At 45.2% G+C, this 59,080-nt stretch overlaps 1 protein-coding gene across 2 annotated transcripts; it reads left to right on the top strand.

Annotated features, from left to right (window-relative positions):
* Positions 1–866: 866 nt before the first annotated feature.
* Positions 867–50,135, top strand: Smim14 (small integral membrane protein 14). 2 transcript variants are annotated; one of them, XM_059275914.1, is made up of 5 exons: positions 867–1,085; positions 29,443–29,551; positions 37,134–37,182; positions 45,749–45,891; positions 49,466–50,135. In XM_059275914.1, exons 2-5 carry the CDS (start codon positions 29,477–29,479, stop codon positions 49,496–49,498), a joined length of 300 nt encoding a protein of 99 aa, XP_059131897.1. In that variant the 5' UTR covers positions 867–1,085; positions 29,443–29,476; the 3' UTR covers positions 49,499–50,135. The 2 variants fall into 2 exon arrangements, with proteins under 2 accessions (XP_059131897.1, XP_059131898.1); XM_059275915.1 differs by lacking the exon at positions 867–1,085 and adding an exon at positions 2,035–2,144.
* The last annotated feature ends 8,945 nt before the right edge of the window (positions 50,136–59,080 follow it).

The following is a 59,080-nucleotide window of genomic DNA, read 5'->3' as shown; positions in this document are numbered from 1 at the left end:
TAGAGCTTCCTTAAACTGCTTGCAGAGATGTCTTGCTTACCAGCCTCCACACTTCTATTCGCTCATGTCTCTATTTGCTGATGAAACCTTTGTTTCTTACACAGGTGTGAATTTCTTTGCATTTCTGAAATAGCTTCCTAGCCTCCCTAGCCCAAAGAAGGAAGCGCGGCTACCCTCCCTTGGCCTCAGCCCCTTTCTCTCCACAGCTGGGTTCCTCTCACTTTTTATAAAAATCGAGACAGATTCTATACGGCACCGGCTGGACTCGAATTCACCCCCACCACACACACACACTCCCACCGCCCCCCAGGGTTTCTCTGTGTGGCCCCGACTGTCCTGGAACTCGCTCTGTAGAAGGCCAGCCTGCCACACCTCGCTTTTGACACCTCTCTTTTTAAGGTTCACGTTGCACTTCATTTAGGTCTGCTTTTCCGGTCCCAAACCGTTTGGGAACGTCATCAGGATCACTCCAACCACCACGGCTGACTCGCTTCGGTCATCTTCGGGTTCCGATTTCCACGAGGGCCACCAGCTCTGCAGGGAGACCGGGTCTCTCCGCCGACACCCATCCATTCACGCGCACCTCCCCCGAAGCACGACTGCACAGGGCGGCTGGCCCGAAGCCCATCCATTCCCTCGGCCAACGGATACCCACGTCGGACCACACGGAGGCGACGACGACGACGACGACGTGGGACAATGCCACGGGCCCCGGCGCCCGACCATCCCAGCGGGGCGGCCCCACCCCTCCCTCCCGGCCGGAACCTCCTCCTCCTCCGCGCTCGGCGCGCCCACGCACGTCAGCGCCCCAGCGACGGGAGCCGCCGCCCCCCCCCTCTGACGCCGGCGGCCGGCGCGGCGGGCGCATGCGCGGTGGGCGGGGTCACGGGCGGCTCGGGGCGCTGCCATCTGTTGCGCCGCCCTCGGGAGCCGGCAGATCCGGGTCTCGTGGCTAGGAGTGACGTGGTCTGTGGAATCCAAACAGAGGGGGAGGAGGAGGCCGGCGGCCAGCAGCAGCGGCAGCGACAGCGGCGTCCGGAACGCTCCCGGCTGCCACCCTCCCCGCCCGCCGCTTGTTTGGGCGGGTGAGTGTCTCCCCCTCTGGCCCACCGCCCTCCTCGGCGACCCGTCTTCGTCGCGTCGCCGCTTCTGTGCCCGCGCGCTCCCGGGGACCGCTGCGGCAGAGAGGGCAGCCCCGGCTGGGCGCTGCACCCAGGGGTGCCCGCGGCCGCCGGCTGGGCAGCCTGCAGCCGGGCTGGACAAGCAGTCACTTGGAGGGCCTGCTTAGGCAGCGTGGGCGTGCAGGGGATTGGGGGGACAGTCGCCCCGAAAGCCGGGCGGTGGCGTTTGCCTGGTGGGTCCGATGAAGTCACCCGGACGCGGCCCTTTGTTGCGATGTGTGTGATAGCTGCCATCCTGAAAGCCAGAGCTCTTTTCTTTTTCTTTCTTTCTTTTTTTTTTTTAAAGCCTCCATTGTGTTGCGGATTTAAAAGATTCCCCTTCTCTGTTGGTTCTGTATGGGGAGCCGGGGCTGAAAACCAGCAGGTAGCAGCCCCGTTATTGGAAGGAATGCAGGGTGATGATAGCCTGGCGATGGTTTTGAGATCCGTGTCGCTGCTTAAAGCCGAAGTTTTCCGAAGTGGCTGTTTAAACGTTAGGGTTTTGGCCAAGATAATACTTGCTAACCGTAGAGAGGCGGCAGGATGTTTTTAGTTGCCCCAGTTGGAAAGGCTGAGAATGTGGCCTTAATGGAATGCCTCGGGTTTGCATCTGGAGCGGCGGGTGAGCTCCAGGAAGCATTTATACCTGCATTTGTAGAAGAGACCCTGCGGTTTTTGTGCTGTCCTGTCAAAAACTGCTAGCAGAAATTCGTACAAGAATTTGGAAAAGCCTACAGTTTCTCAAGTGTTTAGTCTGGAGACGCTTAGGAGGCATTCTCGCTGCCCTGTGTCTGATGTGGAGGTTGGGGGAAGCAGCTGCGTGCTCCTGCTTCAGGTGACTCACTGCTCACGCAGATTCCTTTAGTGTAGTCGCCCACCCTCTGCCCTCCGTACTCAGACCAGAAACCAAACTCGGGTGTCCCAACGTGGTTTAAAAGGAGGCATCTTCTCCTCTCCAAGATCCTTAATTGAAGTGTTTCTGTGGTAAGCAGCAGGAAAGAACGACAGAAAATGTGAGACTGATTTTCTCCATCAAATATGGGAAGAATTCTTAGGGACTTAGATTCCTTCTTTGAAGGGTGTGCCCTTGGGCAGTAACTGACCTGTTAGCAAATGTTAGGTCATGGATTTTTTTTCCTTTCCTTCTACCATACTTGAAATCCCGTTGATATAGATAGACAAAGGAAATTTTTTTTGCACTTCCCCCTTTTTAGCTTAAAAAAAAAAAAAAACCCTTTTTACTATCCTAAAACAATATTTTTGCTTGTACAAAATGTTCTTTTGATGATTGGAGAAAATGTTGATAGAAGTACATGAGGAGAAAAAAAAAATAATCCTGCCACTCAACTTGCCAGGGGTTGTTAGTTTATATCCTTCCAGATATTTTTGCATTTGTTTTATAAAAATATGATATCATACTGCATTTTTTTTTTCTCGAGACAGGGTTTCACTGTGTAGCCCTGGCTGTTCTAGAACTCACTCTGTATGTAGATAGGCTGGCCTCTGTCTCTCCAGTGCTGGGATTAAAGGTATGCGCCATCATTGCCCGGCTGCATTTGTTTTTTTAGAAATAAATTTGATTTCTTTTTATTTAATGTGTATGGGTATTTTGCCTGTATGTGTGTCTGTGCACCTGTGCATTCCTGAGTGCTCCAGGGAGGTGTTGAATTCCTAGGATTGAAGTTACCGTGCAGGTGCTGGGAACCGAACCCAGGTCCTCTGCAAGAGCAGCTAATGCTATAACTCTGGAGCTATTTCTCCCATGCATTTGATTTTTTTGCTGTGGGCTTAAAATGCTTACTGGCACTTTTTCTTTCTTTCTTTTTCGAGACAGGGTTTCTCTGTGTAGTTTTGGTGCCTGTCCTGGAACTCGCTCTGTAGACCAGGCTGACTTGGAACTCAGAGATCTACCTGCTTCTGCCTCCTGAGTGCTGGGATTAAAGGGGTACAATACCACCACCTGGCTAGTGTGTATTTTTTTTTTTTTTTAAGATCTGCTGCCACCACCCAGCAACAATAGCTATTCATGCCCTAATTTCGAAAGTTTTTCTCCCGTGTCTCTTGGGTGATATTGTGAGATTTAAGAGATCAATAGACATTATATGACGTGTGAGGCTTAGATTGTTAAATTCTCAAGGCAGCAAGTGCAATGTGGAATTTGAGAAAAGTCTTATTTAGTAGTTCCAGTCAGGTAAATTTAGGTATAATCCTTAGTTACACCATCCTCCAAATGAAGAGTAGCAGTTATCACCCCAGCCATGAGGCCCTGGAGGGATTTACTTTACTTAGGGCACTTAATGTACTTTATTAGCATTGGGGTATGTGCCATTTATTTGGTACAGCATTTTTGTTGTTTGTTTTTTAACCACTGACACTAAAGGAGAATACCCTCTTCAGCCCAGCTTCAAAGGCTAAGTACCATGAAGTATCCTAAATCTGCTAATACCAGTTTGGGCTGATGTCTCATAAGCTTTCCTAAGACCTATAAATCTCAATTGTCACTCATTATCTCCTGAGTAATTAATCCCAGATGCTTAGTACCCTCTGTCTTGGTTCTTTTCTCTTTAAATTTTACAAGTCTTTTCTCACAAAATTTTGACATTTGTGAAATGTGCCCTTGAGAGTGTGTGTGTGTGTGTGTGTGTGTGTGTGTGTGTGTGTGTGCCACAGGAAGACGGTACTGGACTCCCTAGTGCTGTAGTTGGAGGGGTTTTGAGTTTGCTTAGGAGCTAATGCCAGATAAGGACTAGGAACCAAACGGGGGTCCTTCAGACAAGTAGCAAGTGCTCTTAATGAGCCATCTCTCCAGCCCCTATAGTTAAAAGAATTACAGCACTCAGTATGCATTCTTTCCCCATCCCTGGGCTGCCATCCTTGCTAGGCTATCACCATCTCTTTCCTGCTCAACTGAAGTCACTTCCTGGCCTCTCTCCAACTTTGGCTGCTTATTGTGCATTTCTCCCATCACAACCTAAGAGATCCTCTAAAATGCAGATTAGATTGTCACACACACACACACACTCACACTCACACACTCACACTCACACCCGCACATGCACGCACGATCTTGAAAATCTCCCTCCCATTCAGAGTAAAACCCTAGCCTGGTGCAGTATACACCTTTAACCCAGCACTCTCGGAGGCAGAGGCAGGTGGATGTCTTGAGCTGGAGGCCAGCCTGGTATCAGGCGTGCTAGGCACTTCCTGCGCGCTCGCCTTTGCCTTCGTCTCTGACCATACTTGTGTGTCTGTGTTCTCCTCAGTCCTGTACTCTGGAGTCTGACCACATCAGTATATTCCTGCTTTCTGTTCCTTTTTGTGGTGTCTGTCTGATGCCCCTATTTGTGCTGTGTTAAGATCTTTGTTCTTCTGTATCCCAAGGCTTCAGTATTCTCCCAGTGTGCTCTGGCCAGTTCATTTCTGTCATTCAGGTTGCAGTTCAGATGTTGGCTTTTCAAAGAAATTACCCCACTTCTCTATTTTTTATTTTATTCACAGCATTTACCACTACAGGGATTGCCTTAATTTTTCTGCTTCAAACTGGATGGCGGTGGCTCATGCCATTAATCCCAGCACTCGGGAGGCAGAGGCAGGCGGATCTCTGTGAGTTGGAGGCCAGCCTGGTCTACAGAGTGAGATCCAGGACACCCAGGGCTACACATAGAAACCCTGTCTTGGGGAAAAATTCTGCATATGTTGACAGTTCTTGAGAATGGTATAATAGGAACTCTGTGACTGATGGTTGAATGAACTTGGGGACATATCCGTGCTCCTCTTTAGGCCTTTTCTTTCTCAGAAGACTAATGTCCAGCAGCTTCCTGTAGGACAGTTTTAATTCTGTTTACTAATCCTTGGTGATTGGGTCAGAGAACACACCCTCATTCTATTTTAGACCTATGGAACCTTGGAGAGGTGGGTTCCCAGAATCTATATTCTCCCCTAATCCACTTTTTTTTTTTTCTTTTTTGGTCTTTCAAGACAAGAGTTTCTCTGTAGTTTTGAAGCCCGTCCTGGAACTTACTCTGTAGACCAGGCTGGCCTTGAACTCACAGATCCATCTGTCTCTGCCTCCCCAGTGCTGGGATTAAAGGTGTGCACCACCATCGCCTGGCCTCAATTCACTTTTTAAAAAAAAAATTATTTATTTACTTTTATTTTATGTGCACTGGTGTTTTTTCTGCATGTATGTCTGTGTGAAGGTGTTAGATCTTGGAGTTACAGACAGCTGCCATGTGAGTGCTGGGAATTGAACCTGGGTCCTCTGGGTTCAAAAAGTCAGTGCTCTTTACCACTGAGCCTCTCTCCAGCCCCCCAGTTCACTTTTTTGTGGTGCTGCACATTGAACCCCGGCCTTTGTGTGTGGTGGGTATGCACCCTGCCCCTGAATTGCACCCCTTGGCTATAACTTTCTGTTGTGTTTTGTGGAGGGGTTTTATGTTGCCTGAAACTGTCCTGGAGCCCGGCTTGAGCTTCTGACCCTGCTGCTTCCGCCAGGCTTTGGTCTTCCGAGGCGGTGTCTTGGCTCCAGAGCTAGGGCTGGCCTTGGTTGACTAGACATCTTCCTGTCTCTTTCCCCAGAGGTTTCCCCAGTGTAATTACGGACGTGAGCTGCCACACCCAGCTCCAAATTTGCACTTTTAACAAACTCTGGGTGATTTCATTTAACATTAAAGTTTGAGAATGTTCCTTGATTTTTTTTTTTTTTAAATGTCTCTTTTTCTGGAAGATAGTTCTTTTATTCTAGTCCTGATTTAGGGGAACAGAGTATGTTAGATAAGGTTACTGTGCTAAATATTAAGAGTTTTCATGTAGCTGCAGAGCAACCTGGATGTAAGTTTTCCTCCCCACATCTTACAGATGAAGACACTGAGCCACAGAGAATGGTTGAAACCCAATTCTTAAGATATTTTATTTATATTTTATGCATATGGGTGTTTTGGCTGCACACGTATGCACCATGTACATGCAGTGCTCACAGAGGTCAGAAGATGGCACTGGATCCCCTGGACCTGGAATCGTTGTTTACCATGTGAGTGTCAGATCCTCTGCCAGATCAGCCAGTGCTCTCAACTGATGAACCATCTCTCCAACCCTAGGCTTGTGTTTTGGGTTAAGAACAGATAGTATTTTCTTTCGTATTTGCAGTCTACCTGAAAGGTGTTTTTTTTTTTTTTTGAAACATTTTTGTTGCTGTTGTATTTGCCTGAGGTTGCAGAGTTGGGAGACGGTTTTGAGAAACACTCTAAGCATACCTGTATTTCTGGCTACTTAGGATGCTGAGATAGGAAGACCATTTGAAACTAACATGGGCAGCATAGTGAGGCCTTGTTTCTAACAAAACAGCAGCAGCAACAATAAAAAAAAAACAAAACCCTAAACCCTTACAGGTATTCTTGCTTTGCTCTGAGAGCCTACCAGGCTAGCTCAAAGTAAGTTGGGAGCAGTTTTTCTTCCTTATGTATTAGTTGGTATTCTTCCCACAAAAAGATATCCTTGTTGATAGGTCATTTATCTCTACATCTGCTGATGTGAGTGTCTTCTCTTTGGACTGCCTTAGGATAAGCATAAACTCCAGAGAGTTCTCAGCACAAGACCCTTTGCCAGTGAGGGCGAGAAGTTGCATGTGACTTCCTGTGTTCATGTCTAAGACTGCAGCACAAACAAGGATTAGTGTTCTAAGTCTTTTGTCTAATGCTAGCCTTGCTCTTTTTTTTTCTTTTCTTTTTTTTTTTTTTTTTTTTTTGTTTGTTTTTCGAGACAGGGTTTCTCTGTGTAGCTTTGCGCCTTTCCTGGGACTCACTTGGTAGCCCAGGCTGGCCTCGAACTCACAGAGATCCGCCTGGCTCTGCCTCCCGAGTGCTGGGATTAAAGGCGTGCGCCACCACCGCCCGGCTTTTTTTTCTTTTCTTTTTCTTTTTCTTTTTTTTTTTTTTTTTTTTTTGTTGTTGTTTGTTTGTTTTTTGAGACAGGGTTTCTCTATGTAGTTTTGGTTCCTGTCCTGGATCTTGCTCTGTAGCCCAGGCTGGCCTCGAACTCACAGAGATTCGCCTGGCTCTGCCTCCCGAGTGCTGGGATTAAAGGCGTCCTCCACCACCACCACCACCACCACCACCACCACCCCCCGGCTAGTCTCGGCTTAGGTCACACATACCGTTTACCAGCTCTGGCCTCACTTAGGGACTGTGGGCTTCTATTAATAGCCATGTATTTCTTCCTCTACCTCGTGTGCTTGTTACTGAACAACTGCTGTGCAGTGGGCAGTAAGGAACGTGGAAAACAACTGCTTCTGTACGCCCCTCAGAAGTACTTGCATTTTCCTTGTCTCTTGTTTTTTTAGTTAATGAGTATGGATGTTTTGCCTGCATGTATGTCTGTGCACCATGTAAGTGCCTGGTGCCTGAGGAGGTCCGAGGAGGGTGTCAGACCCCCTGGAACTGGAGTTACTGATGGCTGTGAGGCACCCTGTGGGTGCTGGGAATGAAAACTGGGTCCTCTGGAAGAGTAGCTGTGCTCTTAACCGCTGAGCCCTCTCTCCAGCGCCTCCTGTTTGTTTTTTGAGAAGGTCTCAATGTAGTCCATCGTAGCCTCCTAACTCCTTCCTTCCCTCTTCTGTCAGTGCTGGGAACTGAACCCAAGGCCTCTTGGAAGCTGTGCAAAGACTCCCATTCAACTACACGCTAGACCCACTAAACATGCTTCCAACTGGCTTTATGCTATAAAGTATTTTGAATAAAATTACTTGACGGTTTCAGTTTATTCTGGGCGTGAAAGTAATTTCCATGCTTATAAATAATACCATGAAGAACCATGTTGAGTTAAACTCTGAAGAATTATAGCACCCTGTTTAATTATAAGATATACCATAGCAGGGTGTGGTGGCACGTCTTCAATCTCAGCACTTAGGTGACAGAGAAAGGCAGATCTCTAAGTTTGAGACCAGCTTGATCTACACAGTGAGTTCCAGCCCAAGCAGAGCTACATAGTTAAGGCTGGAAAAAAAAAAATAGTAGGGCTGGAAAGATGGCTCAGTGGTTCAGCAGTTAAGAGCACTGGCTGTTCTTTCAGAGGTCCTGAGTTCAATTCCAAGCAAGCACGTGGTCGCTCACAACCACCTATAATGGATCTGGTGTCCTCTTTTTTTTTTTTTTTTTTTTTTGAGACAGGGTTTCTTTGTGTAACTTTAGAGCCTGTCCTAGAACTCGCTCTGTAGACCAGACTGGCCTCGAACTCAAAAGATCTGCCTGGCTCTGCCTCCCGAGTGCTGGGGTTAAAGGCGTGTGCTGCCACCACCACCACCACCCGGCTCTGGTCTCTCATGGCAGGTACACATGCAGGCAGAATACCGTATACATAATAAATACATCTTCTAAAGTAATAGTAAATTACATAAATATAAAATAGACCAACCATAGTTAAAACATTTTAATGACTCAAAATTAAGTTAATTGTTAATTGTAATTCAGCAAATCTAGGCAGTAGGCATATACTGGGATGTGCCTAGAAAATCTATGTGAAAGTTTGTATTAGAGCTACCTCTGAAGAGAAGTCTTGACTCTCGATTCATTTTTTTCCTAGAGTAGCAGGATGAGGTATTTGAAATTTTTAAAATTTGAAATATGCATTATTTTAAAATAATCAACTCTAAGAACATGCATATTTTTCTAAATCAACACTCAGTTGTATAGTGGAGCTTATGCACACGTATTTAATATTTTTAATGGCAGTGCTTTTATTTTGGAGAAAGTTTCCCCATGGCTTATTTTCATAGTGGATTTTCATTTCCCCTTTTGCTTTTTTCTTATTGTGGTCAAAACACAGATGTGTCAGCTTTGCTCAAGGGCAGAGCGGAGCCGCTTTCCGCTTGCCTGCGCTTGCTGACAGCATGGCTGGGCCAGAGCTGCTGGACTTCACACCTAACGGTGCTTCTCATAGGGTGTGGGTGCAGCAAGCGTCTTCATGGCGTACATACGCTCCAGAACTCCAGAGGTCAGTGCTTGGCGGGGTGGGGTGGGAGGGTGGGGAAGTGTTGTGCCTTTTGTCTTACATGACATCTGGGGTTTTGTTTGGTTGGTTGATTGGTTCCCTGTATAGCCCTGGCTAGCTTGAAACTCTCTCTGTAGACCAGGCTGTCCTCCAACTCACAGCGATCTGTCAGTATCTGCCCCCACCACTCTCAGCTGTCATTATATTTGATAGCGTCATTAATTCTAACACAGCTACTGAAAGCTACTTTATTAGCCTTTGTATGTGACATATCCACTGTAATTACACATGTCTAGTGTGGATTTTTTTTTTTTTTTTTTTTTTGAGACAGTTTCTCTGTGTAGCCCTGGCTGTCCTGGAACTCACTCTGTAGATCAGGCTGGCCTCAAACTCACAGAGATCCACCTGACTCTCCCTCCCAAGTGCTGGGATTAAAGGGGTGCAATACCATCGCCCAGCTAGTGTAGATTTTTTTTTTTTTTTCCCCGAGACAGGGTTTCTCTGTGTAGCTTTGCGCCTTTCCTGGAACTCACTTGGTAGCCCAGGCTGGCCTCGAACTCACAGAGATCCACCTGGCTCTGCCTCCCGAGTGCTGGGATTAAAGGCGTGCGCCACCACCGCCCGGCAGTGTAGATTTTTTAAAAGATCTGCTGAAATGTTTTCTTTGAAATGTGACTGTTGTTCTATCCCCACTTCCTCTGTGTGTGTGTGTGTGTGTGGCTGAGGACTGGACCTAAGGCTTTATACACTTTGTACACTTGTTGGCAAGTCTGAACTATAGCTTTACTCTGGCCCCCAGAGTAGTAAATATCTCAGAAGAAATTTTAGGAACTATTTCCAGAATTTGAAACTTTAATTATACTGAATATAAAAGAATAGTTAATTTCATTGAAACATTTATCTGGCCATGTATGGTAAAATCTTCCCCTGTACTTTGACCAGGTAGAGAGACTCTTGGAGAATGTACATGAGTAACGTATAGCTGAGAAAAGACAAGATTAGTGGGGCTGCGGGGTAGGTCGTCCTCTTTCTCCCTCCTGTGCAGAAGGGTGATGTCCGTGGTCCCAGGAGAGTGTCACAGTGTGAGGACGCTCACAGCCGAGGGTTGAAGACACCTTCCCTGGAGTTGGCCCTGGCCATTTCAGTTTATAAAGGATCCTAAAAATTCTCACTTGAGCCTTGCACACTCCTTTAAAGTGAATAGTTTCAGTTATCAGTCCTGCTTTATCAATAAACCGAAGGCACAGAGATGAAGTGGTTTATCCCTCTCAGGAATGCTAATAACTTGAGTCCTTAAGACATTTGTGTGCTAATCCCTTAATGATTTGGTAAGTTGTCTAAAGGGATTCCTGGAATGAGTCAGTTATAGGGAAGGATTAATAGTCATTTAGAAAAGACATGCCAGGCGGTGGTGGCACACACCTTGAATCCCAGCAGAGGCAGGCAGGTTTCTGAGAGGTCTAGGCTAGCCTGGGCTACAGAGCTAGTTCCAGGACAGCCAGGGCTACACAGAGAAACCCTGTCTTGACATGTTGAAAATCCAGAATGTTTGTGTTCCTCAAAAAGTGTATGTGAAACCTTGCCTGGCAACATGGTAATGTTAGGATAAAGAACCGGATGTGGTGGCATACAACTGGAATCCCACAATTCATTGTGGACACAGGAGGATCAGCAGCTTGAGCAAGGCTTCCCTCTGTTACCTTGTCAGTTCGAGGGCAGCCTGGGCTACATGAGACCCTATCTTAGCACCTCTTTTCCCACGCCTCGTCCAGACAGGAACTTAGAAGTTGCTGCTTCTGTCTTATGGACATAGGCACTGTGAAGAAGACTTAGCTTCCTGAGTGTGAGCAATTGTCCTTCATAAGCTCAGGCAGTGGTATTTGCTGGAGCAGCTCAGACACACTCAGAGCAAATTGGAAGGAAGCAAGAGCGGAATGCTGCTTCAGCAGATACCTGGATGTGAAGCGGCTGTGCACCTGTCCAGTGCGTAGAAACTGGAGTTTTTAAAGTTCACAGTAGTGAGCATATGTGTTCACAAATGCAACCTGTCAAGATGATCTTTGTGAGGCTGACAAGAAAGCTATTGATAACCCGTATTCTTAGAGAGGACTACTTCCTCCAGTAGTCTTGTACTCAGCCTGTGCAGCATATGGAAAGGAGTGACAAAGACAAGGATGACCAGGTACCTTTCACCCCAAAAGCACTCTGGAAATTATGAGGCTGCCTGTCCCATCAGCAGGCCTCGAGTTCAGAAGGACTACAAGCCTCGTGGTGCTCTCGGGCTCCAGAGGGAGCACATGCTCTGTGGAAGCCTTCCTTTCATAGGTAACAGTAAGTCCTGGTTGGTAGCTGCACATTGCCTGCCACAGGTTTCCGTCTGTAGAACATTCTGCGTCAGGATGAGTCATCTACTCAGTAGGCTTTGAGTAGATGACATCTATTCATTCAGGAGTCAGCCTCATGCATGGCAGGTACTGGACCACTGAACTGCATTCCCAGCCTCATGATACTTAGGTAAGCCTTGGGGTTTCAGATTTATTTATTTTTATTATCATTTATTATTATTATTGCTACTATTTTTTTTTTCTAGACAGGGTTTCTCTGTGTAGCCCTGGCTATCCTGGAACTCTGTAGACCTGGTTGGCCTCCAACTCACAGAGATCTGCCTGCCTCTGCCTCCTGAGCGTTGGGATTAAAGGTATGCAATATCACTGCTAGGCTAAGATTTTTTTTTAATATATAGGAGTTTTATTCATGTTATGTATGCTGTGTTGGTATGTGCATGCGTATGCAGGTGCTCACAGAGGCCAGAACAGGTTGTCAGGTCCTGTGGAAATAAAGTTATGGAGTACCTGATGTGGGTGTTAGGAACTGGACTTGGGTCCTTTGGAAGAGCAGGATGTGTTTAGCTGCTAAGCCATCTCTCCAGATCTTAGACTTTTTTTTTTAATTGTTACATTTTTGGAAGGGGGCCGGGGATGAGCATGAATGCAGTGATGGCCTTTGTGGAGGACAGGATAATTTGAGAAAGTCTGTTCTCGTCCACTGTGTGGGCCGAGGATCACACTCAGATTTGACAGTCAGTCTTGGCAGCAGGTGCTTTACCCACTGAGCCATCTGAGACAGGACTTTAGACTTTTGACTTAATACGGAGTAAGTACTGGGGCTGTGAGAATAGAAGGAGATGCTTTATGTTTGAGAAGGACATGAATTTTGTGAATTTGGGGAGTGGGCGGGGTAGAGTGCTGTGGTGTGAATGTGCCTCCTTCCTTCATACACTGAAGTTTAATCACAAGTGTAATGGAGATGGTTAGATAATGAGCACAGAGAGCCTCCACAGTGTGGCTGGTTTCCTCGTAACAGAGGCCCACGGCTTGACCTTTCTTGCCATTCAATAATGCAGTGAGAACCCACCGTTGATGTCCAGAGAGCAGGCCTCTCCAGACACCAAGTCTGCCATTTACCTGGCCCCCACACACAAACACCATACACATAAATGAAAAATATGTTTTTAAAAAGTTAAGCCTAGTAGAAATGGGCTAGAAGGAAAGTAGTAGTTGGGGTCTGTGGGGTGTGTATGTGTGTGTGTGTGTGTGTGTGTGTGTGTGTGTGTGTGTGTGTGTGTATGTGTATTTTGAGCTTTTTGCTGAGGCTGGACTGGTGAAGTAATTTGTAATACTCATTTGGGCAGTTATTTGTGTGCTGGGATGAAATTACGTTGTGTTAAGTAATTTTAGTAATTCAGCTCTTAGAGGTGGGGGCTGCCCATTGGTTCTTCTGTATTTTCCTGTAAGCTTTTCTGCCTGTTCTTAGGTCCCTAAGGGTTTATTAGCAAAATTGTTTTTAGGAAAGGAGAAATGAGAGGTCTTGAGGCCCTCTTCTGTGTGCTGTGTGGTTTTGGGCAAGCCACTGAAACTCTCGGGACCTTAGTTCCTTCCTTTCTCTTTATTTTAGTGTTTGTTTTCTCCTTTCTTTCTTTCTTTCTTTCTTTCTTTCTTTCTTTCTTTCTTTCTTTCTTCCTTCCTTCCTTCCTTCCTTCCTTCCTTCCTTCCTTCCTTTCTTCCTTTCTTTCTTTCTCTTTTTCTCTCCCCCCCTTTTCTTATTTGAGATAGAGTTTTCTATCTAGCCTTGGCTAACGTGGAACTTCACTATGTAGCCCAGGTTGGTTACCTTGTAGGTATGAGGCACCATGCATAGCTTCTTTCTTTAAACGAGTAGGTAAGGGCCTGAGGGTGCAACTCAGTTAATAGTGTACTTGCCTAGCATCCATAAGGCCCTAGCTTCAATGCCCAGCACTATACAACCAGGGCCTTGTAGTCCATGACTCTAATCCCAATATCCCAACACTTGGGAGGTAGAGGCAAAGGATCAGAAGTTCAGGGCTAGGCCTCTAATTCCAGCATTCAGGAGGCAGAGGCAGGTGGATCTCTGTAAGTTTGAGACTAGCCTGGCCTACATAAAGAGTTCCAAGCCAGCCAAGGCTACATAGTGAGACCCTGTCTTAAAAACAAAAGTGGGGGAGAGTTGCTGTGGTAGGACCACTTGTAAGGCTGCCATTTGCTGACATGGCATTCAGGTATACCTGAAATGTGGTATTCTTCACTCTGAGCCTTGCTACACAGTGCTGCCTGCACAGCCTTCCCAGCCGCCATGCTGTCGTTCCTTACATTCCTAGTCACCATTTGCCTTTGTGCATCTAGATGTTTACTGTCCTTTCCACCTGCTTTCCTCTCTGCCTTTTCAATAATATGTGCTCTGAAAAAGGAGACTTTTGAAGTTTGGGGTCTTTTTTTTTCTTCTAAGACAGGATTTCTCTGTGTAGACCAGGCTGTCCTTGAACTCACGTAGATCCGACTACCTCTGCCTCCCGAGTGTTGGGATTAAAGGCACGTGACACCATCACCCTGCATTTTCGGTCTTTTTAAAATGTAAGAATGTAATACTGGGCTTGGGGGTGCACACCTTTAATCCCAGCTCTCTGGAGGCAGAGGCAGGCAGGTCCCTTGAGTTTGAGGCCAGCCTGGTCTACATAGTGAGTTCCAGGATAGCCCAAAGAGAAGCCCGATCTCGAAAAACAAAACAAAACAAAACAAAAAGTAAGAATATAAGGTTTTTGTTTGTTTGTTTTGTTTTGTTTTGTTTTAAGCTGTGTTTGTCTGTCTGTGTCTAAGTTAGGACAACTTGTGGGAGACAATTCTTCCACAATATGGGTTCTGGGGATTGAATCCTGCTTGTCAGGCTTGATAGCAGATAGCATTTAACTGTTAAACCACCTTGACGACCCAGAGATAATTTTTTTTTCCGCTGACCAGAGTGTTTTGACTACAAAATTTTCTAATTATAATTGGTTGCTATGATAGGAGTCAGGGAGTTTTAACTCCTAGGCAAAAGACTAATTGATATTTTAGGTATATGATGGGTTTATTTCTGCCATAATTGAAATGCTTTTGGTACAGCCTTAGCAGTTTTCAACAGCAGTGGGCAAGCCTCAGCATGGGTCTGTGTCTTTTCCTTGCCTGTTTCCCAGCAGAGATGCTGGCGGTGTTCAGAAGTGTGTCATTAAGTAAGGGGAACCCCAGGGCTAGCTGCCTAATTTTTGTAGCATTCTGAAAGTTGTCTTTGTAAGCCTGAAACAGCTGAATTTGCATAATTGGTCCTATGTCTAATGGAGACTGAGGCCTCTTCTGGCATTCACACTGTGACTTCCTGTCCAAGGTCTGTCATATAGGAGACATTTGAGTGTGATTAAATTGTTTTCATACCTGAACCAGTTTTTCTCTGGAGATAGTGATAGCTTAAGCTGTCCTCAAACTCACTGTGTAGCCAGAGATGATCTTGAACTTCTTTTTTCTGTGTCTGGACGAATGTGAAGGCCAGAGGTCCATGAAGATTATCTTCCTCCATCATAGTTGTGGGTGAGTGGGTGGGTGAGAGTGTGCAAGCAGGTGCCCTCCAGATCTGGAAGAGGCCTTGGGATCCCTGGAGCTGGATTTACAGGCGGTTGCTGTGTAAGCTGCCTGAGGTTGGTGCTGAGAACAGAGGTCAGATCCTCTGCGAGAGCCATCTCCATCCCAGTCTAGCCAGTGTTGTGCAGTGCTGGGAATCAAAACCAGGCCTTGGGAGTGCCAGGCCAGCACTCTTCCAGCTTGTCTGCTTCCCAGCCCAGCCCCACCTCCACCCCTTTTTGAGACAAGGTTCTCATTATGTAGCGCTTGACTGGCCTAGAACTTGCTTGAACACAGAGCTGTTGCTTCTGCTTCTCAAGTGCTGGGATAATAGATTGCGTCTCACCATGTGCTTCTAGCTGGCTTGATGACCCAAGTTTGAACCCCAGAACCTTTGAAAAAATGTTGGATGCAGTGGTACACATCTGTAATCTCAACACTCCTAAGGCAGAATGGGAGTTAAGAGTCAGGAGGATCTCTGACCTAGAGCTAGAGTACAGGGTGTGACATAAACTTAGAGATTCTGCCTCAAAACAAGGTGGGGCTGAATGTAAGCATATTAAGTAGAAACTTCCTGAACAAAAGAGTTTGGTAGTCATGCCTTATACATGATTCTGTGCGATCGTTCTACCACTGAGCTCCAGGTCAGTGCTTTCCGTCATTCTGAATGGCACAGTTCAACCTCACAGCTTCCTTTTCTGTCCCCCTCGAGATGAATGGTCCCTTTGTTTCAGTGTATCCACACTGTATATGCTACTTGCTTGTTAGTCACATAGCCACATCTACATATCAGAACTCGCAGAATGTTAGTGCTTGTGTTCAAGAAAGCTGTATTTAGCTTTAATAACAGGCCTGAATATAAGAGTAATGATCCTGGCAATTTGAAAGGCCAAGAAGAAGCTGTCAAGAGTTCCCTTTCAGTGAAAAGGTAGAAATTCTCAATTTCATAAGGAAAGAAAAAAATGCTGACGTCAGTAAGTTCTATGGCAAGAATAAGTTCTATGACATTGTAAAGAAGGAAATGAAATTCATGTTAGCTCAAAATTAAAAAAAAAACAAAGCCGGGTGGTGGTGGCGCACGCCTTTAATCCCAGCACTGGGAGGCAGAGCTAGGCGGATCTCTGTGAGTTCGAGGCCAGCCTGGGCTACCAAGTGAGTTCCAGGAGAGGTGCAAAGCTACACAGAGAAACCCTGTCTCGAAAAACCAAAAAAAAAAACAAAAAAAAAAGAAAAAAAAAAAAAAAAAAAACCAAAAAACAAGACCTCTGGCTCATAAAACCCCTTGAGAGCTGTACCAGGCTTTTTTCTTTTAGGCCACCAACCAGCTCCAGAATCTTGACACAGAAACTGACTAGTTTTGAATGCTCAGACTAGCTTAGTTTTTTGCCCCAGGGCTTATTCCCTTTCTTACCTCTGTCTGCTGACTCCATGGCTGCTTCTCCGTGGTGGCTGGTGGTGCCTGGCTCCTTGCCCCAGTGCGGCCCGTGTTCTCCCTCTTTTCTCTTGTTCTTCCTTTTCCTTTCTCTTCTCTCCAGCCGGTTTCTCCTCCTGTTTATTCTCTCTGCACACCATTCTACCTATCCTCTCTCCTGCCCAGCTGCTGGCCGGTCAGCTCTTTATTAGACCAATCAGGTGCCTTAGGCAAGCAGGTTGAAACAAACACATCTTTACAGAATTAAACACACATCCTTACATCGTTAAATAAATGCAGAGTAAACAAAATTAATACACCTTTACACAGTTGAGTAACATTCTACAGCATAAACAAATGTGTAACACATCTTTGCCCAGTTAAAATAATACTCTACAGCCGGGCAGTGGTGGCGCACGCCTTTAGTCCCAGCACTCGGGAGGCAGAGCCAGGCGGATCTCTGTGAGTTCGAGGCCAGCCTGGTATCCAAAGCAAGTTCCAGGAGAGGCGCAAAGCTATACAGAGAAACCCTGTCTCGAAAAACCAAAAAAAAAAAAAAAAAAAAAAAAAAAAAAAAAAAAAAAAAAAATAATAATAATAATAATAATAATAATAATAATACTCTACAACAGAGAGCCAGATTCCCACTTGTAAAAATGTGTTGTTTATTATTTGTGTGTGTATATGTGTGCTCATTCGGAAGTCAGAGGAGGGTATTAGATCCCCTGAAACTGAAGTTACATGGCTGTGAGTTTTGGGTGCTGGTGATCAAATTCAGGTCCTCTGGAAGAGCAGAGAAAATGCACCCCAGATTCAAGGAGTTCTCAAAGGGATTAAGCAGAGTGCCAGAAGAGGACACCCAATGCCCTCTTGTGGCCTCTGCACACACATATGTACACATACATACACAAGTAAGTCTTTAAAAAAAGTAAAACTTGGAAATTAAAGCATACACATGTAAATTCATGTTTAAGAGACAGGATCTTGTTCTGTCTAGACTAGCACAGAACTCCTGGGATTGAGTGGTCTTTGTCTCATTGTCTCAAATAATGGGGACTATTGGTTCATGCCATTTTCTCCCTTGGTGTCAGAAGAAATTAAACTGTACAGTGAGAAGTATTGTTTCTCTCCCGAGTGTGGTGTCGCATGCCTTTAATCCCAGCACTCAGGAGGCAGAGGCTGGTGGATCTCTTTGAGTTCCTAGACAGCCTAGTCTACAGAGTGAGATCCAGGACAGCCAAGGCTACACAGAAAACCTCCCTAAGGCTTAGGGCTATTTGTATCTATCTCTCCATAGACAACTATCATTTATTAATGTGGCAGGTGGCTTACCACATGGGATGTTTTGTTTTAAATTTTTTAAACATTGAGTGTGTGTGTATGTATGTGTGCCCACTCTGGTACATATCGTAGAGGTCAGAGGACAGCTTGCAGGGATCAGTTCTCCCTTCTACCAGTAGTTCTTGGGAATTGAACTCATGTCACCAGGCGTGGTAGCAGGCACCTTCCCTTTCTAGCCATCTCATCAGCCAAGCGTTTACAGAGTAGTTAGTTTACTTCTATTGGGGTGTTGTGTGAGTGACATGAATGTTGGGCCCCTCCGAGGCCAGAATGGACATCAGATGCCCTGCGGCTGGACTTAGAAGCTGCTTAGATGGGTGCTGGGAACCAAACGTGGGTACTCTGGAAGAGCAGCAAGTACTCTTAGCCGCTGCACCGTCTCCAGCCACCCAACATTGGGTTTTTCAGTAATATCTTCTATTTATATGTATGTGTAACTATGAATATGTGTATGAACATATGCATACCCATATGTCAAAATATAGTTTGAGCCTGGTGGCGGTGACACACGCCTTTAATCCCAGCACTCTGGAGGCAGAGCCAGGTGGGTCTCTGTGAGTTCGAGGCCAGTCTGGTCTACAGAGCGAGATCCAGGACAGGCACCAAAACTACACAGGGAAACCTTTTCTCAATCCTCCCTCCTCCCAAAAAAAATATATATACATATATATTGATTCAAACAGTAAAATATATAGGAAAATAAGGGGGAATCATTATCTGGTCACTGGAACAATGACCACTATGATTACTTCAAATAATATCCCTCTCCTCCAGTTTAAATTCTGGGTGTGTGGAAATCCTGCATATTTTTTTAAGACCTCAACCACAAGAATTTCACATTGAACGCAGAAATTTCTAATTCTTTCTTAAGAGGAAACTGAAAGTTTCAATATTTCTGTCTTTCTCTCTCTTGGTTTTTCAAGACAGGCTTTCTCTATGTAGCCTTGACTGTCGGCTCAAGATTTCTTTCAGAAAGAGCAGGAAACAAACATTTATTGAAGAAAGTGACTTAGGGATTGATGAAAGAAAGATTAAATAAGGGTGTATATTTTTAGAATAAAGTCTGAAAAATTAAGGAAAATCCAAATTGCAGTCATTTTGAGGGCCTTGGACCTCAGTACATTTCTTTTTCCTGCTAAGTTGTCTGGCTTTGACAGACAAGCCCTCAGCCTGGAGTCTTCCTCTTCAGCTTCCCAAGTAGCTGGGACTACACCTCGTGCCACAGGCTACGCTCCAAAAAAGTTATTTTGAGAAGAGTCTTACCATGTAGCCCTGGCTGACCTGGAACTTGCTCTGTAGACCAGGCTGGCCTTGAACTCAGAGAGATCCAACCACCTCTGCCTCCTGACTGCTGGGATTGAGGGCATGGGTCGCCACATCCAATTTTCAATTTATTTATTTATTTATTTGGGTTGTTTTGTTTTGTTTTTAAGACGGAGTTTCTCTCAGTAGCCCTGGTAGGTGGCCTCAAATTCAGAGATCTGTCCGCCTCTGCCTCCCAAGTGCTGGGATTTAAATAATTTATTTTTAATGTTATTTTTTCAGTTTACTGTGTGTGTGTGTGTGTGTGTATGTGTGTGCGCCCATGAATGTATGTGCACGTGCACATATGTCTCCCTGGAGGCCAGAGGAGGACATAGGAGTCCTTGAGCTGGAGTTACAGGCAAGTGTGAGCCACTGGACATGGGTTCTGAAACCAGACTTGGGTCCTATAGGAAAGCAGCAAGGGCTCCTACCCATTGAGCCACCTCTCCAGCCCTATAGAAGAAATTCTTGTTTGTTTGTTTGTTTGTTTTTTGAGACAAGGTTTCTCTGTGTAGCTTTGGAGCCCTTCCTGGAACACACTCTGTAACACAGGCTGGCCTCAAACTCACAGAGATCCGCCTGGCTCTGCCTCCTGAGTGCTGGGATTAAAGGCATGCACCACCACCGCCTAGCTAGAAAGAAATTCTTAATTTTACATGACAGGTGATTAAAAGCGAATAATAGGAAATACCTCTGGGAATGCCTTTAATCTCAGCACTCAGGAGGCAGAGGCAGGAGGATCTCTCTGAGTTTGAGGCCAGCCAGGGCTACACATGGAAACCCTGTCTCCAAAAACTAAAACAAACAGACAAAAACCCTGGAATCAGTAAGACAAAATAATTTGAAAAAGGCGAAATATAAATGGTGATAAACCTGACAAGATGCTCAGTGTCAGTAAAATTAGGGAAGAAAAACAAAGGATGTATTTTAGGGAGGCACTTAGGAGGCAGAAGCAGGCAGTTCTCAAGTTCCAGGCCAGCCAGAGCTACATACTGAGACTTTGTCTCAAAAAGAAAAGTAGCCGTTTCAATGTAGACTTAAACATGGAGAAGAGACCCATTGGGTGAGCTTGGACTTCTTAAGATAGTGTGTCCTGGCCAAGAGTTTTTGTTTTTAAATTGTTTATTTTATATGCCTTGGTGTTTTTGCCTTTTTATATGTATGTGTGAGAGTGTTGTATCCCCTGGAACTTCAGTCACAGACCGTTATGAACTGCTGTGCGGGTGCTGAGACTCGAACCCTGGTCCTCTGGAAGAGCAGTCAGTGCTCTTAACTGCTGAGCCATTTCTGCAGCCCCTGGCCAAGAGTTTTTAAAATAGATCATGCTCACAGACTAGAGTACTATTTTGTGTGGGACTCTCTTATGCTATAATTAGAGTATATACCCTGTGCTATTGGTAAAAGTGGCACAGTCTGGGCTATAGGTAGTCCAGTGTTTGAGTTTTTGCCTAGTATTCTGAAGCCCTGGGCCACATCCTCAGCTCTGAAGGAAAAGACAATTAGTAAATGTCTGGACATAAAGATGAGTGTTGCGGTATTTTTAAAAAATCGACAAGGCCCTAAGAGCCAAGTTTGTGATCAAGGAAGGCCTGAATTGTTCATTCAGTTATCTAGGTTTCATGTCAAAAGTTGTGGAGTCAGACAACAGTGGCTCATGCTTTAATCCCAGCACTCGGAAGCAGAGGCAGGCAGATCTCTGTGAGTTCAAGGCCAGCCTGGGCTACAAAGTGAGTTCCAGGAAACCCTGTCTCAGAAAAACCAAAACAAAAAAATGTAAAAGGATAAGGAATTATTCGTGCCAGACTTTACTCTGGTACCTCCGGGGCAAGGAGGTGGATTAGCAGGGCAGGAAGATTGGCTGTTTCTGTTCTTCTGAGGCCCACCGAAATCAGTCAGTCTGAGACTGTAGCATGACTGCTCTGTTCTTGTTCCTGACAGCTAAGAGCATTTGGCCGAGCTGCAAACTACTTAAGTTTTATTTCTTCAAGGAATCGAATCCTGGCTGTAAGCATCATTCTGAAAAGCACACTGTGGTAGAATTAACATGTCTCCTTCTTAACCTCCATGGTTGCAAATAGGCCATTAAATTTGACCTTGTCCCCAAGGTGAAATCAGGCAAATTGAGCCCACGGAGTATTTGTTTCTAGTGGTAGATTATAAACCGATGGACAACATTGGGAAGTTTCCTCACCAGCTACAGAAACAGCAGGACTCCCCGACTTACTGTTCTCAAATGCCAGAGAGAGGCTGGCCAGCTTGGCAGCAGTGGGATTGCTGGCTTTGGCTTCTCGTCAGCCAGCCCGCGTCCTTAGCTGCTTTTCCTTACTACAGAGTGTCTGGGAGGCGGTGGGCTTGAGAGCTTGCTCTGTATACCTGATTTTTCCCCCGCACCACATAAACTGTTGTTTAGCAGATACTTCCGTCAGATTCTGTCACAAATGCTAACTTCATAGGAAAGTACTGACATTGTAAGGTAAATGGTTAGTGTGAGTTATTTCCAAATGCTTAAACCTGAGAGTAGGGACTTCAAGGTAGCTATTACCTGAGATCATTGTCTGCTCAGCGCGACTTTTATTTATGCCCATGTGTAATTCCTTCAACTTCCCTAGATTATCCTGAAATTTTTTAGAGTATGTTTTTAACTTTTTAAATGATTTACTGATCTATGTATATGTGTGTGTGCCTTTGTAATTTATGTGACCATGGAGGCCAGAGGGCATTGGGTCCTCTGGAACTGGAGTTACAGGTAGTTGTGGGTGCTGGGAACTAATTGGGGCCCTCTGCAAGAGGGTGAGTGCTCTTAGCCACTGAACCATCTCCCTAGACCTCGTGTGTGTCTTTATGACTTAGGTCTTCTGTGACCACTTGCATGCATTTTTAGAGACAAGACATCTCATATGAAGATGACCTTGAATTTCTGATAGCCCCGAAGCCTGCTGCCATTTCCAGGCATGTGCCACCATGCCCTTCCTGCTTATGAGGTTCTGGAGATCAAAGCCTGCATGCTCGGCAAGTCCGCTGTCAACGGAGCTGGCTGCTGCTCCTTGTTTGCACAGCTTTAGGAAACAATGGTGAAGTTGGTCAGCCCCCAAGGACTAGGCCCATTCCTTTGATGTGGCTCTGTTGCCTAACTTCAAGGATGGCTGCTGAAGAGGCAAGCAGCATTAGCATCAGGAAAGGCGAGGAAGCGGTTTAAATGCCTCCCTCAAAGCCTCTTGGAGGCTGAGTCCCAGCCTCTGACTCAGTGCCTTGTTAAGTCTTGCCTACAGGGTGCTGCTTCACAGTGTCTCTGAAGCAAATGTGAAGTGGAATTGGTTGCCTTGTTCAGCTTCAGTTGCATGTTGACAGTCTTGCTTCCTAACCAACTGTGTCCTTGCCACTAGAAGAGAAGAAGGTGTTTGTTTGTTTGTTTTTTCCAGACAGGGTTTCTCTGTGCAGCTCTGGCTGTCTGGAACTCACTCTGTAGACCAGGCTGACCTCAAACTCACAGAGATCCACCTGCCTCTGCCTCCCGAGTGCTGGGATTAAAGGCATGTACTACCATCACTTGGCAAAAAAAAAGGTTATTTTAAGGGGCTGGAGAGATGGCTCAAAGGTTAAGAGCACTAGCTGTTCTTCCAGAGGTCCTGAGTTCAATTCCCAGCAACCATATGGTGGCTCACAACCATCTGTAGTGAGATCTGGTGCCTTCTTCTGGCCTGCAGGGGCACATGCAGACAGAACTCTACATAATAAATAAACAAATCTTTTTTTAAAAAAAAAGGTTATTTTAAGATGGGAACTGTCAAGTGAAAATGGAATAGAACTGAAAATAGCTTGTTTACCTGTAGAAAGTTCTGTAGAAGTGTGGAACTGTTAAAAAGTGTCCTAGCTTGAAAATACTCATTTTCATCTGTAGAAGCTCATCGAGATGAGCATAACTTGAGACCCCAGTCTATTTATAAATACATTTCTGGCACATAAAAGTATAAACATTATCAAGAATTCCATAGGCTTGAGAGATGGCTCAATGGTTAAGAGTACTGGCTGCTCTTCCCGAGGACTGGGGTTCAATTCCCAGCACCCACACGGTGGCTCACAACCATCTATAGTGGGATTTGATGCCCTCTTCGGACATAAAGTTGATCTAGCCCTCATATACAATAAAATGAATAAATCTTAAAAAAAATCAAAAGAATTCCTTAAGTATTTTTTCAGTGAGTGCTGTGGCTTGAAGCCGTGAGGGTGGACTTGACAGTGGTAGGTAGTGACGAGGATGGGTTCTTTGGGAGGAGAGGCAGATCAAATCAAATTTTGTTAACAACATTGAAAGGCAGACTTGAAAAGAGCTGTGTTTCCACTTGTGATGGATTGTCCAGGATAGAAGCAAATCTGTCTTTTCCCCTGCTGGTACCAGGCTGGCCTCGAACTCACAGACATCTGCCTGCCTCTGTCTCCCCAGAGCTGGGACTGCATTTTTGGTATTCCAGTTTCATTTTTAGAACATCTTAGTGAAGCTGGATGTGATGCACACCTATTACCTCAGGACTTGGGAGGTAGAGGCAAAAGGTTGGAGTTCACAGTTGTGATATGTACATCAAGTGTCAGACCAGTCTGAGCTCCAGAAGACCGACTGGAACAAACACAAAGCTACTATCAGCCAACACTTCATTGGCTGAGGAAGATTCAGCCAGGAGGAAGAAAAGACTAGTAAAGGTAGATTATGTCATTTACTCTATTTCTATTTCTGTTGTACACAGTTCACTAAGGAGAAGTCTGACACTCCCCCCCCCCCCCTTTTTTCCCTTTGGTTTTTTTTTTTTTGGTTTTTCGAGACAGGGTTTCTCTGTGTAGCTTTGCGCCTTTCCTGAACTCACTTGGTAGCCCAGGCTGGCCTCGAACTCACAGAGACCCGCCTGCCTCTGCCTCCCAAGTGCTGGGATTAAACGTGTGCGCCACCACCGCCTGGCTTTTCTTTGGTTTTTTTGAGACAGGATTTCTCTCTGTAGTTTTGGTGCCTGTCCCAGCACTTGCTCTGTAGACCAGGCTGGCCTCAAACTTATAGAGATCCGCCTGCCTTTACCTCCCGAGGGCTGGGATTAAAGGTATGCACCACCATTGCCTGGCTGTGGTTGATCTATTGTGTACCCCAGTAAAACTTACCTGGGGATCAGAGAACAGAACAGCCACTAGATTAGACATTGAGGCCAGATAGTGATGGCACACACACACCTTTAATCCTATCACTCAGGAGACAGAGATCTGTCTGGATCTCTGTGAGTTCAAGGCCACACTGGGAACAGAGCCAGGCATGGTGGCACACACCTTTAATTCCAGCACTTGAGATCTCATGTCTTTGCTTGGGAAGGACACACACCTTTAATCCCAGGAAGTGATGGCAGGAAGCAGAAAGGTACGTAAGGCATGAGGACCAGGAACTAGGGGCTTTTAGCAGCAGTTCAACTGAGACCCTCAGGGGTGAGGACTCAGAGGCTTTCAGTCTGAGGATTCGTTGGAAACAGGAGTTGACGAGGTGAGGTTGGCTGTGGCTTGTTCTGTCTCTCTGATCTTTCAGAATTTACCCCAATGTTTGGCTCCGGCTTTTTTTTTTTTTTAAATTAATAAGACCTTTTAAAATTTGTGTTACACCTGGCCCTTTTTTAAAAGATGTGGCTCCAGACAATGTGAATGAGAAGGGTTTGTACACAGTACTTCCTAGCCTTTGGAGGGCTGGCTGCAGGCACCTCCATTCCTCCTTCTACTGGACTCCTGCTGAGACTCTTCTACAGCTTGATTTCAGGACAGCTTAGCAATGTCTCCAGATCAGCCAGTGAGAAGAAGGGTCAGTGCAGTAAAGGCTATGACCGGCCTCCATCTCTAGAACCCACGTGATGGAAGGCGAGAACCAACTCTCCCGGATTCCCCTCGGACATACACACATGCACAGCCCCCTCCCCCAGTATGTTTTAAAAGATTTCTTTTTATTTATTTTATTTTTGGTTTTTTGAGACAGGGTTTCTCTCTGAAACAGTCCTGGCTGTCCTGGAACTCTGTCTGTAGACCAGACTGGCCTCGAACTCTGAGAGATCTGCCTGCCTCTGCCTCCTAAGTACTGGGATTAAAGGCGTGCACCTCCACTGCCTGGATATTTTTATTTTTAATTATATATATATGTCTGTGTGGGTATGTGTACATGAGTATAGGTACTCACATAGTTCAGAAGAGAGTGTCAGCTCCCCTGGAGCTGGAGTTACAGTTGTGAGCTACCCAACATGGATGCTGGGAATTGAACTAGGTCCTCTGTAAGAGCAGTCCCTGCTCTTAGCCACTGAGCCATCTCTCCAACCCTCTAAATTAAAAAATTATATATATATAGAGAGAGAGAGACAGAGAGAGAGAGAGAGATTCCCCCAATCCCCACACTGAGACCTAATTATTTCTAAAAGCTGTCTCCTATAGTCATACTTTTATTCATTTACTCAGAACCACACTGATAGGCATTTTAGACTACCATTTTTTTGCTTTTAGAACATACAAAGTTGTTCCTGCTTTGGGCCTAGGAATGTATAGATTTATACAGTGTGAGGTCCTGGTTCATTCTCCAACTGACACTTGGATAGGCAGGGCCAAAGTAACTAAAGTTGATTTTACTAGGTTTTTTTTTTTTTTCATGTTATGTGCATTGGTGTTTTGCCTGCATGTATGTCTGTGTGAAGTATTGGAACTCATGGAACTGAAATTACAGACAGTTGTGAGCTGCCATGTGGGTGCTGGGAATTGAACCCTGGTTTTCTGGAAGAGCAGCTAGTGCTCTTAATCACTGAGCTGTCTGTCCATCCCTACTAGTTTTTTGTTTTGTTTTGTTTGTTTGTTTGTTTTTTCAAGACAGGGTTTCTCTGTGTAGTTTTGATGCCTGTCCTGGATCTCGCTCTGTAGACCAGGCTGGACTCGAACTGACAGAGATCTGCCTGGCTCTGCCTCCTGAGTGCTGGGATTAAAGGCGCATGCCACCACCACCTGGCCCCCACTAGTTTTTTGATAGGTGAAATTGATGTTTTGTTTTTTTTTTTTTTTAATTACATTTCCTCTGTTTTGTGTTTGCTTATTGACTTTGTGTCTTCTTGGGGCCATGGTCTTTGCCCATTTTTCTGTTAGATTATTTCCTTTTTAGGGGGGGTGGGTTACTCTGTGTCCTAGAACTTGCTCTGTGGACCAGGCTGGCCTTGGAACTCAACAGAGATTTGCCACTGCCTCCTGAGTGCTGGGATTAAAGGCGTGCACCATCACCATCCGGGTCTAAGGTTACTATTTTCATACTGGTTTTTAGAGTTCTCTATAAATGAAGGAAATTATTCCTTTATAGAGATTGCAAGTGTTTTTTTTGTTTGTTTGTTTGTTTGTTTTTTTTTTTTCCCAGAGGTTGTCTCTTCATTTTGCTCTGTATTTTTGGCTTCTGACTTATTATTTGGTAAAGTTATTGATAGTTTTTCTTTCTTTCTTTTTTTTTTAATGGCTTCTTTGGTTTCAGTCTTTCTATGTGAGGGTTGGGGATGGGAAGCCAGCTCTCCTAACACCATTTATGGAATAATTCATCATCGTCCCATTTCTTAGGCTGCTCAGACCCTATTTATTTCTACAGCCTACATCGTTAGCACTGACCTGTCTTCCAAGAGCATCTTGTCTACAAAGTCTGTCTGTCTCCTCCCTGCTCCTCTCCTCCTTCCTCCTTCCTGTACTGGGGATTAAGTTGAAGCCCTGCTGCATGCTAGGCAAGTGCTCTACCATTGACCTGTATCCCAACTCCCTTTCTTTTCCTTTGGCTGTTTAATTTTTGACATTGGGTCTCGCTAAGTTGCCTAGGCTGACCTTGAAAGTGTCTCTGTATCCTGTTGCAGGCAGGCCTTGAACTTGTGTTCCTCCAGCTTTGCGTCCCAAGTAGCTGGGATTACAAGCGAGCATCACTAGGCTTGGCCAAATTCCCTTTATGTATTAGTTTTCCCTCCTCCCAGTTTTCCACAGCACAGGTGAGATGATTTTTTTTCTAAACTAGGTCAAATCCACCTTTGTGGGCTTCACATTGTTCTTTGGGTAAACACCTGATCCTCAGTGTGACCTAAAAGACCACTGTGGCCTGACTCCTCCTGTCCCTCCGGACCTGTTCACAGTTTGGTTTGAAGTCATTCTTCCTCCCTGCACGTGGATTTGAACTAAGACACCCTAGGCAGCAAATGAGTCACCTCAGTACTCACTTGATTTCCCATTGCTCTGGGATGTCTTAAAAATTGCCTGATATGCCTTAGCTGCAAACCCACTGTTGTATTCATTTTAAGGAGATTTATTTTAAGAGTGTACACATGCTAGCGTTTGTGTGCGTGCACGTGCAGGCCCTCAGTGCGTGCACTTGTTCTGTGTGTGAATATGTGCACTTGAGTGCAGGTGTCCATGGAAACCAGAGCCGTCGGAACCTTCTGGAACTGGAGTGACAAGCCGTTTGAGCTGCCCGGTGTGGGTGCTTGGAATCACACCCCTGCAAGTGCAGCTGATGCTCTTGACTGCGGAGGCATCTCCACAGCCCCTGTTTTATGCGTTTTATCAATTTTAAAAACTGTTTTGACAGAGGATAAATCTGGTTGCTAGTATTCCATCCCAGAATCTCACTTCTCTTGTTTTTCAGAATGAAACAATGAGTCTCTAGCTGTTGTCATTAATAAAAAAAACTTTAGGTTTCTTTATGTGTATGAATGTTTTGCCTCTATGTATGTATACATGTGTATCACATACATGCCTGGTCAGAAGAGGGCATTAGCTCCCCAGGATATGGGGTGGCAGATGCTTGTAGGCCACTGTGTGGGTGCTGAGAATCAAACCTTGATCCTTTGCAAGAGCCACAAGTGTTTTAAATGCTGAGCCATCTCTCCTATCCCTGTTGTCATTAATTTAATTCCTTAAACATTGATATTATTATTATTATTATTATTATTATTATTATTATTATTTGGTTTTTCGTGACAGGGTTTCTCTGTGTAGCTTTGGAGCCTGTCCTGAAACTCACTCTGTAGCCCAGGCTGGCCTCAAACTCACAGAGATTCACCTGCCTCTGCCTCCCTAGTGCTAGGATTAAAGGTATGCGCCGCCGCTGCCGCCGCCGCCACCGCCACCACCACCCGGCTTAAATTTTTATATATGTATATGTGTGTATCTGCATGAGTTTACATGTACCACATGCTTGCAATAGCCTATAGAGGCCAGAAGAGGGTATTAGATCCCCTGAAACTGGAATTTCAGACAGTTCTGAGCTGCCCAGTGTGGGTGTTTGGAATTGAACTCAGGTCCTCTAGAAGAGTCACAAGTGCTCCTAACTACTGAACCATTTCTCTGTATCCCAACCCTCTTTTTCTAACTATGTAGCCTAGGCTAGCTTCAGACTTGTGTAGTTGAGGCTGGTTTTAAATTTTTTGTAGCCTCCTAAATTCTGGGATTATAGGCATATGCCACTGTACTTAGACAGTCTATTTTCTTGATAGCATAAAAGTTGCTTTAAATTTTAAAATTTTATTTCAGTAGCAAATAAAGTTTAGGAATTTAAGTAATTAAGTAAAATAGGCCATAGCATCAGAGGCAGGGCCAGTTAGAGCACCCAAAGATACTTACTTTATAGAAAGTTGTGCCAGGCGGTGGTGGCGCACGCCTTTAATCCCAGCACTCGGGAGGCAGAGGCAAGTGGATCTCTGTGAGTTCAAGGCCAGCCTGGGCTACAGAGTGAGTTCCAGGAAAGGCGCAAAGGTACACAGAGAAACCCTGTCTCAAAAAAAAAAAAAAAAAAAAGTCGGTTCTCTCCTTGGCCTGACCTGAAAGTACCTTCCCCCAGCTGAGGTGTCCCGCCAGCCTTTGACATGTACTTTGGGCTGGAGAGATGTCTCAGCGGTTAAGAACACTGACTGTTCTTCCAGAGGTCCTGAGTTCAATCCCAGCAACCACATGGTGGCTCACAACCATCAGTAATGAGATCTGGTGCCCTCTTCTGGCCTGCAGGGGCACATGCAGGCAGAACATTGTATGCGTAATAAATAAATCTTTAAAAAGAAAAAAAAGAAAGTTGTGCTGGTTGCAGAAGGAGCCAGTAGCTTGTATAGATTCATAATTCATATGATAAATTGTGACTACTATACAGCAGGAGTAGTTTCATAAGGCATATGCCATTAGTAACTGTGGACTACATATAGCGTAAGCAAGCACTGTGAATCCATGCAGTATATGAACTTTTTGTAGCTGATGAGAAGCTCAGCGGTCCTCTTAACTGTGTTTTCTTTCTTCCTAGATTTCACTAGTCGAGTAAGATCGAGCGGGTAACCATGGCTGAAGGTGGATTTGACCCCTGTGAGTGTGTCTGCTCTCATGAACATGCGATGAGAAGACTGATCAACCTGGTGAGATGGACAGAGCTGTCCTAGTCCGCACTGGTCTGTGTTCTTCCGGGTGGCGAGATGAGTATTTGTCTCAGTTACGTTTCTGTCGCAGCCATAGATCGCGACCCAAGGCACCTGGGGGAGGAAAGGGTTTATTTCAACTTTCCCTCAAGAAGGGAAGTCAGAGAAGGAACTCAAGGCAGGAAGCTGGAGGCAGTGACTGAAGGAGAGGCCACCGAGGAACACTGCTTAATCGCTGGTGCCCCATGACTTGCTTAACAACCCAGAATCACCAGCCCAGGGGTGGCACCGCCCACAGTGGCCTGAGCTTCCCACATCAATCATTAATCAAGAAAATGCCCCACAGGCCTGCCCACAGGCTAATATGATAGAGACATATTCGCAGTTGAGGTTCCCTCTTCCCAGAGGACCCTCATTTTTGTCTAGTAGACAAAAAGCTAACTAGCACAGAGGTTAATAGAGGATTTTCTCAAGATAGTCCCTAAAAAATATTTGATAATGGAAACTCCATGGTGAATTACGATATAATGATAAAACACTTGCTAGCACTTGTTTTATTAGAGATAAAAGCCGATTATTTTCTTTACTTCTGTAGGTTTATTTTAAGGATATTTGCCATCCTGGTTAGTTAAACACAATCATGTTGAGCCTGTTGTATTCATGTTGGAACAGATAGTTGCTTTTAGTTATGTGGAGTTTGCCTACCAAGCTACTGTGAAACCATGGATCCTTTCTGGTATACACAGTTCAGTCCTTCTCCAACATAGATCATGACAGTAGGAGTCTGTAGAAGAGGGATAATGTGGTGAACACCATCATTAGAACATGGGAGTAATCTCAGTAGAAAACTATATATGCTAATGAGAAGTAGGAAAGAATAAAATATCAATACAGTAAACCATCCTGTTTACAAGGTAAATGAGCAAAACATATTCAGAACTACCAGAAGAAAATCAGCAAAATGACAGGGTCAGATACATTGCTTTCACCAGAAACCCTGACTATAAGTAGTCATAATTCTGTAGATAAAGCACAGAAATGGACTGGAGAGATGGCTCAGTGATTGAGTGTTTATTCTTCCAGAGGACCCAGGTTCATTTCCCAGATAATGAGGCAGTCATAACCACATGTAATTCTAGCTGTCAAGGTTCCAATACTCTTTTCTGGACTCTATAGGCACCTGCACTCACATGCACATACCTATACACAGACACACAGACATGCATTTTAAAAATAAACCCACCATAGAATGTCTGATTGAAAGACAAAACTCAACAGAATGCTGCCTATAAGAAACTCAGCTAATAAGCCAGGCATGGTGGCACACGCCTTTAATCCCAGCACTCGGGAGGCAGAAGCAGGTAGATCTCTGTGAGTTCAAGCCAACCTGGTCTACAAAGCAAGTTCCAGGACAGCTAGGGCTGTTACACAGAGAAACCCTGTCTTGAAAAACAAACAACAACAACAACAACAAACCCAAACAAACAAAAGAAAGAAACTCAGCTCACCTGTGAGTACATAAACGGAATAGAAAGATAAAGAATGGTTTTCAAGCAAATGGGATCCAAAAGCAAGAAGGAGTAGATTAAGTATAAACAAATTTAAAGACAAAATATGTTACACAAAGGATATTACTATGTATTGGTAATTGAACAGTTTGTCAGAATATAATGATGAATTTATATGCACCAAGTTGGAACAGCTAGTTGTAGCTGGAGAGTTTTCTCTCCGGGTCCCTCCAAGCCCCAGCAGTCCGACAGCCCACTTAATAAACACACAGACGCTTATATTATTTAAACTGTTTGGCCTAATGGCTCAGGCTTCTAGCTATCTAGTTCTTACATCTTAAATTAATCCATTTCTATAAATCTATACCTTGCCACATGGCTCGTGGCTTACCAGCATCTTCACATGCTGCTTGTCATGGCGGTAGCTGGCAGTGTCTCCCTCTGCCTTCCTGTTCTCTCAATTCTCCTCTCTGTTAGTCCCGCCTATACTTCCTGCCTGGCTACTGGCCAATCAGTGTTTTATTTATTGACCAATCAGAGCAACACATTTGACATACAGACCATCCCACAGCAGCTAGTTTTATAAAGGCAAGCACTAATAGAAAAAAAGGGAGATTTTGACCCCAGTGTAATAGTGGGAGGCTTCAATAACTTTGTAAAACCAGAAAAAAAAATCCTAAAGTTCCATCTGGGAGCATAAGAGACCCTTATGTGGCAAGGAAACTTGAGCAAAACCAATATTGAAGGCATAAATCCAATTTCAAAACACACTACTGAGTCATTGTAACAGAAGCAACCTAAGCAGACATGTAGACCAGGGAACACATTTGAACTCAGAAATCTCCCGTTGGCTGGTTATTAGTAGAGGTAATAGATATAGTATATATTAAAGATAGCCAGAGAGGTGGCTCAGTACCACGTAGCTGCTCACAGCCACGTGTTACTCAAGTTCTAGGGGATCCAACCTAAGTTTATGGCCTCTGGACACTGCATGCACATGATACACACACAGACAAGTAGGCATACACATACACAAAATAAAAATTCAGAACCCTTCTATAACTTCCTATGGAAAAACTGATTTTCACATGTAGAAGATTAAAACTAGACCTTTATCTCACCACACACACACACACACACACACTCACACTTACTTTTTTTTTTTTTTTTTTTTTGGTTTTTCGAGACAGGGTTTCTCTGTGTAGCTTTGTGCCTTTCCTGGATCTTGCTCTGTAGACCAGCCTGGTTTACAGAGCTCTGCCTGCCTTTGCCTCCCGAGTGCTGGGATTAAAGGCGTGTGCCACCACCACCCAGCTTTGTTTTGTTTTTTAAGACAGGGTTTCTCATTGTAGCTCTGGGGATCCTGGAACTCGCTCTGTAGACCAGGCTGGCCACAAACTCAGAAAGCCACCTGCCTCCCAAATGCTGGGATTAAAAGTATTAAAAAGCCAGGTGGTAGTGGCACAGGCCTTTAATCCCAGCACTTGGGAGGCTGGGAGTTCAAGACCAGCCTGGTCTACAGAGCTAGTTCCAAGACAGCCAGGGCTGTTACACAGAGAAACCCTGTCTTGAGAGGAGAAGAAAAGTGATGGATTAAAACCACCACCCATCCTTTTTTTTTTTTTTTGAGAAAGGATCTTATTGTATAGACTTGAGGTTGGCCTCAAAATCAAAGATCTGCCCTCCTCAGTCTCCTGAGTGCTAGGATTAGTTAGTGTAAAACCTTAAATATATTGAAGACTACTGGAGTAATGATATGGAATGACATGGGAAGCTGTGGGGGCTGGAGAAGCGGTTCCGTGGTTGAGAGCACTGGCTGCTCTTACACAGGATGTGGGTTCAGTTCCCAGGACATCCTCTGTAACTTAGTCCTGAGGCTTTGACACCCTCTTCTGACCTCCAAGGGCACCAGGTGCACACATGGTGTACATACCTACATGCAGCAAAGCACTCATACACATAATACACATAAAATTAAATAAATAAATAAATATATTTTTTGTTGTTTTTGAGCAGGGTTTCTCTGTGTAGCCTTGGCTGTCCTGGAACTTGAACTGTAGACCAGGCTCACTTCTGAATTCACAGAGATTCACCTACCTCTGCCTCCTGAGTGTTGGGACTAAAGGCGTGTGCCACCACCACCCAGCTAATACAGACATTTTTTAAAAATTAAGTAAACATCAATGAAATAGCACAAGAAGATATTTCCTGGATGACTTCTGAAGTGGGCTGGAGAAATGGCTCAGTGGTTAAGAGCGCCTACTCATCTAGAACACCTGAGTTTGGTTCCCAGCACACACATCAGGCAGCTCACAACCACCTCTTATCAGCTGCAGGCGATCCCACTCTGTGTTCTGGCCTCCAAGTTCACTCACACACAGCATGCTCAAGTACAGACACACAAATAAATAAAACCTTTTTTTCAAGAGGAAGGGTTGGCTGAGCAGTTAAGAGCTGTGGTTCAATTCCAGAGGCCCTGGTTCAATTCCAGGTGTCCAGATGGCAGCTCACTTCAGCTCCAGGGGATCCAGTGCAGGCATGCATGCACACAGTGAACATATATACACACAGACAGCTACATATACACATAAAGTCAGCTAATAAATCTAAGAAAATTAAAATCCCCAAGCAAAACTTACAATTCCAGTGAACACAAAGACACATCTGCTGAGGAACAGGACCCTTTGTTTGTCTCTTTTCTTCTGTGGGATAAAAGAGATTGCTGTAGACCTTTGCCAGCAGGCTAAAATTAGAATTTCTTTCTAAGAAAAGGCACTGGGAAGGCTCCTCCTTGGATGCTAAGGCCCAGGAGGGAAGCCAGGGTAATGCCAAACCTCCTTAGTGGCTGTAAAGTCGTAAGGAAAAGAAAGACTGCCTGGCCAGTGAAATGGACTCGGACGCTCAAACGGAAGCTTCCCTACTTGAGAGTCGAGTGGTACTCCTCTGCCTGTGCGCTTGGGTAGGGAAGCTAACTGTTCACTAACCTAGTGCTTCAGTAATAAATATGAAAATACCCAAAAAACTGCACCTCTAAACAAAAGGACCAGTGTACTCAGACAGATATATTGGAAGATGGGATAAAATATTCTTATTAATTTTTACATTAGTCATTTAATATCTGCTTTTGGACACATGTGTGCCATGGTATACTCCTGAAGGTCAGAGGACAACCTCAGGAGTCAGTTCTCTCCTCCCACGTGGGTTCTGAGTATCAATCTCAGGTCATTTCCATTGAAGAGCGTTTTCTTTTATCTTTTACCTTTTTTTCTTTTTTTTTTTTTTTTTTTCGAGACAGGGTTTCTCTGTGTAGCTTTGGAGTCTGTCCTGGAACTTGCTTTGTAGACTAGCTGGCCTCGTACTCAGAGCTCTACCTGCCCCTGCCTCCTGAGTGCTGGGACTAAAGGCATGCACCACTACTTTCGGGCCGGGATTTAGTTTTTAATTATGTATATATGGGAGTTTGTGTTTCTGCACATGAGTACAGTTCCCACAGTTGCCAGAAGGGGGTATTGGATCCTCTGGAGCTTGTGGGAGCCCATTTTCAGGTTCCTAGTGGCCTTACCCAGCAGGTCTGCATAGAGAGGATGATTGGACCACGATCCTGAGTGCAGGTGTCTGAGATGGTCTGCACTTGGCTGTGCTGGGGGAGGAGGTCTTTTGCTCTACCCCTTGGCGTCTCTATAAATACCCTGGGGCAGAGACAGTCGGGGCAGTTGGAAAAGGTTCCAGGCCTATCTGTTTATCTCCACAATCTAAATCCTTCTATCTAATATTTCCTGCTGCTCTCACTCAAGAAAACTCTGAGGAACTGTGGGGTTGGTGGGTAGCGCCCTGCAGGAGCGGGAGTTAGCTGGTTGTGAGATGCCTGACATGGGTGCTGATCTAGAAGAACGGGAAGTATTCTTAACCACCGAGGCATCTCTCCATCCCGATTTTCAACAATTTTAATAAAGCTTTGTTACCTTTGATTTCTAAAATTGATGAGATTTTTTTCTTAGCATTTTTTTTTTTTTTTGTTTGGTTTTGACACAGGGTTTCTCTGTGTAGCCCTGGCTGTCCTGGAACTCACTCTGCAAATCAGACTGGCCTCAAAGTCAGAGATCTGCCTGCTTCTGCCTCTGCCTCCCGAGTACTGGGACCATGTGCTACCACCACTTAGCTATTCTTAGCATAATTTAAAAAGTTACAGATATAGACCCCTTGGGTGTCCTCCTTAGATCCCTGGAGTACTGCCTTTTCATTGCCTGTGTAAGTTTTAGTATAAAGAACATAAACTTACTCGTTCATTATCTCCCTTCAGTGTTGGATGTAAAGCAAACAACTGTCTATCTGTAATAGGCATATTTTAAATTGTGTGTTACAAACCTAAAGTGTTTAAGTTCAGAGCTGTTTGTAACTGCAATACAAAGAACGCCCAGATTGGGTGCTCATCATCTAATTATTGAGTTACGTGAGTTTAACATCCATCTCCCTTCCTCCCTCCCATAACTGAGTGTGAGTATATTTGTAATTGAGTTGCATTTTGGGAGGTGCATGAATGTTTCTGTTCTGTTTGGAAATGTTTAGAAACTTTCTCTGTGTGTTTTTTTTTTAGAAACAATTTTTTACTGGTGGCTGGAGATGGCTCAGTGAGTTAGGCAAGCACAAGGACCTGTGTTTAGGTCCCAGATACACACATAATAATCATGTGTACTGGAGCATGCCCATGGCCCACACCTGTGCTGCAGGGACAGAGTGGCCGACCCCGAGACATCACTGTGGGCTAACCTAGTAAAGAAGAGTTCCAGCTTTAGTAAGAGGCTTGTCTCAATGGATTGGAGAACAATAGAGAAAGACACCAGTGTCACCCTCTGTCCCCGGCTATGCAGGCATCGGCAGCAAACACAGCACCCGCATACACATACCGATCCTCACAGGGAGCTGTGACAGCAGCAGACTCTGCCCTTGCCCTTTCCTAGAGCAGTCCTTTAGGCTTCACTTAGTAAAGCCTTTTTTTGTTTTTGTTTTTGTTTTTGTTTTTGTTTTTGTTTTGAGACAGGGTTTCACTATGTGGCCCTTGTTGATTGCTTTGGTTTTTTTTTTTTTTTTTTGGGTGGGGGGGGACACTACCTAGCTCCCAAATAAATCACACACAGAGGCTTATTTTATTTATTTATTTATTTATTTAGGTTTTTCAAGCAGGGTTTCTCTGTGTAGTTTTGCTCTGCCTCCGGAGTGCTGGGATTAAAGGCATACACCACTGCCACCCTGCTGAGGCTTATTCTTAATTATAAATGCCCGGCCTTAACTTGGCTTGTTTCTAGCCAGCTTTCCTTAAATTATCCCATCATCCTTTTGCCTCTGGGCATTTACTCTTTTCTCTCTTCTGTAAATCTTACTCTTACTCCGTGGCTGGCCCCTAGCGTCCTCCTCTCTCTCTCACTCCATCTCTCCTCTCAGATTTCTCCTCCTATTTATTCTCTCTGCCTGCTAGCCCCGCCTATCCTTTCTCCTGCCTCGCTATTGTCCGTTCAGTTCTTTATTAAACCATCAGGTGTTTTAGACAGGTACAGTAACACAGCTTCATACAGTTAAACAAATAAATGCAACCTAAACAAAAGTAACACACCTTAGAATAATATTCCCCAACAGGCCCCGGCAGGCCTGGAACTTGCTGTGTATGTAGAACAGGTTGGCCCCAGTGCTAGGCATAAAGGTGTAAGCCACCTGGCATGTGAAATGTTTTCTAAAAAAAGGTAGATGGGAACAGATATACAGTAAATCCCTTTCAACTGAAATATGTCTTCATTGTATCACATATAGTTTTATTTACCGCATAATGAAAAGAGGTCATCACCAAACCACAGTCTAATCATAAGTCAGCCTTTTAAGTTGTGGAGTGTTCTTTAGAAAAAGAAGGCAGAACCTTTAAACTTTTTAGAAGTTGATTTGCTTCTTTATTGTGTGATGCTAGGAATTCCATGCAGGGCTTCCTGCATGCTGAGCTAGCTCCAGCACCAAGTTCTGCCCCTCACCCTGCTGCCCCAGACCCCTGTTGGTGGCTCCGCAGCTAACTCTGGTTTCTTCTCACACAGCTTCGGCAGTCGCAGTCCTACTGCACCGACACAGAGTGCCTCCGGGAGTGTAAGTACCGGTGGGAACAGGAGGGTGAAGCTGGGCACGGGGAAGGTGGGGGCCTCAGAGTCAGCAGACAGTGTTCTCCCTTCGGCTTCTTCTTCTTCCTGGAACTCACTTTGTAGAACAGGCTGGCCTGGAACTCAAAGATCCGCCTGCCTCCTGAGTGCTGGGATTAAAGGCATACCCTACCATCACCCAGCATATTATTTTTACTTTTTAAAAACAGTTTCAAGGGGAGAGATGGCTTGGAGCTTAAGAGCACTGGTCCTGAGTTCAATTCTCAGCAGTCACGTGGTGACTTACAACCATCTACAATGAGATCTGGTGCCCTCTTCTGGCATGTAGGCATACATGCAGACAGAACACTGTATACAGAATAAATAAAAAAATAAGTCTTTAAAGCGGGAAAAAAAAAAACCAGTTTCACATAGCCCAGACTGTCTTTGAACAACATCTGATTGTATGGCCTCCACCTTCTTTTTAATTATTTATTTTTATTTTTTAAAATTTTTTTGTTAAGATATTTTCTATTCATTTTACATACCAACCACAGATTCCCCTGTCCTTTCTCCTCCCACCCCACCCCCAGCCTTCCCTCCCAACCCCCCCCATCCCCACCTCCTCCAAGGCAAAGTCTCTCATGGGGAGTCAGCAGAGCCTGGTATATTCAGTTGAGGCAGGTCCAAGCCCCGCCTCCCTGCACCAAGGCTACACAAAGTGTCTTACCATAGGCACTGGGCTCCAAAAAGCCAGCTCATGCACCAGGGACGGTCCCGAGGCCTCCACCTTCTAAGGTGCTAGGATTATAGGTATGGACTATCTTGCCTGGCTTTTAGTTTATTTTATGGTAAGTGGCTCTCAGTTATATATTTGATGCCTAATATACTCAGAATTGCTTTGGCTGCTTCAGGTGGGGGTCCAGGCTCCTCAGGGAAGAGTCACTCACGGCTCTTCTGTCTCTGGTGGTAGTGCATGCCTGAAATTCCACAGGGAAGGCTACGGCAAGAAAACGGTGAATTCTAGGCTGCCCCGTGGTCCATGACAAGCCCCTGTGTGAAAAAAGAATGTAACTCTTCCTTTGTAGCTTCTTCTGCTAAAAACATAAGTTTGTGGAAGACAATAGGACTGAACGGGGTTCCAGGCTTCCAAGGGTGGGAAAGTGTGGGAGGTAAAGCATGGGAGGGAATTTGTAAAGGAAGTTCGCAGACTCTACTGTAGGTCTCCGTCTTTAGTGAAGACTTTAGATTTCATCATTAGCCAGTGAATATGGTCTGAGTTTTTAAGTTATAAGTTTTGACTCGTTTGCACCGTTGCTAAAGGCACCCAGTGGTTTTTCTCTTTGATAGCTCTCTGCCACTTTGTATTATTTCTTTTATCGAAACTTAACTTTTGGCATTTTTATTTATTGGCTTTTTTTCAGACAGGTCTCACTGTATAGCTTTGGCTAGCCTGGAGCCCATTATATAAACATAAACAGGGCTGGCCTTTAACTCATAGAGATCTGCCCGCCTCTGCCTCCCAAGTGCTGGGATTAAAGGTGTGCATCAGTATACACAGCCGTATTTATTTCTTTGTGGTGTGTGTTCCTGTGTGCAGGAGTACCTGTGTGCTGGTGTACATTCCATGTGTGTGCACATGTACATGGAGGCCAGAGGTCCTTCTTCATGAGCCTTCCACCTTGTTTTTGATACAATGTCTCTCAATGGGATCTAGGGCTCACCCATTAGGTTAGACCGCCTGGCTGGCCAGTGAGCCCCAGGGCAGGATTCCTCTCTCCTTTTTCCGGCACTAGGATTACGAGTGCATCACCATGCCCACCCTTTTCACGTGGGTTCTGATGATTGAACTCGGGGCCCCATGCTTGCATGGCAGACACTTAATTGGTGGAGCTATCTACCCAGTACAACCCTTGACATGACTTCCTGTCTTCTCCTGTTTCCACATGAAGCTGTTCTTTTCCACTCTGAACCTGTAATTGTTCAGTCTTACAGTTCTGACTTTCCAATTCCTGAATTCCTTATCCGCTCTGGCCTCCTTAGCTCATTCCCTGGAGCTGTTCCCTTGCCACACCCTTGATGATGTTCTCCAGGCGTGTGTATGACTCATGTGTGTGTTGGTGACCGTCTTCCGGACATGTCCACTGTGATGTTCCCCGGCTTCTCAGACCATCTTCAGAGTGGAGGTCCTAGTGGTATCTGTCACAGCTGCTTTTCCTGCTGTCTGTCCCATAAGTTGTGGTAGCTCTGTCCTGAAAGTTACCCTCGACTCTTCTTGGCTCTCAGGGGTCTAGCCATTATCATACCTTCAGGATGTACCTAGAATTGTACTCAGTACCACCCCATTCTGCCTCCTCCCTCTTCCATAAGGTTATTATAATAGGTTCCTTTTGTTTGTTTGTTTAAGACAGGGTTTTACCATGTAGCCTTGGCTGGTCTGGAACTCCATATGTAGAACAGGCTGGCCTAGAATTCAGAGATCTGTCTGCCTCAGCCTCCCAAGTGTTGGGATCAAAGGCTTGGGTCACCATGCTCAGTCTTAATAATATGTTCTCAACTATCTCCCTGTTTCTCTGTACAACAGAGTGGCCTGTCCAAATAAGATTCATTCATATATATTTTTTTATAAATATTTATTCATATATACAGTGTTCTGCCTGTGCCTGTATGCATGCCTGCACCCTGGAAGAGGGCACCAGATCTCAGTACAGATGGTTGTGAGCCACCATGTGGTTGCTGGGAATTGAACTCAGGACCTCTGGGCTATCTCTCCAGTACCCTCACCTAAAACTTTGTTTGTTTGTTTGGTTTTTTGAAACATGGTTTCTCTGTGTAGCTTTGGAGCCTTTCTTGTAACTCACTCTGTAGCCCAGGCTGGCCTCCAACTGACAGAGATCCCCCTGCCTCTGCCTCCCGAGTGCTGGGATTAAAGGCGTGCGCCATCACTGCTGGGCCTGTTGTTTTTTAAAACCCTTTTAAGTTTTGTCCTTTGTCTAGTGACTGTGTTTGTCCCATGTCTGTTAAGTCTGTGTCTGGTGACTATGTTTTACTTGGGCATTTTTGGGGGCGGGGTTAAGGGAGGGCACCACAGCCGCCCGACCCTGCTTAGGCATCTTATGTCAACCTCCATTCTGAGTTCCTTGAAGGCAGAGACTTGGAGGCAGATCCCTTCTATCTTCTAGATTCCCAGCCTGAAGACAGGACCTCCCTCTCTCCCTGTTTCTGTTGGCATCTTGGTCCTCCAGCCCCTGCATTTTGTAGTTAACTTTTAGCATAGTTTTCTCATTACAGAAGACGAGCATCTGCAGAACATTTCTAGGCTTTTCAGAAAAACCACCTTTAAAGACAGTTCGGAGGTTTGTCTGAACATGAAAAACATTGTTAGGGCTTTGTAGAATTTTTTTTTTTTTTTGGTTTTTCGAGACAGGGTTTCTATGTAACAGCTCTGGCTGTCCTGGAACTCACAGAGATCCCTACCTGCCTCTGCCTCCTGAGTGCTGAAATTAAAAGGCAGGCACCACCACCTGGCATAGAATCTTTCTAAAGGACTATTTCTTTCTTAGGGTGTTTTGGGTCAAACCCGAGTCCTTATGCATACTAGGCAAGCACTCCACCACTGAACCTCACCTTAGCCCATACGGGGTCTCACTGTGGGCGGAGGCTGGCCTTGAACCTTAGAACCCTCGGCCTCACCCGCTGTGCCTGACCTCAGATCCTCTTCAGTCTGTGTATCTGACTCAGCATTGCCTCTTCCACCCCACCCGCTGCTTCTGCTGTAAATGTGGCCATTCACCTGCTGTTCTACCTCTGGTCTGTAGGGTTTTACTGTGTCTCACATGCCAGGGTTACTGCCTAGAATGGCACCATGGTTGCTTTTCAAAGTTCAGCAGACCAGGAGTAGTGGCGCAGGCCTGCGATCCTAGCAAATTGGAGACAGAGACAAGAGAACCAGGAGTTCAAAGCAGCCGTGGCTACATAGCGTATTTGAGGCCAGCCTGGGTACATGAGATCTCAAACCAAACAAGACAAGGATCAGTAAGATGGCTCAGCAGTTAGAGCTGCCTACCTCCAAGCTTGGTGATCTGAGTTCAGTTCCCTGGGATTCTGCCCGCCCCCCCCCCCCCCCAACCCACACACTGTGGAAGAAGAGAACTGATGTCCTCAAGTTGTCCTCAGACTTCAACATCTGTGCTGTGGCACATGTGCTTACACACATGCATGCACAAAATAAGTACATAAAATAATGTAATTTCTAAATCAGAGAAATCAGACTGAATTACGATGTTCCCTGTGTTAAAAACTTCAGTGTAGGACTGAAGAGATGGCTTGGCAGTTGGGAGTGCTTGCTGCTCCTGCAGAGGACCCGAGTCCAGTTTCCAGTTTCTGTGTCAGGCAGCTCCAGGGCATCCAAGGCTCTCTTGTGACACCCACACAGATGCACGTGCATACAAAGACACACACACACACACACACACACACACACACACACACACACACCTACCCCTTCAAAACATTTTTAAAGCATTGCTTGTCACGTACCTCTCCATGACCTCTGTAGGCAGTTCTATTAATTTTTTTTTCTTTTTGAGGCAGAGTTTCTCTGTGTAGCCCTAGTTGTCCTGTAACTCGCTTGTGCTGTAGATCAAGCTGGCCTCTGTCTCCCAAGTGCTGGGATTAAAGGCGTGCGTCACCACCATGTCCAGCATTATATTCTTACTTTTAAAAAGACAAAAAATTGCCGGGCAGTGGTGGCGCACGCCTTTAATCCCAGCACTTGGGAGGCAGAGCCAGGCGGATCTCTGTGAGTTCAAGGCCAGCCTGGGCTACCAAGTGAGTTCCAGGAAAGGCGCAAAGCTACACAGAGAAACCCTGTCTAAAAGAAAGAAAAAATTGATGGTGGTGATGGTGCATGCCTTTAATCCCAGCACTTAGGGAGCAGAAGCAGGCAGATCTGTGAGAGTTCAAGGCCAGCCTTGTATACAAAGTGAGTTCCAGGACTGCCAGGGAGACCCAAGGGCACTCACACAGCAGACTTACCTCCAGCAGTCCACAAGTGCACCTATGGTCCTGACATTAGAGGAAATGAACTTGGAAGCTGATAGCTGACTCCCACAAATTGCCTTCTTACCTCCCCAGAAGGTCCCAAGGTATATGTCCCTTGTACTTCCCAACAAATAAATATTGGTCTGGGGATATAGTTCAGTTGGTAGAGGGCTTGCCTAATTTACTGGAAGCCATGGGTTTGATCACCAGCACTCACCAAAAAGAAAAAAAAAGAAAAAAAGTGGGGGGTGATCTATCAAGCCTTGAAAGTCAGGAACATTGCATCTATTTAGACTTTCAAGTAGAGAGATTTGCTGCCTTCCTCTGCCCAGCCCTTGTTCTTCCTCCCCCACCCCCACCCCCACCCCCCACCCCAATCCAGTTAGTCACTAAGGGCTGTGTTTCTTTGTCCTGCCAACATTTGTATTTGACTTTGATGCTTCATTGGCTTATCCTGCTCCAGGATTGTGTCTCCCAGAAGCTACATTTTACTGAATTCCGATGGACCCTATTGCTGTTTTCTGTGGTCTGCCCATTTCAGTACTCACTGCTACCCTGTGAGCTGATGGCGATGTTTACCTTCCACAAATAAAGAAACCAAGGCACCAGGATCAAATAGCCGAAAGATAGCAGTCACATAGCCCCGAGATGGTTTATTAAAAAGTTAATGACCTGGGCAGTGGCTGGAGCCGAGTGGTTGCTCGGCATGCATGTCCAAGGCCCTAGGTTTGATCCCCAGCCCGGGAAGGCGGCAGCAACAATTTGATCCACCTAATTAGGAAAGCTGGGAAGCCATTCCTTCAGTTGAGAAATGCAGTGATAGTTTGGAGAAGGCCAGCAGGGGCAGCAGGACAGTAGCAGAGGGAATGGGATTGTTATAGGGAGGGGGAGGGGGAGAGTGAATGGGAGGTTGGTTTGAGTATGAGCTGGACAGGGTGGAGGGTATGGGGTGTTGTGGAAGGACTCAGTTTGCATGGTTCCTGCCAGAGAAGGGTTGAATTATTACTATTACATCAGAGTCATTTGGGGAGGTTTAAAAAATATTAGATCACACCCGTCTGCTGCTCTTGAATCAGATGGTCTGACGCAGGGCCTCAGAATCTGTGATGTGGGTCACAGGCCTTATTGATGTACAGCCAGGCGAGGGAAACATTGGCTCAAGAATCTGGAGTAACTAGAAAAGCTGATGTTGGAAGAAGTGGGGATGACATAAGTAGAACCAAATCACACCAGCAAAGGTCAGGCCAGTGTGCTCAGAGTCGGCAGATCGGCAGTGGCTGCTCCCTGGGCTGGGCAGCAGGGCTCGTGTTACTAGTGTTTTTAGGATGACACTCTAGTCTTGGGAGTTAGGAAAAGGAAAGTCAGGAATATACCCTGGAGACCTGATGATAACGGATGATGGATAGACCCTCTGTAAAAAGAAACAGGACTCAACAAAGTTCAAGTAAGAGGTCTCAGCTGATAAAGGCACTTACCACCAAGGCTTATGTCCTGAGTTCAATCCCCGGGACTCACATGGTGGAAAGAAAGAACTAGATGCTCTGACCTTCACATGCCTGCCCCCTACACAAATCAAAGGAGAAACTTAACTTTTGTTTTTTGAGACAGGGTTTCTCTGTGTATCCCTGGAATTCATTCTATAGACCAGGTTGGCCTTGAACTCACAGAGATCCGCCTGCCTCTGCCTCCCAAGGCTTGCACCCCCCCACACACACACAGCTAAATTAATAAAAATTTAAAACTCCACAAATTTAGATTAACAGAAGGGAACAAGAGAAGAATGATCTGGGGGGCTGGGTGTGGTATGCTGTTTGTCTAGCATGGGCAAGGTCCTGGGTTCGATACCCAGCATCCAGAACTCAGGAAGAGAGAAACAGTGCCGATAATGCATGCAGACTGGTGACTCCCCCACCCCCCACTGAGTTAGTGTTGCTCAGAAAGTGACTAGGGTTAGAACAGAAGCTGCATTCCCATCTGCCTCCTCTTGTACCAGCAAAGTACTTGAAGACTCTGTCTGTTTTGGTTGCTAGCAGTCTGGCCTCAGTACTGGCATGGGAGTGAGCCCTGGGCCTGCAGAACCTGCTACAGTACATCAGCTTCGTTTCTGCATCCTGTCTGGATAGCTTTTATTTTTCCTGATACAGAAAAACCAAAACTAGCTGTCATGTTGATGGGCCATTTTTGCAATCTGCTGTTTTTATCTTTAAATCTCATCTGTAATTTTAATTTATGAAAATTGAGCATTTTTAAAAGATTTTTTTGTTTTTGTCTTTGTGTTTTGAGACTCACTGTGTAGACCAGGCTGGCCTCAGACTCAAACCTGCCGTCTCCATCCTGAGTGCTGGGACTAAAGGCTGTGCCCCCACACCTGCCGGTGCTAGTCTTTACACTGTTTCGATTTACTTATTTCATGCTTTGCCTGCATGCATGTCTGTGGGGGTCAGAAGAGGTTGTTGGGTCTCCTGGAACTAGAGTACAGATGGTTGTGGGTGCTGGAAACTGATCCAGGATCCTCTGCAAGAGAAACAAGTGCTCATAGCCCATGAGCCATGTCTCCAGCCCTCTCCACTAGGCAGTCCTTTCTTTGAAATGGGGTTTTTCTGTATTCCTTGGCTATCCTGGAACTCACTCTGTAGACCAGGCTGACCTCGAACTTAGAGATCCATCTGCCTTGCCTCCCGAGTGCTTGCATGTGCCAGCATCACCACCCTTCTTTAGGTATTTTTTTTTATTTTATTTTAAAAATTTTTATTTATTTATTTTATATGCATTGGTGTTTTGCCATCAGTGTCAGGTCCCCTGGAACTGGAGTTACAGTTATAAGCTGCCATGTGGGTGCTGGGAATTGAACCCGAGTCCTCTAGAAGAGCAGTCAGTGCTCTTAACCACTGAGCCGTCTCTCCAGCCCCTTTATTGGGTATTCTTAATCTGTCTTCTTTAGATCTCAGCAAATCTATGGAGTTGTGGTTTCCTGAGTCTGTGAGCCTTCTGCAATCAATGCACAACTGTTGAATTGTGTAGCCCGTGGAGCGTCACAGCGCTAAGTGTCTGTTAACCCAAATGATGAACTTAATACATTTGGCTGGGCAGGTGCCTTGGTGGTTAAGGGCATACAGTGCTTACTCTTGCGGAGGACCAGGGTTCTGCTCCCAGCACCCATGTCAGAGCTCACAATCTGCCTATTTCTCCAGCTCTGGGGACCCAACCCCTTTGGCCTCCGTGGGCACCGGTGTACACATGCTCATCTCCACACAGAGACATACATACACAAAATAAAAGATAAATACAATTGTTAAAGAACTATTAGACTAAAGTCTTTACTGTAGTTAGGTTTGTGACTAACGTGAGTTATACCCCGTAGATTTTCTCACTGGAAGGAAGGGAAATTGAAGCACACCAGTTTGCAGCTGTACTCTAAACTGTTAGTGCTTTTCTTCATGCAGTGTTTAAACAGTAGAATCTGTTTTACCTTTGTCTCACAATGTTACCGTCCGGGCAGTTTTGCTACAGATGCTCATCTTGTTTGTCTCTAGTGCCGGGACCCTCCAGTGACAACGGCGTCAGCATCACTGTGATCCTGATGGCCTGGATGGTGATTGCAGTGCTCCTGTTCTTACTGAGACCTCCTAATCTGAGAGGCTCCAGCCTCCCCGGAAAGCCCTCCAGCCCTCACAGTGTAAGAATTACTAATCCTTTCTGGGTAGTGCGGGGCGGTTATTTTGACTGAAATATCTAAATTATCCAGAGGAAAACTTAATTCTTTTTTTTTTTTTTTTTTTTTTTTTGGTTTTTCGAGACAGGGTTTCTCTGTGTAGCTTTGCGCCTTTCCTGGAACTCGCTTTGGAGACCAGGCTGGCCTCGAACTCTCAGAGATCTGCCTGGCTCTGCCTCCCGAGTGCTGGGATTAAAGGCGTGCGCCACCACCGCCCAGCTTTTTTTTTTTTTTTTTTTTTTTGGTTTTTCGAGACAGGGTTTCTCACTGTAGTTTTGGCTTTCTTGGATCTCGCTCTGTAGCCCAGGCTGGCCTCAAACTCACAGAGATCCGCCTGCCTCTGCCTCCGGAGTGCTGGAATTAAAGGCAAAGGCGTGCGCCACCACCGCCCAGCAGACTTAATTCTTGGACTGAATTCTTTCAGTGTAGTCATAATAAAATTTTCAGTGCCCAGTTGTCTTTTGTAGAGATAAACGTTAAAAAAAAATAGAGTTAGGTGTGACTCAGATCTGAAACCCCTGCATTGGGAGAGTGGCTCAGGAGGATTACCACTAATTCAAGGCTAGCCTGGCCTACCTAGTGAGTTCTAGGCCACCTTGTACTACAAAGTGAGATCTATTTCGGAGAGGTGCTGGGTATCTGTAAAACGACTCGGCATCTAGAAAAACATTTTCAGGCTAGGGATGTGGCTCGGTTGGTAGACTGCTTGCCTAGCATGCACGAAGCCCTGCATTGGCTCCTCAGTGCCTCATAAACAAGGTGTTGGTGGCATACACCTGGAGTCCCAGCACTGGGGAGGTGGAGGAGGTAGGAAGATCAGAAGTTCAAGGTCATCCTTTGCTACATAGCAAGTTAGAGCCTAGGTTGGCCTATAGGAGACCCCTTCTCAAGAAAACAAAAATCAAACAAAAGAACTTTTTTTTCATGATGAAACCACATGTTGGAACACCAAATTACTCTATTAATTTAATATTCAGCCTTCACAAGTGCAGTTCCTAATGGCTGCTTTTTGGCAGCCTTATGTAATTAACGTTAGAATTTACCAGAGGAGAGCAAGTGTGCAGTGAGACTGGGCTGCACGTGGAATCTTGAGTAGAACAGCAGACACTTGCAGGCCGTGATGGTATGCCCTGTAATCCCAACACCTGAGAGGCAGTGAGAGTTGGATCTCGGAGTTCAAGGTCAGCCTCGTCTACACAGTCCCACCCTGTCTGATTTCGGAGGAAGGAAAGCAGAAGAGAAAGCTTTAATGTACTTCAGGGCTTTCTGGAAAGGGGAACAGGCATTAAAAGCTTGCATATTATGTGAACTATTTCTTTCTTAGCCTTTTTTCTTACATTGTATGTGCACCTTTACTATTTTTGTGTCAGAGATTAATTTCTCAAATGTTTAGAGATAAAGAAATCCAAGTGCACCTGACTTAGAAGTCATTACAAGTGAAACACCCCCTGGACCTTATTGGTCCTAGGAACAATAGCCTCTGTGTCCTAAGCAAGGAACAGAAAAAACAAGCTGCAGTAGAAATGCTGCTCACTCTCACAGAGCATGCCAAGGTAAGTAAACGAAGCCTTCCCAACAGTCCCGAAAGCCTCCCCCTCTTATTTTTGAGATTAAGTCTTACTGTATGGCCCAGATAGCCTTGAACTCATTTTGTAGCTCAAGCTGGCCTCAGAGTCAGGATCCTCCTGCCTCAGCCCATATAGCTTGGCATAGCTTTAACCTCCTTTTAACTCAGATGCTTTCTATTGCAAGTAACAAAAACGGGAAGGTGACTAAATAAGTGGATTTATTGGTTCACACACCAAAACTTGAGGTAGGTTCAGTGCTGAGAACGTTTAACATCGAAGCAGAACGTGCGTGTACACAACTGTAACCCCAGCACATAGGCCACCTAACAGGTCCCCGTTGTCTTGATTAACAGTGCTATTGTACATCTAGTTTCTGGGCTGAGGATGTAGCTTACCTGGTAGAGTGCTTGCTTGGTGTGCATGAAGCCAGCCTCCGAGATACATGAGATGGAGTGCTCCCCAGTGTGCATGGAGCTAATCTCTGAGATACATGAGATGGAGTGCTCCCCAGTGTGCATGGAGCTAATCTCCGAGATACATGAAATGGAGTGCTCCCTAGTGTGCATGGAGCTAATCTCCAAGATACATGAGATGGAGTGCTCCCCAGTGTACATGGAGCTAATCTCTGAGATACATGAGATGGAGTGCTCCCCAGTGTGCATGAAGCTAATCTCCAAGATACATGAGATGGAGTGCTCCCCAGTGTGCATGGAGCTAATCTCCAAGATACATGAGATGGAGTGCTCCCCAGTGTTCATGGAGCTAATCTCCAAGATACATGAAATGGAGTGCTCCCCCAGTGTGCATGGAGCTAATCTCCGAGATACATGAGATGGAGTGCTCCCCAGTGTGCATGGAGCTAATCTCCAAGATACATGAGATGGAATGCTCCCCAGTGTGCATGGAGCTAATCTCCAAGATACATGAGATGGAGTGCTCCCCAGTGTGCATGGAGCTAATCTCCGAGATACATGAGATGGAGTGCTCCCCAGTGTGCATGGAGCTAATCTCTGAGATACATGAGATGGAGTGCTCCCCAGTGTGCTTGGAGCTAGTCTCCGAGATACATGAGATGGAGTGCTCCCCAGTGTGCATGGAGCTAATCTCTGAGATATATGAGATGGAGTGCTCCCCAGTGTGCTTGGAGCTAATCTCTGAGATATGAGAGATGGAGTGCTCCCCAGTGTGCATGGAGCTAATCTCCGAGATACATGAGACACAGTCTAAATACATACATACATACATACATGAATACATGCATAAATATACATGAGACCTATTCTAATACACACACACACACACAAACACACTCACACACATGCGCACACACATGCGCACGCGCACACGCACACGCATAGATAGCCAGTCTCTTTCCTCTTACTACAGCCCTCCTTGTAAGGTGGGCTCCCCTTACAGTGGTAAGATGGTTGCCACAAGCACCCGAGCCACGTTCCGGGAGACACTCCACAGTGAGAAATACAAGTCTCTAGCTGCGAGTGGACTGCACTCAGCAGTCACATTAGTGAGAGGATGGGCACTCCCCCGAGGTGGCCGGGACAGTCACACCCCTGCTGCGGCTTCCCTTTATCCCATACCTCATGCAAGAATGACTCACTGCCACACCACAGTACTTACCTTATGTTCCCTGTCTAGAAGCAGGAAGACTACAGGTGTCAATGTGGTGTGAAGGGGTTGGGGACAGGGGTGCTTTTCACTTAGTAGATGTGTTAAAAGTCACTGAACCCGGGCTGGAGAGATGGCTCAGAGGTTAAGAACACTGGCTGTTCTGCCAGAGGTCCTGAGTTCAATTCCCAGCAACCACATGGTGGCTCACAACCATCTGTAATGAGATCTGGCGCCCTCTGCTGACCTGCAGGGATACATGCAGGCAGAACACTGTACACATAATAAATAAATCTTAAAAAAAAAAAAAAAAAAAAGTCACTGAACCCATTCTTTGTTAATGCCAGGGTCAGGACCCACCCGCTCCTCCTGTGGACTAACGTGGATGTGGGAAGCAGAGTGTTAAACGCTGTGATGACCAAATGACTGAAGATGACCAGAGTACTCTTAACTGTTTTTCCTTCTCCATCTGCAATTTGGGATGGTATTGTTTTCATGAGCTTCTAGAAATTTCACTTGCAAACTGACTTTTGCTTCCTGTGTTGCCACAGTTCTTATTTACAGTATACCTGAGTAAATGATTCTATTGGAAAGTTCACAGGACTTCGTTGGTTGGCCTAAGCTTAAACATTCCACTCGTTGTCCCTGGAACCGTGATCATAATGTCTGTGGTGGTTTCTGGCCCAATTGAAGGAAAGTTGAGATTTTTGCATTTACGTGTTTTAAGTGATTTTAATAGATTTTCATTTTTTTCTTAAGGTATTTATTTGGGGTTATCTGGTATGAATGACAGAGCCGCACTGTATTTACTTTACCTTGGCAGTTTTCTGTAGTTCTCGGGACCGTGAAGCTTTTAGAATAGTTTCCTTACACCCTCCAGCTGAGGTCTGTGGTACAGCTGGCTTATGTGGCTAGAATAGGAAAAGTGAACTGGTTGTTTACTGATTCTTTTTTTAATTCCCAGTAAAAGTTTCTGATGTTAAGAATACTTTAAATAAACATGATTGATTACTGTAACGGTTGGTTTAGAATCCGTTGTGTGTCGCTGACGGCCACTGTCCGCTAGCCTTACACGCTCATGAAAGGAAGAGCTGACTCTCTGCCTTTGTTGGTATACTCCAGCCCGTGCTAACATGGGCTAGGTGTATTGGCTTGTTTTTTTAAGTGAATGCCTCTCAGCAAGCTTCTTTTCCATTCCAGCACTTGCCTGTTAAAATGAAATCATCTTACATCTGTGTGGGGCTTGACATTCTAATGCCTATTTACTTATTTTCACACTTTTTTTATTTGAAAAAAATTTTTGAGTCTTTTGTTGCCCTTCTGACTTAGGAAGAAAAAAAGCCTTTAATATGAGGTCTTAGTTTATTCCCAGGGAAAGGAGGAAAATGGCAAACATTATTTTTCTCACCTCTCGGCTCGAGTCTGTTTAGTAATGGGATGTGGATGTATTGGAGTGGGAAGGAGCATCAGAAATTGGGATTTCAAAATGTACTTAAAAACTAAGAGGTTGCATTGTTCTCGGTTCAAAAAGCAGTGAATACAAATGGCATTTAAACATACATGGATGGCCTGGAATTTTTTTCTAGGAAGTAGCTGCCGATGATTTGTTGGGGCCAAAATGTATTTTGCTATCAATGTGAAGATTTCCTTCCCAGGTCAGTCTAGGCTGTCACTGTACAGATCTGAGAAACTGTGTGAACTTAATAAACTTGTCCATCATTGGGCCATTGACAGGCCTCTGGCCTGGCTCTGTGACACTGGTTATTTCACCCGTGTGGTGGTTACACCATTGCATTGTTAAGGGCATCACTTCGTCCTGTGCTGATCCTGGCTGCTGACATCCCTCCTGGCTCACTTGGCTTTGTGCTCAACCCTTGAAGTAATATAACCACCTTTTAGGTACTTATCCTTATAAAAGGGTGACTTAACCCAGGTAAGTTAAATCCTGAACAATGAACACCACAGGGTGAGTGAAGGGTTTCTCTCTTGCTGTGGGTAACCGGAAGTCTTCCCCCTTCATAGCTGGTAACCAGTTTAACACAAAAGTGAGATATGACAGCAGTCCTGAGGCCAGACTGTAGACTATGTAGTGAATTTCAGGTCAGATTGGGCTGCGTAGGAACATCGTGCCTCATAAGGAAAAATGGGGTGAGGGACTTAAAGCCAAACAAAATTGGGATGGCATCAAATGGAGGCACATCTCTGTAGCATTTCTTTTCCTGTCTCTCCCTTTAACTCTGAAGACCTGCACACATGCTCCAACAGTCTGTTCTAACCTGTTGAAGCGAGACCCAATGGAGAGTTGATGTGTTCACTTAGTCGGCCTCACAGGTAGTGTAGACTTCACCTTGGTTAAAAAAGAAATGGACAAAATGTGGCTACAGACCACCTAGTGTTAGAGACCTGGAATGTGCACTCTTGTTCTGGATGTTCGTTCTGATCGCATGCACTTGCTGTGTCTAAACAGCTCAGCCTTTTCCTTCGTGAGCCTCTGTTAAGTTAGTACCACAGCCTCGGTTTGTTAGCCCCTCCAAGACATTACTTTCCAACCTAGAAAAGGCTTAGTTACATGTTCACCAGAAGGATGATCACAATTGTATAGAAAACTCTAATCCAGACATTTCAGTGCCTGTTAACAGTTGAGTTTCTTTGAGAAGTACTTGGTCCTGGGTTTTTATTTTTTATTCTTCATTAGTTTGTTTGCTTTGGAAAATTTTCTATACTCCTAAAATGGTGGTATCCTGCATAGAATATTATTGTTAACCTCACTAATAATTTATATTATTCTCTTCTTGCAGCTTCTACATGCTTTAATTGAGCTTATTCTTATACCATTATTTGGCTTGCAAACACTCCTTTGGTCTGAAAGCTCACATTTTCACCCCTCTTGGCCATTCATGCTGTCTAGAATTCATTTGAGAGTCTTTTCATACTATTATACAGACATAGTAGTTTCATTTTTCCATTTTCCACATGGGATAGGTTAACATTGGGACTGTTTATTGTAAAAGATTTGGGCATGTATCTGAACACGATTCCATGGTTAGTAAGTCATGTTTTACAATGTGTAGAAGTTCTCCGGAGTATCCATTGAGTATCACTGTCTCATGGTTCCATTAGGTGTCTGTGATACTGTTTATAAACTTACTAATATCTTAGATTTTTTAAAGGAATTGTGGGAGTCTGTCACTCTAAGTGAAAGTTTGTCTCTCTCAGTGATTTTGTGCTCAAGTTTGACCAGCTCGGTTTAAAACACAAGACAGCAACTTGAAGAAGGAAAAATGATTTAAATTTTGTTGTTGCAATAGAAAATAGGGACAGTCTTATATTTCTCAATGAAGAATCCTGAGTATTCGTTACATGTCCAATGATTATTTGGTAAAAGCAAAAGTGGTCATGTGATGTACTAAATGTAATTTGCTGTTTCAAATGTTTAAATCATGCCAAACAAGTCAGTCCGTGCCATCTAGCATTTATTGTTAATCTTTTACTGAGTACTTGGATTGGGGTAAAGGGCTTGTACTATGCACTTTTTATTAATGAATAAATAGAAAATGTTAGTAACACTTTGTTTTCTGTTTGGCTTTTGTGGGAAAAAGATACCTCTTCTACTTAGTAAAGTGTTAACATCCTGGGTTAACATTTCTAGGTACAACTTTTCAACTCAAGATATTCCTAAGAAATAAGAAAAATATTTACATAATAGCTCAGGATGAAGGCCTTCATGCATGAAGCTCTGGGTTTTATCACCCACACTTCAGAAACCAGACATGGGGGCACACATCCCTAATCCCAGCTCTTGAGAGGGAGAGGCAGGGGAATCAAGAGTCTAAGGTCACCCTGGGCCATAGCAAGTTTGAAGCCAGCCTTGGATGCAGGAGACCTTGTCAGAAATTTAAAACAGACCAAACCAAAAAGTATGGGGTCAGTATTCAGAAGAAAAAGTTCTGAGAACATCTAAGAAGTTATATTTCATTTCTAAATATGCAGTAGTGGTTATCTGAGCAGACATTTGTACCCAGAGCAGGACCTGCAGCTGCACTGAAATCACACAGAAATCAAAGTTTGCTTTTGCTCTGACTGGAAGGAGTCCAGACACAAGGCTCATGATAGCGTGGGGCCTGGGGAAACAATGCCTTTTCTTTCCAGAGTCACTGGGTCCTGTTTCATCTGGACAGAGGGAGCTGAACTGCTTAGTGGAACCATTATAGGAGCTTGGTTGGTGTTGGGCCAGTCCTGGGGGTTGGTTTCTTCTGACAGAGGGTATGACACCAAGATTTGGCTGGGTGTCTAAGTCAAAAACAAATTTAGTCAAGTATTTGACTTCTTGGAGACAATAGTTCAATCTAAAGTTTCTCACGTATGGGGCTGGGAATGTAGCTCAGCCAGTAGAGTGCTTGCTTAGCATGCACAAAGCCCTGGGTTTCCTCTCCAGCTCTGCATAAAACTAGATGTGGTGGTCTGTGTCTTTAGTTCCAGCACTCACAGATGAAGACAGGAAAATCAGACCATCAAGGTCAGACTCAGCTCCATAGCTGGGTTATGTCACCAGTAGCCTAGAGCCCTTGTCCATCAAAGTACCCCACTGTGTCCCTTCTGGGCTACGGTACTAGTGATACAGGGGATTGTTGCAGAAGGGCAGGCCCAAGGGATGAAACTCTTCATAGGACTCACCTGGAGAGGCTCCAGACCCTAGGACCTCTGTGGCTGTACGTTTTTCACAACCCAGAGAGCACAGCTAGATTCAGGCTGGGAGAAATTCGACCCCCAAGAAGAGACAGCGCCACCTTAGGTCAGCGCCTGGTGTGTAGTGTCATAACTACTTCTGGGTTGCTCCTGGGTCCATCTTGTGCTGCAGAAGTAAATGTGCCAACATTTGTAGGATCCGCATGGTTTGACAGACCAGAAGAGAAGAAATTTTTAAATAGATTTTATTCTCTTTCAGCTAAATTAAACACTTGATCCTTCCATCTCCATGTGCTGAGTGCTGGAATTACAGGTGTGTTTAAGCACACCCAAGTAGTACAGGTGTGTTTAAGCACACCCAAGTAGTACATGGTAATACAATCCAAAGTGTAAAACATCCGTGAGCCCTACTGATGTAATTAAGTCATTGAATAAAAGAGCAAAGTGCTAAAAAATGTTTTGTTCTAGAGCAGAGAAACCAAAGCTAAAAATCATTCCTTTTTACCCATTAGTATTTATATTCATGGGCTGGGAAGTAGCTGGTACCTAATTCCATGCCAGTAGAATTACTTTTAATACAGCAATTCGTGCATTGTTCCTGATGCCAAGAAGCACTGCATTTTGTATTGTGACATTGCTGTTGTGAGAGGGATAAGGACAAATGACTTCATGAATGCCTCCCAGCTGGAGTCTGTCCCATTCGTATGAAAGGCCAGGAAGATAAAAACGCCGTCAACTGCTCATGATTGTGCTTACTGCAGCCCCAGTACTCAGGAGGCTGAGGCAGAAAGACCACGTTTAAAGCTGGCTTGTGCCCCGAAGCAAGACACTGTGTCTAAGAAAACCAAACCCTATTTTAGTAACTGATAGTAAGGATGACATTTTGCAAAGAGTAGGTTTAAAATGTTAGTAGTACGAATTTTCGTTTCTTCACATGACTCAACTTTGTGGTGGTCAAGAAAAATTATCGTTTGAGGCTCTGAGTTCAATTCCCAGTAATGCATACACACAATTACTTCTAGCTACAAGGAACAGACATTACAAAGGTTAACAAAGAAGGTGAGATCAGGGATTGGGGATTTAGCTCAGTGGTAGAGCACTAGGCCCTGGGTTCGGTCCTCAGCTCCGGGGGTGGGGGGGTGGGGGGGAAGGTGAGATCATTTCAGGAACCAGTAATCACTTAAGAAGGGATTTTCGAGCTGATATCTGAGACCTGAACCATGCCGTGGTCTGGGAAGGCAGCAAGGGCAAAGTCTCCGATTGAAATAGCATTGCCATTCTCAGGGCAGGAGAGAATAAGATCAAAGGACTGAATGAAGGAGCTCAGAAAGGAAGTCTCATCCCCTGAAAGCCAGATACAGACTTCGGAGTCGCTCTGAGCAGTCAAGAAAGCGATTGGCTGTGGAGACCATGGAATCGTTTATAGTCCCGTTCTGGTTGCTGCGTAGATATGTTGTGTGACTCAGGCAAGGCGCACAGATTGGGGGTGCTGCTCCGCCACAGTAGAGCATGTGTGAAGCTTAGCCTCAACTCCTACCCAACTCCACACACCCCAAAAGAAGGAAAGGAAGGGAGAAAAGGAGGCAGCCAACAATGAACCAACCGGCAAACGAGGGGTTAGGATGAACCATGTTACAGGCTTTGGCAGATGTGGGTATTCAGGAGTACTGCCAATAGGTCAGCAATGGCGAGGTGATGGATGAAGGGAAAGACAGAAAGTAAGAATGGCATCTCATCTTGGAGCCTGAGCACCTGATTGATGGATGACAGAAACAGATGGGAAAGGTTTATGGAAATGAATAGCTCGCTTCCTCTCTCTGCCAAGAAATTTTTCTTCTTCTGAGTCCCGTTGGCTTGATGGAATAAAGACCAAGTGATTGGTTGGCTGGGAGTGGTGGTGCATGCCATAATCCCAGCACTTGGAGGAGGGGGATAGAGAGGTAGAGGCCAGCCAGGGGTGGAGGACACATAAGACCAACCCCAGTAATTTAAAACAAACTTAAATGCACACAGCAGTCCAAGAGTGTCAGTGATGTCCAGCTCAGACACCTGCTTCACATATTCATAGCCCAGACTCTTACCTTGGTGCTCTGTCGTTTCCTAGAGTAGAGCTCCTTAAAGTGTGGGTTGTAACTTTATAGGGGGATAGCTTTAGCTGATGGTGGGGCTTGAGAAAAATGTCAACAGTAAAAGGTTTTCAAATGTGCAAAATGAATTGGGGGTGTTTTGGGCAACACTCATGTTGCATTGTATGACGTGGTGCCTTGGTTCTGCACACACAATATGTGCACCTTGCACTGTGCATGTGAGTCTGTTTTATGTTATGAATGACAGTGGTTTACTGTACATAGGTCTTCTGCTCTTAGAGAAATGTAACAGTTTATGAAAAATATTTTCAGTGCTTCCTCCTGTCATTCCTGTGTTGATTTAAGTATCAACTTTGTACATCTTTGATTGTATTCTATTAGAATGTTTGGTTTTAAAAAATTGTCGTCGCTCTTCCCCCCACTACTTAGCACCACCAGGCCTGCAGGTCCGTGTGGAGGCATGATTTTATTTTCTGTTCTGTAGAATGGGGTTTGTAAAAGTTTTGAAGAATAAGGACTTTGGTTTGGTTTGGTTTGGTTTTTCAAGTCAGGGTCTCTCTCTTTGTAGCCTGGCTGTCCTGGAACTCTCTGTAGATCAGGCTGGCCTCAAACTCACAGAGATTCGCTGCCTCTGCCTCCCAAGTGCTGGGACTAAAGGCGTGCGCCACCACCGCCCGGCTTAAATAAGGCCTTCTTTAAGAGATACCAAGTAAGGTTTAGAAGACTCCTGAGCTGGGAAAGGATTTGTGACCCACATTTACAAAAATAAGTACAACACACGCAGATACAGGATGGTAGTATTTGCCAAATATGAATTGGGGGGGGGGCTCTGGGTGGTGGTGATGTCGGGCGCCTTTAATCCCAGCCCTCCAGAGGCAGGCGGATCTCTGAGTTCGAGGCCAGCCTGGTCTACAGAGTGAGTTCCAGGTACTTGCCCCCAAGGCTGATGACCTGAGTTGGCTCCCTGGGACCCACAGGGTGGGAGGAGAGAACTGACCCTCATAAGTTGTTCTCTCGCTTCCACACCCACATGCAAAGTGTCACGTGTGTCCTGTACATTCACAAAAATAGATGATTAACGTTCTTGTTTGAGAATCCCAGCGTGGATGAGGAAGGGACTTACAAGTCCCCACGCCTAGCTGAGGTGCTAGTGACAATAGCTAGGGGAGAGTCATTTTCCTTCGGGGGTGTGGCCACCGGTAGGTTGCCGTGCTCCAGTGAGTGTCCCCGTGTGCATATGGACAGCACTACTTAGACTGAGTGGGTAATAAAAAAAGCTTTCAGGTCCTGACTCCCAAGATGATAACAGGAAAAAAAAAAAAAAAACACAAAGGTTGCCTCAGCCACCTGCAGCTGCACCAAGGATGAGGCCATTAAGAAGTTCATCATTGGAAACAGTAGAGGCCACGGCCATCGGGGACTTTTCCAAAGCACGTGTCTTGGATGCTTAGTTGCTTCCCAAGCTCCGTGAGAAGCTGTGGAACAGCACGGCCTGTGCCATCCATTACAAGGTGACAGGAACAGATCTCAGGGAGCCCAAGGTCGGATCACCCCCACTGCAGTTTAGACCGGCTGGTGCCGCCTCACAGCCTCCACCAAAGCCTTCGTAAAGTCAGCAGAAAAACCATGTTCCGGGGGCAATGAAATGGAGATCATACTTTAAAAGGAAGATGTGAAGGAGACCTTTTGGGGGTGTTCCAGGGAGTTGGGGTGAGGGGTAGCTCAAAATACATTGTAGAGATGTATGAAATTCTCAAAGAATAAATAAAATATTAAACATTCATGTGACGCACAAACACGCATGCAGGCAAAACACCCCTACACTTTTAAAATATTATATTGAAAAGTTGTTGATGGGCCAGGTGATGGTGGTGGTGGCGGCACACATCTTTAATCCCAGCACTCAGAGGCAGAGGCAGGAGGACCTCTGTGAGTTTGAGGCCAGGCTGGGCTACAAAGTGAGTTCCAGGACAGCCAAGGCTGTTACACAGAGAAACCATCTCAAAAAAAAAACCAAGTTGTTAATGGAAGGCATTCTGGGTCAAGCCTTTAATCCCAGCAGTTAGGAGGCAGAAGCAGGGGGATATCTGAGTTTGAGGCCAGCCAGAGATACACAGGAGATCCTGTTTAATAAGTACATTTATTATTTAATGTATGTGTCCCCGTGAGAATTTTATAGGTACAACATATGTGCAGGTACCTGTTGTCGCCAGAGGTTATTAGATCCCCTAGAACTGGTTGACTCTTGTGAACTCCCAAGTGGGTGCTGGGATCCAAACTGGGGTCCTCTGCAAGAGCAGCGAGTGCTCTTAACCACTGAGCCATCTCTCCAGCCTTGTACAAATATTTTCTGTTCACATCTCTTTAGCCAGAACTTGGATCTTCAGATCCTATCTGCCCATCTAAACTTTGGGAATTGTGTCACTTAAAGAAAAGAATGGAGCTGGGCAGGGGTGGCGCACACCTTTAGTCCCAGCACTTGGGAGGCAGATGCAGGTGGATCTCTGAGTTCGAGGCCAGCCTGGTCTACAGAGCGAGATCCAGGAGAACCGGGACTACACAGAGAAACTTTATCTCCCTTAAACACACACACACACACACACACACACACACACACACACACACACACACACACACACGAAAGGAAAAAGGAACAACAAAGTAGAAGAGAGGAAGCCAATGGAGAACAAGGACAATCACGGGCATGCACAGTCTCAGAACCTCCATATAAATCAAACCTCTAAGAGGTGGGTCAGCCATGTCAGATTGTGTGGAGGCATTCAGTCGTGGGGCAAAGAGCTTCACGTTTGGACTAGTTAAGTTGGCTCCGTGAGTAAAGCTGCTTTCCTGCCAGGACTGATGGCCTGAGTCCCAACCTTAGGACTCCCTGTGGTGGAAGAACCAACTCCCTCAAGTTCTTCGACCTCACCGTGTGCACAGTGGCATACCCACGCCCACACAATAAGTTTAAAGAATTGGAATATTTTGGCTAAACTGATTTATTGAGAAACAATAAAAAATGCCGGTGGCATGATGGGAGCTGAGTAGTTAGTGTGAGGGAGAAGGAGAGAATATGAGTTAACTTTTTCTGGAGTTTTACCATGAGGGGAGCTGAGAATTCAGGGAGTCGCTTCAGCAGGATATGTGTGGAAGGTAGAAGGGAAACCTTTGCGTTGTTACTGGTTTTGT

The sequence above is a fragment of the Peromyscus eremicus genome, chromosome 10 (genome assembly GCF_949786415.1).
Source record: "Peromyscus eremicus chromosome 10, PerEre_H2_v1, whole genome shotgun sequence".
Taxonomy (NCBI): Eukaryota; Metazoa; Chordata; class Mammalia; order Rodentia; family Cricetidae; genus Peromyscus; species Peromyscus eremicus.
Note: the sequence above shows the minus strand (reverse complement) of the source record. Positions and strands in the feature narration are given on the sequence as shown.

Excerpts from the sequence above, each read along its gene's own strand:
- Smim14 (XM_059275914.1), top strand. The coding sequence starts at position 29,477 with ATGGCTGAAGGTGGATTTGACCCCTGTGAGTGTGTCTGCTCTCATGAA. Across the intron at positions 37,183-45,748 it reads CACAGAGTGCCTCCGGGAGT|TGCCGGGACCCTCCAGTGAC; the intron begins GTAAGTACCGGT and ends GTTTGTCTCTAG. Across the intron at positions 45,892-49,465 it reads AGCCCTCCAGCCCTCACAGT|GGTCAGGACCCACCCGCTCC; the intron begins GTAAGAATTACT and ends TGTTAATGCCAG.